The 72,089-nt window shown below is 36.1% G+C and overlaps 1 protein-coding gene across 1 annotated transcript; it reads left to right on the top strand.

Moving 5' to 3' along the window:
• Positions 1-20,789: 20,789 nt before the first annotated feature.
• Positions 20,790-71,633, top strand: RXFP1 (relaxin family peptide receptor 1; the record flags this gene model as incomplete). The annotated part of the gene is made up of 18 exons (XM_084286057.1): positions 20,790-20,838; positions 37,855-38,010; positions 51,495-51,599; positions 52,353-52,458; positions 54,786-54,857; positions 56,403-56,474; positions 57,647-57,718; positions 58,502-58,573; positions 59,679-59,753; positions 60,039-60,110; positions 61,812-61,883; positions 62,687-62,758; positions 64,188-64,259; positions 66,220-66,291; positions 66,524-66,753; positions 68,394-68,804; positions 69,320-69,538; positions 71,332-71,633. The coding sequence occupies 18 exons, from the start codon at positions 20,790-20,792 to the stop codon at positions 71,631-71,633; spliced, it is 2,301 nt and encodes a 766-aa protein (XP_084142183.1).
• Positions 71,634-72,089: the final 456 nt, after the last annotated feature.

The following is a 72,089-nucleotide window of genomic DNA, read 5'->3' as shown; positions in this document are numbered from 1 at the left end:
TGGAAGGAGCTTTACTGTTCCTGGCCAAACTTCATGTTAATTATAAGAAAAATTTTGGGGACTGAAAATCCATGAATGGATTAGAGAAAATGGTTATGATGGAAAGAAAAATAACACCCATTCAAGAAGAGTTTTGCAAGCCTGACTGCTCAAATCATTGAACTATTTACTTTTGTTCTCTTTGCTTTTAATGATATATTAAAACTTTATAGTGTTGTGGGATCTGTATAATTTTCATATGCTACTTCAGAGAAATGATTTATGGGAATATCTGAAATGAAAATTACTGTGTAAATCAATGACCTTCACCTCCTTTTCTTTTATATAAGTTAAATTATCAAAAAAAATAGAATATACTTTGAAATCTGGCAAAACCAAGGATAGGGCTAACTTGTAGAAAAGTAGTTTAAAGTTCAAACCAGAATTCCTCCTATTCATCTGTTATAACAAACTTTGATAGTTTGGTGTCTGCGTGCAACCTGGCTCATGCTTCAGTAAAGAACTAGAAAATCAATCTTTCCTTATGCATCCATGTTTAGGCACTGGCTTACTTGTCCTTTCTCATTACCAGCTTTTCCTACACTACTACGCTGTGTCAGCTGCAAATAAAATTAATTGAACTGTCTAGTAAGAACATACATATTATTGCTGTACAGATAGCTAACTTGGAATAATTGTGGCCATGTCTTCAATGGTTCAAGATGATACATTCTGGATAAAGTAGTCATCATTGCTACTCTCCTGTGAACTGTGGGGAAAAACAACAGCACCTCAGCTAAATAAAATAACTTAAACGTAGTTTCGATAGCTACAACTGCACCCATCACAAACATCTGTGCCATTGTGTAGGTGTGTGTGAAGTAATATTATTTCAGAAGTATGCTACTTTTATTTTAATCACAAAGCAACTATCCTGCATTATTGGGTTTCTTTCTATATACCAGAATGTTTATCTTCTATACTATGTTGGTCTAGCAAAATGTAAATTTTTAAGTATCTTTAAATGACATCACTTCTTGTTTCAGGATTCTGAAACAGTCTCAACTGCTGTTTCCCTAAGCAGATGGTAGAAAGAGAGCTGGTGGGGCCATCAACCATATGCACAAGGCTTTAGGGTTCTTTTTTTTGCTCTTTGATCCCAGTAGCTGTTGTGCAAAATGTATTTTTCTCCTGCTCAACCTCAAGGAGTGAGAGTTTCCCTTAACACCCTGTGAATGAGCTACCTGCAGTAGTGATAGCAACAACCACAATTTTGTTAAGGACCCATATCCGTACTCCCCATTCAGACTCTGTAGCTGCTTAATGTTACAGGAACAAGGACTGCTTGAGAAGGCACTTAGATTACTACCTAAAACATTAGGTGACACCAGTAGCTACCTACCACAGGCAAAATCAATCACTTTTCAAAGCAACAACCTTCCTTAAGACAGCAATTAAAGAAAATTTAGCAATGGTCATCAAAATCAATGTAATAATTTTGGATTTAACTATTCTAAGATGAAAAATAAAAATAAAAATGCGCAGTTAGCAGATGCTCAGCATTCCTGGATCCAAATCTTTCATTTTAATTCACCTCTACTACCAGAAGTTATTCTGTTTAAAGTAAATTCTGATATCAGGCACTATGCATGAGATGACTGTTAGAGATCTAAAAGTGGAAGACAGTCACTAAATCAAATATATGAACATTGTCAGTGATTTAAAGCAGCAAATGTCCAAACAATACAACAGGAGATACTCAAATAAACTGTATTACAGGGAATGATGGAGCCATACTGAAGGAAATACTCATCAGGAAAGTTTCCTTCAGTCTTTTTCCTGCCTAAGAATTCCCAAAGTAATTATTCTTCCCAAGTGTCTTTGCTTATGTGTCAATGGAAAAGCACCTTGGTTTAAAAAGGACTTGCATTTTAATGCTGTAATTTTGCATTCAAAACTTAAATGTGTTTAGTATTTCACATCCTCTGTTTCATGCTATCCCTGTGGTCTGAGATAACTTCATTACTTACATATCAAGCATATCTTGCTATTATTTAACATACACTTTTAACTAAGCACAAGAATGCTTTATTTATTTTAGATCTCTGTAATACTAAACATATGTAAATATCTCTCAGTGTAGGTGCCTCTTTCTAGACATGGACCTCACAGTCCAGACTAAAGAAAAGCTGTTAACTTAATGACAGACTGTTACTCAAAACTATAATAAAAAGAAAAAAGAGAAGCTCTAATTTGACTTAACCCAACTATTTAAAGAATTTAAAAATGGAAAAAGCATAGGATTATCTGTGAAATTCATGTAAATTTTTGTTGTTGTTGTTGTTTTTAAAGGACATTTTTACACTAATTTCATAAACTAAATTCTTCTGAATATTTGTAATCAGTATGAGATAGATACTTACATCAGCTTTCACATTATGATTAATTTGCTAACATTTTAAAAGTGATTGGTAGCTAGCATTAGATGCTGAATTTTTTTTTACACTTACCAGATAATATTTTATTTGAGGCTCAGTATAATTTTTCATAAACATTTCCGGTGTTTTTGTTGCAGTGACATGCTCAGCCATGTGGTATTCTGTATTTATAAATCAACTAAATATTTTGTCATTCTCTATTAAAAATATAGCACAAATACATGGAAAAAAAAAAATAAAAGCAGTCAAATGCTAAAATTCTGAAACAGTCTTAAAACGTCTTTTTTTTTAACTCACTTTCTTCAGGGTGAACGTAGTCATGTAGTCCAGTTGAAGCTACTACCACTCTACTCTCCAGCTGGTTAATACACAAGGACTTGAATCACGGCCCTCAAGACAAAATCACAGTGAGTTGATTTTTGATCAGAAAGAATATCTACAGTACACATGGAGGCAAGAAAAGAGCATATTAATTAAGAAGATTCTGTACAAAACAAAGATGTAAGTAACCGTAAAAGAAAAAAAGAAATACCAGCAATATCTATTTCTTTAGACAGTAATAGAATTATAGAAATGATCTAAGAATAAGGAACATGAGGAACTATTTACAAATATTGTTGCACATCACAATAATGTGTGCTACATTAATACAATGAAAATGTTGTTTCCTGAGTTCAAAAAACTGATCTCCAAAGTTCCTTAAGATAATGATTTTTTATGAAATCTGAAAGTTAAACCGAACAGAAATTCCTTAACCCCTTATAATATTGTAAGGCTACAATTCTAGAAAGTCTTGATTTTGTTTTGCTGTCTTATTTCAAATCTCTGCCAGAACCAGAGTATATTTAGCTATTAAAGCCTTAGTCCATCAAGTCTGGAAAAGTGATGGATGAATCAATAAATACTGATTGCCCGTCTCTGTCAGTGCTGACTGGGCAGCATACCTAAAGAGAGACAACGTAGTGATTTTTCTTGATAGCTTTTCTTCAATTTTAGAATCAATTGACTGAGAAAAATGTCTGCCCAGGAGAATGCTGGTCTTTTTAAAGAGTTCAAAACAAATCTATTTTCCAGTTCTGCAGTTTTGTAGTATTGCCCATCTATGTGCTAGCTAGAATTTCATGCTGCCAAATCTGATTGCAGGATCAAAGTCATAATTGTTTAACTTTCTTCACAGGAAAAGCACTGCACAAGATGTAATTTTTATCCTACCATCCTTTGTACTTAAAATCTTCAGAATCTCCATAGAATTCACTGCAGCTCTTGAGGCTAAAAATTTCGTTGGGTAAGTCACAGTGGCTTGTAGCCTTTTTCACCTGTAGACCCCAATATTGTCTTAAGTAGAACCTAATACTGTTGCCATGGCATGTTCTCATGGGAAGTGATAGCAACTGGTGTGAGAGTCAATCCTCCCTTCCCCCTGCCCTTTCTAACTCCTAGTGTATGCTGGGTGATACAACAAAGAGCTGAACAGAGAATAAAACACCTGCACCTGATCAAAGTGGCATTTGAACAGGTGATGGTAGAGACTGAAAAGTGTCATGCAGGGGGCACGTGTCGCACTGCAGAGGACACCCACAGAGGGATTTCTTTTCTGGAGTCTCTGCTGCGTCTCTTCCCAAGTAGCCACTGGGGAGAGTTTTCCTTTTTCTTTTCTTTTTCCTTTGTGTTTGGATGGTTGTTTAAGAAGAAAAAAAAATCACCATTAAAGTATGTGTATAATCAGCTATGAACCCTTCCAGTAAATGTTTGTGTACATAAGTCTGTCTAAGAAATAAATTAGAACACGATGCAATCACTCTCTAAAAATCCATCTTGACATCCCCTAGGGCTATTCAGTAAAACTACATGATAATACTTTCAACTGGCAAGTGATAGCTTGATGTTGAACTAAATTTTTATATTCAGGTGTACTCTGAGGGTAGTATTTTTCCTCTGTGAGTTATATGACATACATCTGTTAGTTTAACCATCATTTTTGACTTGTAATGTAGCTACGGTGAGTGACAGCTACAAAAAATATGAAAAGTGCCTACACAACATGAAAATATGATTGCCTACAATCCCATATACCATCTAAAGCTGCAGATGTCAGGGTAACCAAGCATGTGTTTCACTTACTTTTTACTGCCACTTTCTCTCTGAGTCTAAAAATCAAAGTAATATTTGAAATACAAACAATCCAGGGAACAACATTAAATAAAAATCACATGCTTCTTTTATCAAAGTTTAGAGACTTAATTGAACTATATAAACTCAAAATATTATTTATTATGGCTTTTTAATATACTGACTGCAGGCTTTCTCATTGAGGGGATGAAAGTGCACAGATACAATTAGAAAAAGATTCAGTTGGAAGCAGATAAGTTATATGCCCCCTGCATCAAATTATTCTTAACTAGAAAATATAAAGGAAAGCATTGTTATTCTTACATTCTTTTATTACTTGCTGTTAAAATAACTGTGCCCATCTAAATACTCAGTCAAATTTGAATGTTATACTCCTGTATGTATATTTAGAAAAGAACTTTAAAGATAACTTGATTGATTTTTTTCAAGCAACATACTTGATTTAAAAGTAGTTGTGAACAAGAGCTTGTATCATTTCCAACACGAGGAGACTGTAGTGTACCATACTTGCTAGCAGGAATTCTTTGTACAGGAACATACAGCTGATGTGTGAGAAAGGAGACCATAGGTAGAGAGAAGCAAAAAGGAAGAAACATCGTGACAGGAATGCCAAGGTGCTTGTTTTGATCAAGCCACATTGAAAGCAGTCTGGCAGACTCAATGCAAGATGTTAGCAACGGTATTTGGTGAGTATGAGTAGAAATGTAAACACAGTTCAATTTTACTTTACCCTTCAGCAGTCTCTGGCACTTTATAATGGCTGTTTAGTACTTCTGGGAATACATATATAGAAGCTAACTCTAAGTAACCTCTTACAGCTCCATAAGGGCAGTTGAGGAGTGCAAGAAATTTTGAATAATCTTTGTAAGTACCATTGGATACACAGGGACATGAGATCCCTATTATAAACATCAGGTCCCTAAAGCTGGAATATGTGAATTGCCTTTCTTGATTTCACTAATTTGCATTATTTTTTGAAAGCAGCTGTTGAGATGTCCACACAAAGAAACAGTCTTCTCATTGTTAGTTTACTTGCATATAGGGGTGTTAGGAGGTGATAAGATCTCAGGGAATAACATAAAGCTTCATCAGGGGAGGTTCAGGCTGGATACTAGGAAAAGGTTCTTCACCGAAAGGGTAGTTGGGCAGTGGAACAGCCTCCCCAGGGAAGCAGTCATGGCACTGAGCCTGACAGAGTTCAAAAAACGTTTGGACAACACTCAGACCATATGGCAAATGTCTTCTGTATGACTTTGGCATGCTGCATCTTTCAGTGTCTGTGTTCTCATAGTAAGGGATCCTGGGAAACCGGCATCCAATATAATAACACAGGCTTAATGTCTCAGAGTGGCAAAGGAAACAAGAGATGCAGCTGTCCATGCCACACAGAGAGATTTTGAATGATCAGCTACTATGTCACAAGTCATTTTGTTGATTTTGAAATATGGTGAAACACATTGTACTGATATTCCTCAGAGTTTTAAAGTGCCTATTGAGTGTATTATCTATGCTCCTACAGAGAGGGAACTGCTAATCTCTATGGGACATATTGTACCTGGTTAATTTATAGACCACATTGAAGAGGGGCTTATGTCTTTACAAAATAAAATCACAATTTAAATGTAACTCTCTGCTTGTTAGTCTAGAAACATGGAATCACATTTAATTGGCTTGCATTGACTGTTTGGAAGTGCTTATTAGTTTAATACAATGTTTTGACAAAGTAGTAGATTTCTGCTTCCTTTCAAGTAAATGGAAAGGGAGGTTATTACTAACACAGAATTCAACTTTTCCATTTCCCAATATATGGATATACAAAAAGTGCATTTATAAATTCTGAAATTTTCTCCTTTCTTCTCTATAAACAAATTGGAACCTAAAAAAAGAAAATGTGACAAAAAAAAATGCATTACTTGTTTCTTCTTTATAAAGTGCTTGATCTATCTGTGTTCCCAGGAAACTTCAATGATTTTGAACAGACTTAACAGTAGTGCACCAAGAAATTGCGGGAATAGGAACCTGCAATATCCCTTATACTCATTAAGCATTTATAAAAGGTTATGTGCAGCACTGTAGGTAAATGAAATAGTTCCTCTATCCGCATAAAAGTTTTTTAAACCTGTTGCTATTAGTGCAGTGTTCAAGTAGATTGCCTTGCTAACTTAATAAGCAAATAAGTATTCTGCAAATAGCACCTGCCAAAGTGGGGAGGAAAAAAAAAATAAAACAACAACCATGAAACCACTGAACTAAGTACCACTTGATTGCTTGGACTTCCTCAGTGTCATGCTCAAGAACCTCTTCAGTAGAGGAAACAGAAAACTAGTCTGAACATTGCCACTAATTCATCTTTGGAAAAGTTGCAATACTTAGGACTTTTACTGGAAGAAAAAAAAAAAAAAAGGTCTGGTGCCTGGTTCCAAGGAAAGGAACCACTTCCTTGAAGTCGTGAGCTCTGACTTTGCAAGTACTCTATTGTATAATCCCTTCATCGTAGTGTCATATCACAACCTTTTTGCTTAGGTCTTTAGGTACAAGAGTACTTCAGTGGTTAAGAGGGATTGTCAGAGCTCTCACCATAGTAAGTTCTGCAAACTTCCAGTAGCAGTACTGACTTGTGTCATTTGTTCTATTTTTACATCAGCTTTGTCTGCTGGCTCCAAATAAATTACACATTCACACCTGAAAATGCCCCCATCTTTTTCCATCTCTTCTTCACACTTTTAATTGACATCTCTTTTGAACTATTGAGTAACAATATCCACTAAGCTGTTATGCAGACTGTACTAAATTTTCACTTGTTACAGTATGAAACTTTCAGTTTCATGTGTTTCACATACTGGGTTGGACCTTTGCTGGAAAGGACTTTCAATGTTAAAAAATACTGAGTTCTTTGAAGTAGGATCATTGCGTTTTCATTCTTTGAAATAAAGGAAGAGAGGTTTTCCAAATTCTTATTGGCAGTATCTGTGGATGAATGTGATACTGCATTATAGAATATATACAGCCATATAGCAAACTATATAACGTGCTTGACAAATGTTAAATGACATTTCAGAATTTTATAAACCTGTTATAATCCAAATTAAATTGCCATCTCTTGGCTGGAAAATAATCGAACTAATTGGCTAATAAGTAATAATTGTGTATTCTCTAGTCTGAGATGTAATCTAGGGCTCCTTCATCATACCATAAAAACATGGTCCCAAAAGAGAACTGTTCTAATGCCATTGTTAATCTTGTGGATAAATGAGAAGACTTTCATAGGATTTCATCCATTTTCTGGTTATTTCATAGTCAATAACTAGAGGGAAGAAGGAATAGTGTAAAATCCTACAAGAATTTCCCCCCATTTGAGCCCAAATTTTAAGTGTGTTGACTAAAGCATAGCGTATATAGTGCTTCCTGTGGTAATTTATCCCCATGATTAATTATTCTCATTATTAAAAAGCCACACATTATTTCCAAGTTGTGCTTGTCTGGCTCTCAGCTCTTCACTGCTGCTTCATATTATGTCTTTCTGTTACATTAAACAGTCCATTAGTACCCAGCAAAAGTAGCTGCATGAAAGTGTTTATATACCATAATCAAGTTACCTTTTGATCTCTATTTTGATAAACAACAGAGAATGAGTCACTAAAGATCTTTAATTACTTTTTAGTGTTTTCTCAGTGTATTTTCCTGGTTTATAATTCCCTTTTCCACAGATTTTAATTTTAACAAATGATCAGGAAAGTAGGTCAAGTATTCATGGACTAGCCTGTCTGCAAAGATAACCGTTAACCTCTCTAATTAACTTAGCCAAGTTCAAGGCACTTTAAAGTGAAGATTATTGGGCCAGGACAGCAGGAAGATATCTGATTTAATTATATATATTCCAAACTGTTATTTACCTTCTTGACCGGAGATTTTGCCATTTTTGTTTTCTCTTATGTTTAGCACCTGATCACCTTTAACTTCTGAGTGAAAACAGAAAAAGAGCATTAAGCACTTTAAAAGCAATTACATACCAGACAGACTTCACAATACATTTAACACTAAGCACAGTCCCAACTCTATCCTTTGTTTTTCAATTGTTTGTCCAACAATTTCTTTTTCCCATCAATGTCCCTTCTCTGTTGCACCTCGTTTAGTTCCTTTCCTTATTCCAGTTTTGGGCCTCATGCCTGATATATATCTTTGTATCTTCTGCAATCTGATTTCATTTCCATTTCCAGTGCAGTCTCTTTTTGTATTAGAGGGCAACAAAAAATACTGATTAAACCTAGCTGATTTTTATTACTCTGCTTTTCTTCTCCCCACAATAGCATAGTTTACATTTTTATTCTAAATACTTCATCTCTAAGTAAGGAGTTGCCAGATTTCTTCAGCTTCTTTTTTGTCTTTTTTTTTTTTTTCTTTTTAAACAGTATTCCAGAAGAGAGTTCACCTACACAACCCCTGATTTATGATGTCTGCTTTTTTGAAGCCTGCTATTTTTATTTTGTACTGCACCAGCTTTTCAAGCCAAAGCTTCCCTGCAGCTGTATTTTCTCCAAACATGTCAAAAGTTTCAGACCATTTTTGTTATGGTTAGATTACATACAGATGCTATAAGGAAGCAATAACAATCTGGCACATGCAATAAACATGCAGGGAACAATGACTGTCTAAAGGTGGTAACTTCTTTGTCAAAGTATTTTGTGTTATTTTTTTGTTTCATTTCATGGGGAATAAACAGAAGAGAAAAACTTGCCCCAAAGGAAAAGCTGCATGTCATTGCAGCAGAGTTGCAATGCACAAAATGTGCATGCAGTCACATGGCTAAAATTATATGAATTGAACTAAATGGGAATCCTATGCCAAAAGAAACACAAAATTAATTCAAAGTAAAACAAAAATTCATTTAAAAATTTTAAAGAGTAGCCCATCCCATCTAATGACTTTTCATGATTCATGCCTGAAGAAAACTTCTTTAAAAAAACAACAACAACAACAACAACAACAACAACAACAAAACTTCTCTATTAAGTTATTTTACTAAAAATTACTCAACTTCTATCTTATTTGATGATGAGATGTCTTAGAACAAATTTCATCTGTAGCACTTGACAATGAAAAGGGTTCCAAAGAAATAGAATGAGCAGATGTCTTATGCAGTATCTTTCACCTGTCATTCATTTAAGCAGATCTTGAAAACTTGAGAATAACTGCTAGAAATCTACTGAATTTCTCTTCCCTGATCACTGCCTTGTAAAAACACACAAACAACCCCAATGATTTCCTAGACTTTGCAACAGTTACAAAGAAGAATTCCCAAAATCATAGTATCATAGAATGATTTGGGCTTGAAGGGATCTTAAATACTGTCTCATTCCAACCCTCTGCCATGGGCAGGAAAACCTCCAGGGAGGGGGCATCCACAGCTTCTTGAGGCAGCCTATGCCAGGGCCTCACTATCTTCTGAATACAGATTTCTTTCCAAATATCTCATCTAAACATACTCTTTTAGTTTAATGCCATTATCCCTTGTCCACTCCATGACCAAGAATCCCTCCCCAGCTTTCTTGTAGCCCCCTTTAGGCACTGGAAGGCCCCTGTAAGATCTCCCCAGAGCCTTCTCTTCTCCAGGCTGAACAACCTCAACTTCCTCAGCCTGTCTTCATTGGAGAGGTGCTCCAGCTCTCTGATCATCCTCACGGCCATCCAATGGACCATACTTCTTTTGTTGGGGACCCCAGAGCTGACCACAGTACTCCAGGGGGTGTCTCACGAGAGTAGAGTAGAGGGGTACCTCTCTCACCCTGCTTGCTGGCCACTCTCCTTTTGGCGCAGCCCAGGACACGGTTGGCTTTCTGGGCTGCAAGCACACACTGCTGGCTTATGTTGAGCTTTTCATCAACCAATGTCCCCAGGTCCTTTTCCTCCTTCTCCTATTCCATGTTTGACAATCCAGTATTTCAGTCATATGTAATAATTTTGATGCTGTAATACTTTACCTTTTCCTGAGGGCAACTTCAATGAAAATACTCTAATTTTCCAATCCATATTTATATTTTCCTTTCAGTTGCTTCAGTAACCGGAAATTATTTGTAAAGGCATATAATTAGGGGACAAGGAACTGTTTCCAGAATTAAAGATGAAAAGAAATGACCCATGTGAACTAGACAGTAACATGGGACTGAATGGTACCCAACACCACTGCATCTCTACCACAAAATTCTGTGGGTTTAGTCATTTTCTTTCAAAGTAATAAACTTCATGTGAGTGCAGGATGAATTAGTTTAAGTCAAGTCACATCCCCAGCTTCAAGACAGAGGTGTTATTATTAACAGCACAGAAAAAACTGCAACAATTTGTAGTTTATAGAGGGCTATTTCCAAATGCTATCTGCATTCCTAGAATCAGATAAAGAATTAGATTATCAGTGTAACACTTGCAGACATCTGTGAAAAGAATTGTTCCATCTGTGCTGGAAAACAGAATCATTAATTCCTGCTGGTCAGCTGCTCAAGACGGGGAGAAGGAATTCATTGATGAGTCATCCAAATTTTTACTACTTTCAGATATTTTGTGTTGCCTGGTCCATGAAAGAGGTTTTTTGAGTCATTTATTGAGACCACTGGAAAAGGAGACCAAAGAATTAAAATCGTAATGTAGGTTAAAATACAGGGGAAAAAAATAGTGAGCTTTTGTTCAGGACATGAAAAAACAATTATGTATTTCATATTCTGAAAATTAACTTCACCATTTCATCATTTATTTCTAGTTTTCTATCCTCTTATGTTCTAAAGAGGTAGAACAGTAGAAGGATTTTATACTAAAGGTCAGCTACGAATAAATTGATCATCACACAAGAAAAAACACTTAAAACTCTTCCCTCACAAATCTGTCTTTTGACAGGTGAAAAGGTGTTATTCTCTCCTTTTGGTTTTCTATGCTGTACTGAATTATGCCTGTTGTATTTGTAACTGCAGGACAATATGAAGTGTGTTCTGCAGCCTTCTTACCCAAGGAAGAGAAGAATGGTGATAATCCAGAGCTGTGCTCATGTTTCCTACCTCCTGACTGGGCCCCTGCCTGAGGTGGAGCTAATTGACCAGGACACACGAAACTGCTGGACACGACATGAGAAACTGCTGGCTGTGAGAGGTGACATTGTAAGCAGCTACTGAATGTCACAGATGTGACGTCCCCTGATGACTTTGGACTCTGTGGGAGGGGACAATCAGGCATCCCAACCTCACCATGCCAGAGTCTGTGCCAGGCACCTTCCCAACTACTTCCTAGGGTAAAGAACTTTCTTTTACCTGCTTCAGAAATGCTGGTCTCAACAGGTGCCCGACAACTCCAGTACTGCAGGATTCACAAGGCAACGAGATTTGAGTTTAACTCAATCATACCTTGGGGTAATACACTACTCTAACTAGCAAGTGGCTGGAGAAAGCGATAAAAACATATGTGCTTTTCCTTGAGTAGTTTCATGAAGAAACATATTTCAAGTGAGATTTGGGTAGTAAGTGTTGCTCATGACAGCGCTCAGGCAGGAGAGTCTACAGGGCACTACCTTCTCCTCAGCATGTCCCCATCAGGACATCCCTGCCACGGGTTGCCATTTTTACGTCTTCATCTCCCCATATATTTCACAAGGCTGTGAATGCCAAAAGATTGCAGTGGTGAAACAATTGGGCACTGTAATTCTTCAGTTGTTGAAGGGATGTGACATTAGCTGTCACAAAATATTTTCATGAGATTGGTACAATGCAGGCAGTAATCTATGTGGCAGCCAAAGGTGCTGCTGTAAATTGTATGGACTCACATAAGCTCCATAAGTCAGCATAAGTATTGTTAGTGCTGAGGCTTTGAGAAGACACACCAAATCAGTGACTCCAAACAAAAGGTAGATGTTATATATTGCAGCTATTAAAACCTGGCTATCTGAATTTAAAATCATGTCTATGTTTTTAAAATTGGGTCTATGGCTTCCCACCACATTTGTAGATCACAGATTACAAATGCTTGTTTTAAAAGTGCAAATTTGCTTTGTGTTCTGTAAGAGTGTCAGCAGCTGTGCTAAATGTAGATGGTTCTTACACTGAATGCCTTCTCCTCAGGGATTTGGATTTATACTCAACATTATTAGAATTCAATTATTTACACTAAAACTATTTCGGCACACACATTTTTGATTCATCTTTTTTAAATAAAATAAAATAAAATAAGACTTTATATATTGATAGAGAAATACAGCTCTGGAGGAAGCCAACACTATGACCAAAGCATTGAAGTGGTGCCTGAATCAGGCATACATAGATCAGAAATGCAGTAATTGTTTCTTAGATCTCTGTCCACAAGTTCCTGCTTATTTGTTTTAACATGTGAGGCAATTACAAAGTCAAAAAAGAATAATAACTGTTAATCTGTATTTCCTCAGAGGTCTGAAGATAAAAGCAAATGGGTAGAACTGTAGGTAATCAAAAAATGTACATTCAGTTCTCTGAGATCAAAACCTATAGAGAAATACCACATCTTTTAAACACTCAATAAGGGCTAAAGCTAAAAAGGGTGTTAAATTATCAAAATCACATAGTTTCTATACAAGTAAAAATCATTGCTACATTGCTGCTTCCTGGTTACGGGAGACACAGTTTGTTATCTTTAAGTTAAAGCACCTGAAATTTTTATTTCACTTTACTTCAAGAGAATCCAGAAACTAGGCATTCATCTGCTTGAGCCTTCTGAAGACTTAATTTCAGAGCATACCTATGCACCAAAATAGAGTCAGCCTCCATACAAAGCATAATGATTGCCCCTACTGTTTCCTTTAACATAAGTGTGGGTCAGCACCAACCAGTTTTGATCATGTTGCCTCTTTTCATGTTGTAGCCCAGCGCTTAAAGCTTTTGAGCAGGATGCAGAAGATTTGGTTCGATTCTCTTATGTCATAGAGGAGCATACAAGGGATCAAGGGGAAGAGAATGAACTATTTCTCTTACTGAAGCTACATTTCTGAACCAAAAATAATCCCAGACTGAGACAGAAAGAGAGCACAAGATGCAGCATGCCACTGCAAGGCTAGTGGTTCAAGCACTTGTCTAGTTTTTTTTTTCTTCTTATCCCTACCACAAAGATTTTTTCCAGAATTAACACAGAAATCAGCCTTGGATAAAATGGAATAAAAAAAAAAAAAAAAAAGCCTTAAATGAAGTCTTTAAAGATACCATACTATTTATTAGGATTATAATTTATATTCTCAGTAGTATTAGAAAATACAGTTAGAATAAAATATCACCAATGGGAAAAAAATATATATAGCATTAGTCATCCAGACAGTTGGGGAAGATATCAAATATTTTTACTTGAATTGTTGATTTTGTAAAGCCATCACTCAGTCTTGCAAACCTAGCAATTTCCACTCTATTTAAAAATAAAATCTGAAAATAAATAAGAAAAAAGTCCGAGGTCATAACTTCCTATGGTGTAACCATGCATTCTGCATGGTTACTTTGAAAATGCTTTCTCCACTTGTATCATGCACAGTGCTTTTGAACTGTATGATTAAATTGAAATCAATTCCTCATGTTGGCTCAAGCTGCTCATAGAAATATTGATTTTTTCATGCACCATTTAGTTGGAGGAAAGGAAGAAAAGCTCACCTAAAATAAATAAATAAATAAATAAATAAATCTTAATGTAAACTCCTTCACCACAGGCTATCAGCATGACAGCTGTTCCAAAAGCCTACATCTTTCCTAGCCCTGTCGAGCAATTTTCATTTTATGCTTCTCAAAAACTGCAGTATTAGATATAGATAAATGCTGTATTTTCTTAGTTGATTGAATCAAATGTGTACATGTTAAAGAACAAATTGAAATACCACCCCAAACAAGAAATTCAAAGCCCCAGTGATTTTTAGGTCCTGAGTATTTACTAACAGTAAGAGAATTTTATTTTACTGGTCACCTGTAATTATATGGTGATATCCTTGGGATTTCTGAATTTCACAGCTCCCCTCTGCTCTTTCTCTTCTGTTTTTTTGTAGGCTGTTGCAAAAAAATCAAAATTAGAATTGTAAATTAAGCTATTACATAAAAGCCACTGGAAAAAGCCACATAGAAGTCATACCTGCTTTATAACAGGCTGGTTCATTTTACAGAGTTTTATTTTCTTCACAATAGTGCAGTGGCAAACTGCGGTATGGATAATCCTACAGATAATTCATCATTTCAGCAGCTCCTACTTTAACATGAGCTCCACATACATCCATGGGTGAAATAACCTTGACTCTCCTCTGATCTATGTTTGCATAGGGTTATATATACAAAGATGGCATTTTGAAAGATAAAACAAATTATAGAAACTTTCCTTTTTTGGTACTCCCTGTTGCTTGAGAGAAATAATATGCATAATCATAAATTGAGTAGTAGATAGATATTAACTTAAGCTGAACCTAGACAGATATATAAACTAGTGACAATATTTCAGTCAGTTGGTGGAAGTTGGACAGGGTTTTTCCCAGTGGCCCTTCAAAGGCAATGCCATGTATTTACATGTGAACCCACAACTTTCCCTACATGATGTCTACCTTGCTGGGATTGACCATTCTGCTACCATGATGATATTTCTCTCCAACTTTGAAGCTGGCTTTGATGATTCTCTAGCACAAAGTTTCTCATAGTTGAGTTATTGACGTGTTTGCTTTTCCTCCTCAAAGCTTTACAAGCTGCATGTTCTTAGAGCTCATTCTGTCAAAGTATGACTTAACTGTCCACAATTTTATTTTTGATACTATCTCATGTTAAAATATGTAATTACATTACTAGTGAACACTTTATGAATTTCACATCTTCCAAAATTGTAGATTCAGCTGTTTTTATTTGGGAAGTTTGGCTTTTCAACTAGAAGCCTTGGTGTTTAAAAAATAAAAAATAGAAAAAGTGTAATCCCCCAAATATGACAGAGATAACTGGAAAAAGAGTCACCCTGAAAAGCTGGACATTGTATACAATTCCTATGAGAGTCCCAAATGGTATAGTAATTTACCAAAGACATTGACATCATGACTATAAAAACACACAATCATAGAACTGCAAGTAAAATCTTTAATTAATCAAAAGACTAGAAATGCTAATTTGTCAAAAATATCATTGGCAAAGCTTGTATGTTTGGTTATTTTGAAAGAAATGTATTCTACATTCCATCAACAGCTTTGAGGCAAGCATGCTGGTGAGCTATCGTTTTGTTCAGTCAAAACAGCCAACTGGAGCTGATATCTGGAGAAAAACAGGGGAAATGAGGGAGGCAGCAAGGAAGTTTGCTCAGACTGAGCACCTTCCTCCACCCCAGCTAAGGAAGATAGCTGGACGTGGTCGCCAAACCATCTGGCAGTAGAGAGTGCCTTGTGCAAAAGAAAGGAAAGCATTTCAGTAAGCTCAGAGCTAGCTAGATATGCTGCTTGTACACCTCCATCTACAGCCAAGCTAGTGACCCATTTTCAAACAGAAAAGCAACTGTAAAGGAAAGTAATAATCCCTGAGTCCTTTCTCCCCTTCTCTTTTTCCTACAGAAACTGAAACTCTTAATCCATGTATTGGACTCTGTATTTACAGTGCTGGACCTAGTGAAGGAGTTAGGATCGGATCACAGCTGGGAGGTGGCCTCCCTCATAGGGCCTTGGGAAAGCAAGAGGTGCAAGAATGGTCCTGTTTGTTGGGAGAACAGATTAACTGACTGAGTACTGACTTTGTCTCTAAATTTCTTCCTCTTTGTTATCTCAGACTAGTCTTGCTCCTCCCTGTTTTTCTTCTGCAGTGTTAGAGACAAATTTTGTACAATTGCTTTAGCTTCAAATTATGTTGGCAGAACTGGTATCTGCCTCTTTCTGTTTTGAGACCCTTGATGGATATACGTATATATAAAAAATAAAACTAAATAAATAAAATCTTTACTATATCCCCTTCAGGAGAGAGCCAGCAGAGGAAGGTCTCTGCCTCCAGAAGCAAATGCCAGTAATCCTAGCTCAGCTGTGACTGTGCTGATAAGAAGGTCTGGAAAAGGAAGTGAGAAGTTACGAGATGCTACTGCAAAGGTCTCTGTGTAGTTAGTCTGGCCCATTAGGTCAGCTGTCCCATGCTCTTCAGGTTTTGCGAGGTAAATCCTATTAAATCTCTGCAATTGTGCAATAGGAAACAGTATTTTTATGAAAAAATAACTCGTTCCCACAATACTGATTGAGTCACAAGTGTACGAGATAGATAAATGTACTGAGTACAGCTTACTACTTGGGAAGAGTTGCTGTAGATGAGGTATTTTCTTATCCTCTGTGCTTACACTACTTAAATGTTCTGGTATTTTTCCTAAGAATTGCTTTGCTCTGAGGTTAAGGAATTTGGAAGTATTAAATAAGGAATATATTCTCCACAGGTAACAGTTACCATATAAAATATAAATGTCTTATTCTCACTTACGCTGTCTGTAAAGCTTACTGATGGAGCTTTGAAAGCAATGCAAATTAATTATAATTAAGCCAATTAAGTTCATTTGCACAGTTAAATCTTTGGGATTGTAGGATTGACATACATAATGAAGAATTTACATTTTAAGTGCTATGTTCTGAAGCCTTATCTGTATATTAATTACTCGCTTTGCTATAATACAAAACCTAAAGTTTGCCCATCAAATAGCTGAGAAAGCAAAAGGTTCGCTTCCTGGGGCATCATTTCTGTATTTCTGTATATGTGAACTGTATTTTCATGATAGTGGATAGCAACGTAGGCCCAGCTTTGCTTTCAGTGATCATTCTGCACTTTGAGTGTTTCATTCAGGCAGCAAAACAGCTGGCAACAGCTGACATTATTTTCATCTGAAGATTTCCTTTGCTTAATGAGCAACTCTTAGGGTTATAAAATCACCATTGACGTAGCCATCATGGGTCCTTATTCAGACACAAAACATAATGCATCCTTGAAACTACTTTTAATTAAACCAAGGAAAATTCCCACATTAGGAAAGAGAAAAAATAACTCTAAGTAGGGCTGTATTACTTAGATCAGCATTGTAACAGGTAGAGTTTATGCACATCTATCTGCTTCCTGCCCCATAGACTAAAACTTAGAGGTACCGTTCCTCCCTTCTGTACTGGTGAATCTGCTTGAATCAGCTGTAACGTTCAACATGTTGCAGTCCGAACTTGAGGAAAAATTATTAATTAACCTCCTGAAAGGCTGTAAAGGAATTCTGATTTATTTCCACAGGGGCAATGATATGCAGGGGTTTTTTTGTTTGTTTGTTTTTTGTTGTTGTTGTTTGTTTGTTTTTTAATGGTGATCCTTACAATAGTGATGCTTACAAATATGATTTGTTTACTTGCATGAAATTCCTTCTATGTAGTAGCTAATGTGAACTGTAGAAAAAAAGACTATGAAGTACTAGAACTACACCAACAATGCTTATCTAATAGCGCCTCATAATTACACACATTTTATTCTAAACCCTGTATACTTAATTCGATTTCTAATGCTTTTTAATAGAAACATGAGGTGACTCTTCTCAGTAAAATAAAAGCCATAATTATTTGGATTTAGTGAAACAGTTCATTAATGACTTCTGATAGTTTGTGGCACTGGTGACACAATGTTAGTTGAATGTTTGGGTTTTTTCCCCCCACAAATTGGTTTCTCCAGTTTTAAAACTGCAGTTTTAGACCAATGCCAGGTAGCTGTGAAGACAGAAAATAAAACAGCTAGCATTTGTATACGCTCAATTAGCTAATATAAATAATATAAATATTATTATAAATATGATTAATATTCTAATGTGATATTTATTTTTTTTTGCTATAGGGCTAAGGCTATTATTTTCTTGAAAACAAAATTCTAAAGCACTAGTGTTTTATAGCTTTTTACATTTTAGGCAGGAGAAAAGTCCTTATTGCCCTTCAAATGCACACACACACACACAAGAAATTCAAATAAGTTAAGTCTAAACTATTTTTCAAAAACTAATAATGCCTAATTCATGTTTTGTTCTAATGATGAGCTTCCATCTCCTGCTTTTTCTGCTCTGTATTCCAAGAGTACTTGTTTTTCTCTCTAACTGTAACTCTCTAACTTGGTTTAAATATAATTGCACTGAGAGAATGGGCATCTCTTTTTTTTTTATGGTTCTCTCCTAAAGGCTGTGAACTGTTGCTGCTTTATGTATTCTTATTATGAATGTATAAGAAATGTAGAAGATCCCAGTGGATTTTCCATACAGTAAGTGTTTGCAACAAAATTAACTTTAATGAGTATCCTTACTAAAGGTCCTTGAAAAAGAGGAAGGCATTAGCTGGAAGTGACAATTCCCATTGGAGGCAGAGCATCAGAAAATATATGTGGGTGGTATGTGTTGCATTTTGGTTCTTTCCTGCTTACTCTGAGGTAGAAAATCTTGATTTTTATTTTTTTTTTAGCAGTGTGTCAGACTTTTTTTAAGAAACAGCTCACTTATTTCATTGTATTATCAGGTTAAAATATTCCAAAACCACAGAAATTCCAATCTTAAATGGCGATGACTAAATCAGAAGCAGAAGGCCACAAAGGAAGCTGGAACATTCTCTGGAACTTTCCTCTAGAACATCAGTTCTGTCTCATCCTGCAGTAACGAGGTAGAACTTTTATTTTATTTTTCCAACCATTTTCATTGAAAGTGTATTTCTGCTGTTCTTCACCTTCCTGGTTCAGTTTCTTCCTCCTACTTTCCCACCTTGGATGTTCTTTTTAGAGCAGCCATTTAGATGTCAACCCTTGAATGGCTGTTTTGCAGCAACCATAGTTCTATTTGACATAGTCCAAAACTAATCTCCACCTTATAAAGGAAATATTTCATAGGTTCCTAATCCTTTTAATCCATTTTTATTCCTACATTGCCTAATACTAGTGTTGGTACAGTGGATGCCAACAGAATTTTGGGGTCTTCCGTAGACAAGAACCTTTTACCCGTTCTACATTCTGTTTCCTTTATATTGGAAACCAAAAGACTGATAGCTCATAATACCTATTTTGCAGACAACTTTGCATAGCAACAATGTGGTCTTTCCTTTTTACTATGATAAAGATTTTTTCCCATTCTCTAAATTTGCTATTTCATATATGTGTCCATGCATGGATGTGCTTCCATAGTTTGAGGTGATTCCTTCCTAAGCACCTGAGGTAGCTGCTGGCATGATACTAGTGCTGCCTGACCCGTGCCATCCTGACAAGCTGTTGAAACTATCAAGACTGTAAAAAAAAAAAAAAAAAAAAAAAAAAAAATCTAATCTTTGATGGCAGATGAAATTTAGCTCCTCCCCTTGAGTTCACCTCAATGCACTGACTCTTTTTACTCTTTTTGAAATATATCTTATTGTGCTGATGAGTGTTAGCCTTCCTGTCATTAAAAAAGATTTATAACCCTGTGTGAGTATATATGTGATCGAGTTTAGATAATACTTGCATGATCTACTGGAAACGGCCAGAGAGGAATGTCTCAATGTACTTAAATAAGAAGAATCTGAAAAATCTTAGTCCCACACAGTATATGTTTCTGAACATCCCTCTTTGCTCCCTCAGATTGTTTCCTTTAGCAATAGTTATGAAGACTGGTTAATGTGTAAAAATAGTGACATGCTGTTATTGGAAATAAATTACTTTGTGCATTTTTTGTATTTCAGTGAGGGGCCGGATGGTTTAGAAAGGGACTGTTTATAAATTTCACTTCCCCTTACTTGAGAAACCACCAGCTTTTATCTAAACTGTACAAAATGTTTAGCTTCAAACAGATTTGCCTAAATAAAATCGTACTTTTTGAGCCTCTTGAAGTATTGCAACTTTAAAAAAAAAAAAAAAAAGACTATTGATGACAATTCTCTGGATCTGGTTGTGTTTTGTGCAGCAGCAGCTTTCACTGGGGTGGACCTGTGTCCATGCACACAGCCCAGCCCTTGCCTGCCACTGGACAGAGCACACCACGGCATGTAAAGAAGAGCCCGAGGAGCTGGGGTGGCTCCTGAAACTTTCTCCCTGATCTTCGCTGCAGGGTGTGTGTCTGTGTGCCAGGAAGGGGGGAGAGAAGGAGACCTAGTGCAAAGGAGAGCAAGCAAGGAAGCCAGGAGAGAGAAGGGAGCTTGCTTCATGCACTGCTGAAGACTGTCAGAGGCAGAACGCACCAGCAGCTCACTGGCTGGGGTGCAATTTAAGGGACGCCGTGTATTGACTTTATTCATTAAATTGCTGAAGGACAGATATGACATCTGACTACTGCTTCTATATATTCTTGCTTATTGGAACAAAGGGTAAGTACACCTGGCTTTTTTTCTTTGAACATTGCACAGCATATAGCTAATAAACTTAAGTAGTAGCTTTTTTAAACTATAATATCCCCGTGTTATTTTACAGTTGCTCATAGCGATTATTCTTTGATAAAATCTAAGTGTAATGCAGTCTCTCGAGGTTACTAGCTGCATGTAAGGATCAAATCTTTTTGTATTTGTTGCTTTGAGAATTGCTATTAATAGTTATGAGCTGAAATTCAAAAATAAGAACAGTTTAAACTGCATAAATACTTGGTGTAAATATTTAATGAAGGTACCTATGGAACCAACTCATTTCAGATGCCTTGAAATCCATGTTTTAGACTTCATCCAGCAGTTTGTAGTGATACTGTGCAATGCTAGTACAATTGGTAGTTCTTGCAAAGTAGGCTGTGTTCAGGTAGCAGGATTTTTTACCGTCTGATTCAGTGTGATAAGCTTTGTAGTATGCAGGATGTAGACCAAATAAAATTTAAGTTTTCCTTCAGATGCAGATCACTTTGGTATGGTGGGAGTTTCACCTGACCTTCTGCTTGCTTTAGTAGTGTTTTCCTCATTCCAGCTGAGTACCCCCTTTGTAAGTGCTGCTTTCTACTTGGGTAAGGCTGATCCTGTGCAGCTGCTGATACAGATCTACATGTTAGATTTTTGATGGTTATCATTGCCTTCAGTTGTCATTTGTATACTTAAATTTTCTTGTTGTTGCACTACTTAATACTTAAGTAATGGTTTACTAAATTTGTAGCTGAAATACTTTAACAAATTTGCTGATTTTTCCAAGGAGTAGCTAACAATGTAAGGTTGAATTCTGCCACTTTTTTTTGTATTGAACAATGACTGACTCTCTGTTGCTTTTAAATTAAACCCGTTTCTGTTTACCTGTACATACTATGCCATGTAACATAAGATTTACAAGGGACATTGCCCTCATTATGACTGGGAAATAGAGCCCCACTTACGGTTTTATTGATGGTTGCAAAGCTCAGTTAAATTTGCAGGAAAACTCTAAGCAGCTCTATTATGTTTTGGAGGAATACATAATATGCTAGCTGCAAGCATGGAAAAAAAAAAAAAAAAAGTGATATGAATGTATTTGGAATTAAGCAGGCTATGATAATGAGATCTTAACAAGCCTGTAAGCAAAGCATGGCTTCATATGCAGCTGTGTTATCCATAAGCAGTAATCCAATATTTAAAGGTAGCACTTCAAGGTATGCAGAATAAAAGCTAAAGAATTTCAAACAAATTAAGCCTTTCACATTACAGTTTCTTTATCAAAACAGGAAAATGTTGAGACATTTATACAAGATGTGCAAATTATTGTAGGCATAATTTCTGCTGCGTTAAATTCATCTCAGCTGTAGAATTTAAAAAAAAATACAATCAAAATCAAAATACATTAAAGCATATTGCAAAATAGGACTGCAGGTGAGGACTGTGAATGACTACAGGCCTTCTAGTACTGTAGTTATTATGTCCATTATGTTTTTAGGTGTTTATTCTCTCTTCATTTATAGAGTATTTTAATTACAGAAGAAAACTGTATGGCTCATCTAGGTTTGTTGGAAAGAGAGAAGCAGTGCAGTCACAAATTAAAGAGTGTGCATGCCTGGAGACCTTGCTGCCTGATAGTGCTCTGTTTTGCACCAAAATTACTTCCTGCTTAGTGCCACTTCTCCTGAACTCGCTCAAAGCACAGCTCACAGCTTCACCACCTTCCAGAGTTTTGGCCAGCAATCCGAACTGTAACCACATTTACAAGTCAGCTGATTTCATCTGCACAATGGATTTAAACTTTGCTCAAGTCTTTAACTGATATTAAAACAAACACTCCTGAAGCAAGTATAGTTGTGCTTAGAATTTGAATTTGTAGTTTATGGGCTGCCAGAAGCTCAGTTGCAGAGATTTATTTATTTATTTTTTATTATTATTATTTTTTATTTCCACAATTCAGAGATGCTTCTAAATAAGTCAAATGAGAAAGAACTGTCCTACAAAAGTTTCTGATGCCTGACCTCCCCATAGCCATTAACATCTGCTTAGCTTCCCATTCAGCAGTTACAGTTGTACCCAAATAATTTCAATAACTGTTTTATCTTATCCTACAACTTTAAGTTCCTTATTAAATCTTTATAGATGATTTTTTTTCTCATTAAAAATAATAAGAGAGAAAAAATAATTTAAAAAGACAATCAACTAGTGGAAATGTAGCTTTTCATATACCAGCAACTCTTGGTAAGTGCCTGCATGCAGTCCCATGCAGACTGTACTGTATCAAATCAAGGATTTTCTTTGGGAAAAAAAGTACCACACTCTTCAACAGTGCAACACTATCAATTTTATCACAGCAAAAAGCAAATTGAAGGGTCAGGTTCTGGCAGCATTGCATGGGTAGTTAGGACAAATGCCTGCCAGGGTGTTCGCCCCACTTGCAAAACTAGTAGGCTGCTTAGGCACGTGGCTGGCCTTGCATGGGGTGCTGCCACGTGTTCCCTGTTAGTAAAATAACCAGCTGTAATCACCTCAACCAGTGCAGGTGCCTGTCTTTAGAGTCACTTTGATTTACTTTCTGGAGACAAAAGCTATCTTGTTCTCCTGGACTTCGGCTGCTAACTGACAGACCTTCAAACAATTCATTAAGAAAAATTGAAAAATAGTATTTAGAATTGAACATAAGTATTTAAGCTGAGAATTACAATTAAAATTGAACATTAGTATTTGAAATTAAACTATTCAAAGTGAATTGCAGAAGGGATCATTACTATTCTAAACCTATCCGTGTGCTCCGTGCTCCTACCTGAAGTTTTCCAATCCTATTTCTGCTTGTGCGTACAACTCTCCTTCCATCTTCTTTTTCTGTTCTTCCTTTTTTTATATTCATCTTTCCTTTCCTTACCCTCATTTCAAAATGACAAGGAAAACTTTATTAAAACCATCTGAAAGTTGTTAGCCGTTTTTGTGCTTCATGCACATGACAGCTGTTTTCAAGGCCAGGACCTCTTATACCAAACGCTTTCTGTCAAACACGGCACAGAGACCATCCCAAGTCTTCTGGAGGAGTGCATGTTTATGATCATGCTCTCGTTTACATCTTTTGTAACAAATTTTATGACCACTTCTAGATTTGTAAATAGGAAAGTGAAGTTACTTTAGCCATTGCACAAGCTCTAATAATCATTGTGTAATAATGATTTTTGGTTAATTTCTCTTTGCTTTCACTTGGGCATTAATCCAACTGGCTTCCCTGTGATTAGAAGAAAAATGTGCTTCTCATATATTGATGTGTATAACACAAAATAATGTCTTTACAGAAAATTAGGGATGAAGACAAGATTTCCTGAGCAAGAGTTCCCCTAGCTTCAATTAGTCTATGCAGTGATGAAGTGAAGCTCTGAAAGTTACAGCATTGTCATTGGCACAGGCTGGTCTGCCTGCAACTGCTGTGTGGCAAGGCTACTTGCACCTCTCCTTTTATAGCACTCAGGGCTACCCACCTTGCCAACCTGTCTTAACTCCTTATAGCAACTCTACTAGTATTTAACCATTTGCTCTGAAATTTAACGTACAGTGTGGACTTTTTTTTCCACCTTGAGAAAAAAAGACACTTGTATAAAACTTTACTAAAATCACTTGAATTTTTCAAGAGGAATTGGTACTTCACCTGTGTTGAGTGCTTCTAGAAATCCTGTGTTAAGCAAATATCATATCATTTTGCTTCGAATCAGATGCTTGAAACTTGTTGGGGAAGGGAATAATCTTGCACCGAAGTGTACCTTTAACTTTCTGTACAGAACTTCGAGAAATGGCATGCCTACTATAAAGATTTCCGTACCTCTGTTATTAGAAATTCAAGTGTTCTGTGCTTGCTAAGCAAAGCCCAAATATGAATATAGCAATTTTCTGTGCAAAGCAAATTTCCAGTGCACCATCTGCACAGTATGAGCAACGATACCAAATCTTTTTATGTCCACAGGTACCTTCTCTGTTGCTTTGTAACCACTCAGAACTTTTTTTCTGAAAATATTCCCTTTCTTTAGTGATTACAGTACAAAATCACTTTTCTTAAAATAATAAGGGCTCCTGCAGTATTCCCCCACAAAATCACTGAGAGATAGTGCTCTTACAGGCCATCCTCTCTAGAGGGGATGAGCCCATTCAAGCCTACTTGCCATCGTGTAAAAATGAAGCTTCTCCAATAATTTGCCTTAATGCTAGAGACCAGCTTGAAGCTCATCAGAGGAACTGCCACCAGTGATCGGAGGGAAGGTGTCCTGGCAGTGCTGCATACCCTATTCTTTGAAGACATCAAATCAGACTTTGAAATTACTTGTTCAAGGTGGTGGGGTTGTACAAAGCTGAGAGGATCAGGAAGTCATTCTGGTTGTGTATGAAAGACAGAAAAGATGTAAATGTATGGGGAAGGACTGAGTGAAGAGACTTAAAGTAGAGGCTAACAGGAGAGGGAGGTGAGACAAGGGAGCAGAGAGGTGAAGGGAAAAGCTAACACTACTTAGAAAGGGAAAATGGAAATCAGAAAGGCTGTAAGTCTGAGATGGTAGAGGCTGAGGGAAAGGGCAGTGTAAAAGGGAGCCAGCAGGGAACAGTGAATTAATTAAAGGAAAAGACAAGGAGCTCAGAGAGGAGACTAGAGTGCCTGAAGAATAAGGTCAGAGGCTGAGTGGAAAAAGGAGCTGTGCTTGGTGGAGGCTTCTCTCTGCTCTGCTACAAAGCCTGGAAGGAAGCTTAGGATTATCACATTGCTTACTGTCTCGTTGCAAAATGTCTCTACCTCCTGCCTAACACCTCTGCTCAGGGGTTGATAATTAATGCTTTCAGGTCTGCAGAGCTAAATGTTCTGAACTAGTGGTGCAGCGCAGTGTTGTGTTATGAAATGTGGGAGGAAAACTGATTTCCTCTTTAAGAACCCAGGATGATACCTACATCAAATAACATTATTACTTTTACAAATTCAGTGTTGGCATCATTCATCCTGAGTCCTAAACTTAATTTAGCCTATGTGCATGTAGTACATTTTTTTCATGCTGTAGCTCCCCAAGAATTTGTGCTTCATGCACTTGAAGAATGAGTGTGTGGTGAATTATGCTGTGTGACCATCTTAACCTGTGGCAGAAAAGAAAGATAAATTATGAATGAGGCTGGAGATTATAAAATGATGTCCATGTGATGAAGGCAACTGAACTCTGCTGTGGAAAACTGATTTATCTTCCTGTTTCTTGCTCCCAACAGGGATGCTCTAAATGCTTCATAAAAGGAAAATAATTATATGTCAGGTTTTCTAGTTGTCAGCTTGATAATCCTGGTGTAGCAGTGATCGTTTCACAGCTGCCACTGAAATCTGTGAAAGCTGTGCTTTAAGTAATCTGTGAAGCTGATTCAGAAACCTAAAATTAGCAGAAACATTTGCCATACATATGCCAATGTCTCAGCTCCACATCTGAGTAATAACGCCTTAACCTAAACTGTAATCTAAAGCAATCTGTGGGGACTTGAAAAGGGAAAGGACTACCTCACTGAATCTAAAAGCCATGTGATTGTAGGATAAACATCTTGACTAGTCTGGGAGAATTAATAGCAATACAGTTGGCAAAGATGATTGCATTTTTAGAAGTTTAGTAATGAAGGCTCTTCTACCATGAAAGTACACTTCATCACGTTATTTTCTTGTCTCCAGTTCCATGGTAAGATGTGAATTAAATGTTACGAAGTGTTACCTAAGAACTATAGACACTGATTTGCAGAGACCTTGCTTGTATTCAAATAACTCTACAAGCCTCTAGTCTCTTGGTATTTTCTTCAGATTTCAAACCTTGTTATATAACTACATTAAAGTGTTTCTCAAGTAATTCCTTTCAAATCCCCATGTCTGGTTTGCAAGTATTTTCACTTAGAAATCCTGGTTTATCTTTGGTACAGATTCTCAACATCATGCAGAAAGAACACAACCTCTTCCTTCTTTCCAACTACATGGCAGAAATGGGTATTGAACAGATTTGATTTTCTGCACTCTTAAGTCTTACAAGTCATGTGAGGTTTTTCTTTTCCTGATACATTTCAGAAACTTGTATTTTTATTTTTTTTTATTAATAGCCAATGATTCCTCTGGCAATGATTTCTCTAGGCATTTCTAGGTTTTATCACCGTTTGATTTTTGTTTTAATTCTTTTTCTTTTTAAATCATGTACATGGTTTCACATCACTTTCTAGCCAGGTTGGTTTCTCACATGGAGAAATAGTTCTTGTTTCTGTGGATTTGCAGCTTTGGAAAACATAAAAGATATTTTTAAATAATACACAGTTACAAAGGATTTGACCTTACTACTGAGTCTTGTCAACAACTATTTTAAGTACTGGAATGTGATCTTGTAAGTTACAAATATCCTGTTACTGATACAACTGCCACATTCAGTGTATAAAACATAAATGTGGCTGGATTGAGATCTCTAGTGAAACAAAAAAAATATTTTTAGGAATTAAATCTTCATTGAAATGATGTATCATAATAAAAGTTGTCCATTTAAGCATTTACTCTCCAGACAGGTCCAGCAATATTCTGTATATTGTATACAGGGAAGCATTAGGAATTAAATATTTTAATGTTTTCACTGAATAGGATACAGATAATAGTATAGGGTCAAATGCACTTAAGGTCTTCCAGTTTTGCTTGTTTTCTGTTTGTTTTTGTTTGTTTGTTTGTTTTTAAGTACATGTCACTGTCTTTAACATGATAAACAATAAAAGTAATCCTGTATACAAAGGCATTGATTTTACATTATAAATATCCTTTCATATCCTATTGCCTGTGATTTAAGATGTCTGTCAAAGCTTTTAGCTACACAAAGCCTTTGGCAAATGCTGTGTTGCAATACTCTGCCTTCTCAGTCCCCTTTCTAATGGTGTGATACAGCTATCGTGCTTGTGTGCTAAAATCCCTGCTGAGACCAGGGCTGCCTTTTTGCAGGCACCCTTCTGAATGCCATGCCCCATAAAACCTCCTCTCCAAGCAGGCACATCAGATATGAACAGAGACCTGGCAGAAGGGTGTGTGGGGATTAGGATGATGGAGCAGATCACAGTCAGAGCAAGCCTCTCCTCCTCCCAGCACTGTCTTCTGCCTCCTGTGCCATGCTAGAAGTGGGCCTCGATAGTATTGCTCTAATTTAAGCTGTTTCATAGAGCATGCTTTCATGTGTGTTGACAATGAGAAAACATTTGGTGTCAGGAAAGGTCTTCATAATGTGTTGATTTAGCTGGACTGGGGTCGCGAGAATGGAGGTAGAGACAATGTGGAGGTTACATCCATCAGGAGCCTATGCAAATATATTGTTTTGCCAAACTGCATCTACAATGGAGACAGACTTTTCGGTGCATTATCTTTTCTAACTTCATTGTGAACAACTAATATCCATGTAACTTACACCTATGTGCTGCTAATGCTGCTAATATTTACGTTAATGATTTTGTATAATCTAAAGATTCATCTTGAAATCTTAATCTGCATGCACTTTTTTTCTTCCTGCAAAGGAAGAAATAAACCAGATGTCTCTGATCGCTGGTCAGCTAGCTAACACTATTCACTTTAACAAAGTCAGAAACCCTATGAGCTTGAGATAACTTCTGATTTATAGCACTTTAACTGGAGCGTCACAATTAATAGTGGTAAATGATGTTTACTCATAATAAAAAGATAGTAGACATTAGGTGATTTCTTTAAATTGAGCCAAATATTCATCAGCTGGAATCCAAGAATTCATTTACTGAAGCACAGTCTCCCCAAACTTATTCTTCTCAAAGTAGTCACATGAACCCTTAAAAGGCAAATTCCCTAAAATATTTTCAATTTGTTTTACTTCAGAAATAGAACAAAAGAGAATTGCATTTCATAACACTTTAAGAGGATGAAATCACATAGATTTATAGCAACCTCCTAAATCTGAACTTGTAGTTCTATATTAAATTTGAATTCTTAATAGTTATAAATTGTTATTAGTAAGTAAAGTATGTGAATAAATAAAGTATATCAGATAATCCTGTCTGAGGCTCACCAAGAAAGAATATGTTTTTATTGTTACAAAATTAGTCTTAAGTATGCTTCAGAGCTTCATGTTAAGTTATGCTGGCTTAAATCCATTGTAAGAACTATCATAAAAATCCTTTCAGCTTTTCTTAAAGGCACAAAGAATGGAGGAAAAACAAACAAACAAACAAACAAAACAACAAAAAAAAAAAAACAAAAAAAAAAAAACAGACTATGTTTCATATTTCAAATACTTTGGGTAAGATTCCCAAAACATTCTTTTTTTTCCTCTCGCTGTTTAGAGTTCTAGTTAGGGAAAGCTTACCTGAATCTTACTGGAATTACTAACTCTATTTTAAAAAGATTTGTTTCAGTTTGTATTACCTGAGAGAAGACAAAAAATGTTGTGATTTCTGAAAGTGTGGCTTATGTGCAGCTTTCGTAGTTCAAGCCACTCTGTAGAAAAATAAGGGACTAAAGAGCTGTAAGAGATGGAGAAAGGGAAAATAAAATCTCCCACCACCCTTCCTCAGGTCCCTTTCTTTAGTCCAAAGTCAGGCTGGCTGTTCTTAAATCTGTTCTTTTTCATCAATATGGCAAGGTATTCATTATGCCAGTATTTTTTTCTTCTTCTTTTTTTTTTTTTTTCTATCAAAAGAACATACCAAATGTGGAAAAGAAGTTACAGCTAAGTCACACAATTTTCAGTTGGAGAGAAAGAAAAAAAAAAAAAAGACATTTTTTCCCATTTTGACCTAAGATGTTAGGCAAAACATTAAGACCTTTTAGATTGTTTTCTGTTATGAGCAGTTAATGATGGTCACGCAATTCTTTGCTCTAATGCTCATTTTCAAATAATGGATTCTCAGACTATTGTACAGTTAGAGTACCAGCAAGTAAATCCCCTGTTCATCGCATTACTGATTTCATTCACTCTTTTTTTTTTTTTTGTTGCAGCTTTCTATTAGGACTTCACTATGAGTACTTTTTCTTCATCTACTAGTTTTCTTCTTTCTTCTGTGCCTGCATGGGTGCATGAATACCCATGTACAAGATTTTCTCTCCTGTACATAACAGTGTTTTATGAAAATCAGCTAAAGCTGCCTTTCTTTATGGAAACTTCAGAGCTCTATTACAAACATCTGTTATTTGTTAATTTGAATGGTTTGGTTTCCACTAATCAGTATTTCAGTTTTGCTTACTTTACAATCACTTATGGCTGATCAGGTTAATTTATGCAAAGCAACACATCTGAAGTGAACTTCTCTCCAGTAATCCCTCATCGTTGTCATTAGGTATTTAAATTCAGAGTGCTGGTTATCCAGATGTCAGGAGTGATTGTTGCTTGAGGGACACTAATTTATTGATAACCAAGTGTTCTCGATCCTCTTGGCTAAAGTACATTTTAAATTATGTGATTGCTGAGATAAATGAAAAAACTTCATTAGCATACCATTAGGCATGGTAGGAGTTAGGAAAAATGCTGATAAATAAGATTTTTTCCTGGTATTACAAAGTATCAAAAACACTATTCCTGGTGTGAAGCCTAGAGATTTTATTTATTTATTTATTTTTATGTAAGTGTTTAAACTCATAAATGAGGTATTGCAAAGGAGAAAAAAGTGATTATTTGAAACAGATTTCAGGCCTTGAAGAACCAGCCCAAGCCTGCTCCACAGTGGCTGTGAGACAGAATCAGTCTCTGAGAGGGGACCTGCGTCCGATGGCTAGCTAACGCCTTTCTGGGTCTTACAGGTGGGATGGTACTACCTGCTGCATGTATTGAATACACTTACTTCATTTTTGTGTCTTCATTTTTCTAGGCCTAAAGCCACCCAGAGAAAACCCTAGTGTTTCATCTGTCCACCCTTGATTTTGCACTACTGTGAAACAGAAATTAGTGACATCACAGGAGTTATACCAATGCAAACAAACAAAAAACACAGTAGGGCAAATAAAAGCCTACCTTGGAATTGATGTCAAAAACCAGAAAACTGATTGTTTACCAAAATAACAGTCACATCATTTCAGTTCTGTGTATTTGGGGAGAAGAAGAGGGAAAGAGGACTGGCAGAAAGGCTTGTCAATGCTTGTTAATTTGTGTCTCTGTGTCAGACATTGTGCTGAACCTTCATCCTCTAGGAGTGCCTTACAAAACTTGAGTTTCCAGTTAAAATTCATTTATACTACATTTTGGGGCTTTTTCAGGTAATAGTAGCTTTTTAAGCTCTTTGCTGTGCATTAGAGTCCTTTTGTTCTAAGTTCTCCGTAAGCAGAACAAAAAGACAAATTAATAAAAGGTGTAGAGCCAAATCCTCTGGCAAGGTGCCATGTGACCAGCCTGAATTGCTCTGCTTGCAGTTTCTGGCCCTGAAGCTGATTTATCTGGCGGTTCGACAAAGAGGATCTTCCAGTGCTATAGCTGGATTAATTAGACTGAATTAGCTGTGGCATAATTGATAACTAGCTTCAGTAATGTTGCTATGAGATTGGAGTCTATATTTTGCAAAAGATAGTACAAATTTTGTGCAGCTTTGGAGACTTCTCTTGAAATGAAGGCATTCTGAAATACACAGCAAGATGGAAAGACACAATATGAAATTAAAATCCAAGATAATGACCAGATCAGCATGCAAAATAGTCATTGTACATACATCTTTTCTGCTAAACTCCTTTGCTCTATACTGTGTTTAGTGAAAGCAAATGTTTTCTACAGTTAGTTGTAAACTTATGTGTAATTCAAGTACTGCACATTCCTGGAATGACATCTGATATGGTCAAGTAAACGTAAACGGACTGCAATACAACTGAAAATTGTAATTCTGGTAGCAGTAGCCAAAATATAAAAAGCACGAGTAGGGTTTTAGAAATGAAATTGTTGCAACCATTTGAGATTCTGAATAAATTATAGACATCAGGGCTGAACAATTAGCAAAGGGGAAGATGAGCAAATTAAGGAAAAGGCAACCTAATGATAACAGTTTGATTAACATGGCAGTGGAGATCCTGTACAGACGTTGAAATTTTTTAAGCCACTGATGTTTGGCCTCCAGGATTAATGTTAAAGTATCTATCATCACTAGAACAAGGCGAGTATTGGTCAATGATTTTTGCCCAAGGAAGTTACTTCAAATGCACATATTAACAGCATTAAAATTCAAGTGTGAAAACTGTTTTTTAGACTTTTTAAAAACAGATTCTATTTTCATATAATTGCTTACTGGTTTTTTATGTTAATAGCTAGAATTTTAATACGATAGGATTCCCATCACACAGTGACAGAAATCATTAGTAACGTTTTCCTGAAAAAGTCTCTCCCAAAGTTGATACTTCTTTAAAATTAGATGCTGAAAAAGATGCATTCCGCTGACAAAGCTGTAGTAAGTTAGGTAAAAGCATCAAAATGTTAATTTCATACTTTATCCTGAAACTGGACTAACCTTATCTTGGTCTTTATCATAAATTGATCCAAACAATTCCTTGCTTAATAGGAAGAAGCTGAGTAATTTGGAGCAAATAATTAATTAGATATGATCTACATGTACTTCTAGCTGTTATTGTGATGAAACTTCAGAGAATAAATTCAGAGAACAGTTCATTAAAAAAAAAAAAAAAATCTATTGTCTTTGTAAGATCTTCTTGTATCTTTTTTCCTGTCATATAGCAATTCAAATGCTTCTGTTTGGTCAACAACTTGTCATTATTATTCTTCATCAATTATCAATTACCCCTTTTTTAAACTAAAGGAACTCAGTTATAAACCTGCTTTATAGCCTTATTCTGATGACGTATCTTTGAAAATAAAGGTTACAGTCCTATGAGTTCTCCTCCTTTATATCACGCTAAAGGTTTTTGAAAGCCAGTTCATGGGCCCTTCAAATAACTTTCAGCAAAAAAGAATTTTTTTAATCTCCTGTCATCTTGAAGTGTTCAGGCTAGAACAGAAATGACAGGTAAAATCAATTTCAACTTTAACATTTTCTTTGTTGACTCTTCTGTTTAAGACAAAGGAAATATTCTGTTTCAAAACAGCCGTTTCAAAATAAAATGTTCAGATTTTTCTTGCTCTAGCCTGTTTGCCAATGCATATAGAAGTACAGTACTAGCAACAGATAAAATGGGGGGGGGGGGGGGAGGGGGAGGGAAGCCTCCCCGTTTGATAAATTTACATTAGGCTCTGGAAAACTAGGGCTTTTGTAGCCCTAGTAAAATAACTTTCCATTGTACTAAGTACAGGGTGTATTCTTCAACACCACGATCATTTGTCAGTCCTTGTAATCTTTTCAAACTTTTTAAAAATAGTTGGATTTCCTCACCCTCCACACTTTCAAACTGATAACTTATTCCAAGTGAAGACAAACATATTAGCTAACTTGGCTGATGGCATTTGAGAGTCATTTTGGACTCCTGACAGTGGGTCTTCACTTGATTATAATTTTGGAAAATATAGAAATATTTTCCTGCTATCATGATATGCCCTTATTTGAACCTCCAGTAACACAACTGAGACTCATGCGACTAGCAAGTACCAAGCAGTGAGTCACGCTGCTTTCATTAGTTTAACTGTTCTGTCTAATCAGCCCAGTCTTTTTCCATGACCAAGTCCCTTTTTTTTTTTATGGAAGCTACAAGTGACTGCATTATTTTCTTCTTCTTCTAGTGCACATCTCTTACTTGGCTTTTCAAATACCATTTGTGACTACCTATTTCCTAGAGTTCGTGTAGTTTTGTGTTGTTGTTTTTTTTGTTGTTTGTTTTTTTTTTTTAAAGAATGCACAGAAATAGTGAGTTGATGGATCAGTTTGAAGGAAAGCTATGTTCTCCTGAGAATATCTCGTTCTTTCCCAAATATGTTCTCTTCTTGGTTTCTTCTTATAAGATCTTGAAGAGAGGTTGTTGTGTTCTTTCCTCAGTGTTTCTGCATCTCTAGAGGAGACAGTTTTGTCATCTTAACTAGATGACAAGCCAGCTTTGGCTTATTCCTTTTAAAAGGGAAAACTTCAGCAGTGTTAAATTAGTCTTGTGTTTTCAAGACTTTCAAGAGTTATCTGCGTTCTTCAAGGTAAAGGAAAGGTCATGGATGAGTGCCTTAGCAATAAGTGCCTCAAAACATCAGGTCTGGACTAGCTTAAAAGGTGCATGACGTATTCTCTTGTTTTCTTTATTAAAGCTTGAGAAGAATTCGGACTGGGGGCAGTGAGGGAGACTGCAAAGTACATGACAGTCAGAAACAGTCAGATTGGGATTTGCAGGATCATGAACATGTACTAGTCTCTGGAACACTACCCTGTAAAGAGACAGAAAGCATCTTGACAGGTTGTTCCTGGTTTTGCCGTTTGTATTGATACCACTTCACCTGTCTTTTCCATTTGTTCTAGGAGCACTGCAAATATTTTAATATTTACTCTGATCATTCTGAGAAAAAAATGCTGAAATATGTGAAATTATCTCTATGTCACTGGGAGAGCAAGAGGTGGTTTTACATAGGATATATGTGTTTTGTGGTGTTTGTTTTTGTTTTTTTCTTGGAATATCTGTAAAAGCAATCTTTTTGCTTTTCAGATCAGTCACAGATGTATACTTTTCATCCTCACTATTGAGGCCTAAATAAATCTGTCCTGAGTTCCTCCTTTTAACTAGCTTTTACCTTTGTAGTTAAATTCTTGATACACATTTAAAATTTTTATCTTCCTTTATCTGTCTGTCTGCTGCACAGTTTGCCATTTCTCTGAAGGACATCAGTCCTCCTCTGTCAGCTGTGGAAGATCACAGTATTGGCCCAAATTTGCTCATTATAAAACAGAAATTGTTTATATTTTTAAGCCAAGTTAATTGTTTATATGTTTTGCTGACGGTACTTCTTTTGTGTTATAGGGGGTCTCATGCTTTTAGTGCTAACTTGGCTGTAAGAAGCAAAGCTGAGAGAGCACAAAATAACTTTTTTTTTTTTTTTTTTTTGGATTTAACACTGAGATAGCTAGTGACATGATGAAATAATCTTTAATCAATAATTTTAGAGCTGTTCAGTCAGAAAGTTTAGCAGCTGAAAAGACAGGTCAATGAAACATGAGCTATCAGAAGAGTGGTTCAATTTCCTTATATTGGAAAATGAGTAACAGGTTGACACCTTTAATATTGCATGATAAAGACAGTATGATAGATTATCCTGACGTGATAAACTCCAGTGTCAGAACAGTCTGTATGTGCAAAATAAGAAGCATAGATTTTTTTTTGTTGCTGTTGTTGCCATGCTCTCTTTATTTTACTCACATATAAAATACTGTTTAAATTCCCTTAATCCAAAAAATAAACATTTGAATATTGTCTAGCATTTTACAGTGGATTTTACTTTCTTACCTCCTCCCTACCTTTGTCAAGTTTGCCAAATATTTCCCCAGAGGCTTGGGGGTTTTCCATTCATAAATCTGCTGTGATCTGCAGGGCTCAAACTTCTGTCTTTTTTCGCATAAACAAAATGACCTTAACAAGTCAGAGGACAAAGACCAGTACTTTCAATGGTTAGACTTGGATGATGCTGTTAAGTGTTGATGCCTTGATATCTTCCTTCCCAGTCAGATATTTACATGCCAGAGTAATCCTCTGTAGCACAGAACAAGTGATTCAGCGATTCAGAATAGGTGTCATAAGGCTGTGCATTTCCAGAGAATTCATAAAATTACACAATCCCTTACTGTGTTTACTCTTTCACAAAGAATTATTTTTGAACTGTGACAGAAAATATTAATTAATTCGTTCAGGAATTAATGCCATTTAACTAAATAATACTTTCTAGAAAACACTATGAAAGTCCACTGAATGCTGCTGTGAGAAGATAAATGCCATTATTTGCAATTTAAACTGTATAGGCATCAAACCCTGTAAGTGCAATGTTCAGCTCAGTCTCAATATCTCTCCAGTGTGTAGTGAAAACAACTTGAGAAAATGTAGAGGGGTTTTTTTGTTTGTTTGTTTTTGGTTTTGTTTTGTGTTGTTTTTCATTTCCATTTGTTTTTTCACATTGGTGTTTCAAACCAGGTATCTCAGTTGTCAAATTGTGACAGATAACTGCACTGAAGGGAGCCTCAGTTGTCTGTGATTTTTATTTTTTGCCAGCATGAGACTTTAGGCATTAAGTACCACATGTGCCTGTTTGCTTAATATTATATCATTATATCAGCATAAAATTTTTCGCTAATTATTGTTGTGTGGAAAAAGTTAAACAAAACGTTATGAATATGAGCACAGAACTGCAGGGAACAATGTGCAATGAATTCATGCTGGGATTAGAATATAGCCTTATTTTAATGTACCTGTGTATAGGAGGGTTAGGGACCTAAAGCATAATTCCTGAAACATTTAAGTCATTACATAAGTTATAGAGTGGTGCATAAAAGCAAAATAATTCAAATTTCAAAAACCATACAGTGATTGTTAGCTGGAATATAGGGCTTTCAATGTGGGATGCTTCTAATAGCAAAGACAACTCTGTGCATATGTGAATAACAAAATATTTATCTCAGAATTTCCTCCTGCTACTGTTCTTGCGTTTCAGTTTTCAACAGTTGTAAACATTGTCAAGGGCTTAACAGTTGAAAGTTCTTCCAGAAGAGATTTCTTATGAATTTGAAGTACTTAATTTACTTTCAGGTGATTCCATTAGTGTAGGAGAAAAATGAGGACTAAAATTGGATGTTGTATAATAACATGTTCCTTGTTAAACTGAAAAAGTTATATAAAAGACTCATATCTTGACTTATGAAAATAGCCTGGAAAAACAGTTGCATGTTCAAACAGTATCTTGCCACTTCTGAAACAAGCATCCCATCACAGCTGGTGAAGTTTATATTCAAGTGGTCTAAGATTGCAATGGAACTTAAAATATAATTTGTATGGAACTTGAGTCCTCTGTTACAGCATCCACTAAGTCAAAAGTTAACTGTAATGACTATCTGGTTTTATTTTATTTTATTTGAAAGTACTTCAAAATTTAAATAGCAAACCTTTGCAGAATGGTACTTCAGTGGTTAGGGTTGCTGAAGCTTTGGAAGCTGGAAGAGCACTAAGTAACGTTGTGGGCTGATGATGCTTTTCTCTCTTTCCAATATACTGGAAACTTAACCAATTGCATTCTAGAGCAATTTCAAGCCCTCTCCATCAAATGCTCATGGAAAGAAGTTGATCTTGTACATTAGGAAATTCAAGCTGACACTCTGCAAACCATTACAAAAGCAGCTTGTAGACCAACTGTGCTTATCATGGAAACAAATTGTTGGTGGCAGCAGAATTTGTCCCTCAGTTGCACTGAAGGGACTGGTAAGACATCATGCATCTGCAGATGTGAGGAACTGCAGCTGCTGGAGTACAGAGAGCAGAGGAATGGGGGACGAGAAGAATCCTTAGTCGTTCTTCAACAAAGCTATGTCACAGATTTGAGCTTACTTTCCTTGTGCTTTGATCCTTGATCAGTCTACATCCATTAATTGCTTTAAAATTAGAATACATTTTAAAATATATAATTTTGACTTTGTACAAAAAGACTTATCTATCTGGGGCTGAAATTTCAGTACAAATTAATATAATCCATATCTACATAGCTTATCTGGCATATCACTATAATAAATTAATTTCTAGTGCAAAGCAAAGCTATCCTTTTAAATAGTGGCCTTAGGTCATTTCTCTTGTATGATTAGCACTTCCATCTTATTACTAGGATGCGTTGGGAGGAATTACCTGGTTGCTTTATATCAAAGCAAATATTAATTAGCTTATGATATAAACGTTTCTTGCCAAGTTAACAGTACTTAATATACTCTTGTAATTGCATGTCCAAAGAACTAATATGTATTTATCACTTGATATTCACATTCAAATGCAAATGAGTAAATATAAAAGCATAATCCCAACAATCTTTATACATTAAGAGCATATCTCGAAGTAAGCATATTCTTTCTGTGTCTGTTTAGTCATTTGTGACTCCTTGGAAGATCATGTTTCTGGAGGCGGTGCCACCTGCCCCCTGGGCTATTTTCCATGTGGCAATATCACCAAGTGCTTGCCCCAACAACTTCACTGTAACGGCGAGGATGACTGTGGGAATCATGCTGATGAAGACAACTGTGGTACGTAGTTAAGACTTTACTTTGGTTCTGACAGTCACTGAAACTGTTCATATCAACTGGGGGTTTGCAGAGTATTAGCAATAAGAAAGGTACATGTATTGCAGAGGATATAGAAGGTATTTGTTTTAGCTGATAAAACCACCCTACATGCCATTTCCTAGGAAGAAAGGACCACATTTTTTGTTTGCATCTTGTGTAAGTTTATCCAATTGTATCCATGCTTTGAACTTATTTGAATGTATTGTTTTGATTTGTACATATGTGTGCATGTGATCTAGCAAAGATCCCTGCTGAGGAAAGGTGGACGTACAAGCTGACAGAGTTTTTTATGCTTGATAGATCTTAAAGCTGTCTGGCAAGAGTAATTTAGAAGAATTTTCAAGGTTTGCCAAAAAGCTTTCATGTCCTAATGCAGAGGGAAAAAAAAAACTGTGATTGTGTGTGTTCTGCAAGCTACACTGCTACCAGACTTTGTGTTTTGGAAGTGTTGAAATCTGAGTAAATGAACGCAAACAGGCCACTGCTGCCTGCCCATGTCACTCCTGGCCCTGCTGGATGATAGCATTGAACCTGGCTGGTTCGTGGGCTTTACCTCAGCTGCAAACTGAGCAGAGTCAGGACATGGACTCTGCACAGCCACTTGCCATGCTTACAAAAAGACAGCATGGCCTGGGCACAACTTTAGTCTGTGCTGAACAGTATCTCTCATGCAGTGGCTGGACACTGGAGGGTAGCACAGGCCAGGGATAGTCTGGGAAATGCTTCTGTGTGTTTTGTGAGAGCTTAGCAATTTGGTTGAGAGCTGTGGCTGCAGGGAGAGAAAAGCAGCCCTAGCACATCTTATTGTCAACTTAATAACAGTCTGGATGCTTTCAGAGCTACACTCCAGAACTTCTCATCCCTGGCAGATGGGGAAACCAGACTTCCTATTCCTGAGTAGCTTGCCTGTAGCAGTGGAGGGCAGCCAGATGTACAGTGCTCTGCTGCACACCCTGCCTCCATCTCCACGGAGCGAAGCAGGTGAACTGTCTGCCTGCTCCAGCCAGGCACGCTGCCATCAGAACTGTGCATGGAGCCAACAAAAGAAAAAGAAAAAAAAATGAAGTGAAACTTCAAAGATACACATACCAAAAGAAATTTTCAGAAAGATAGAGTTTGAAACAAAATGTGGTAAAGGTATTTTTCATTAACTATCTCAGCAAAATGAAAGAAGTTTTGAAAATAGTCTCACTTGTTCTCAATGCATATTTTTGGAGCTGATTGTTGTGTCTGTGGGCAAGCATTTATGTCTATCAAATTCTAGCGTATTAGGCTATACAAACTTGCTTTTAATTCTAATCCCATTTAATGGACCTGCAGCTTTCTCTAGTTTTATGACACTTGCTTCTGCCTTAAACATACTTTTCATTGCCAATAATCAAAATCCTAACAAAACTGGTTCTTTTTCTGTTATTTTTCTATGCACAAGTTACTACTTATACAGTTAGTTTATGCATGTTCCATTTCTTTATGATACCAGAAAGCCTACTGTGCAAGGACTTGCTGAAAGCGTACAGCTCAATCAAGTGAGGATACACACAGTTTTGTAATGGGATATACAGGACAGCAGAGCCTGCAAGACAATTCAGCTGCAATATTGAATCCAATTCTGAGTATAGTAATTCAAGAATGAGATAGAGACAATTTCAGAAAGCCTAAGTCATAAAAAATGAAGAGTCATTGTATTGACTCCCTGAGAAATCCATGCTATTAGTGTTATTCTTGTATCTTGACCCCATATTCTCATTTGGAAATGCATGCTTTGTGTAATGCATCAAGGTCATACTCAGCAGTATTGTTTCCTCAAAAACTGATGTAGCCATCAAATTTTATTATTTGAATAAGGGAAGAGTCACTACATTGCCTGAGAATACAAAATGTTCTGATGAGGTGTTTGTAGCACTCCTACACTGCAGTACATGTGGAAATCTTTGGGGGATAGGTCTCTGTTTAGTAACCATTCATCCTAAAATCCAAGAAAGGAAGTCCCCCTGATTAGCTCCCAAGACAAAGAAGCTAAGAAGCTATTTTTCTGCTGCCATTTCCCAGGACCATTTTAGTATGCCTGCCCTATGCCAGGAGTAATAACTGGTTCTTTCTAACCTTTTTTTTTTTTTATATGTATAATTTGCAACTAGTTTTCAGTTGAAGTCATTGCTCCTGGTTACAGAAAAGCAATTCAAAATTAAATTATTCCAGTGAAGTAACTGTCCTATGCAGCATCATTGGAAATCCACAAGGTACTCTGATTAAGTAGCTCAACTTTTAAATTCTTGTACACTTTCATCTTGCATAAATCTCAGTAAGAGCTTTGAGGTGGTCAGTCTACAACATTCAACACAGCACATGTGGGGATGGAAAAAAATCAGTATAGACCCTCAAAGGTATTCAAAAGTTATTTATGTATATACAAATATATATATTCATGTGTCTCAAGTAAGGCTACAGCAACCACTTCACTATTGATGTCTTCATTAATGATAAAGCACTATCTTAAGCCTACAGAAAAATATAGTGAAGACTTGCATGTATCTTGGAGCAGTATTATAAAATAAGGAGATAAAGCAAAAAAAAGAATATGAACAGTAGTCTTTTCTGTGATGGAGAGGACAATACTGATGAAAAAGAAAAGAAAAAAAAATCACTTCTTTTGAAAATCATAATACTGCTATTGCAAAAAAAAAAAAATAGGTACAATTGTTTGAAAAAACAGGTACTCTGAACATAAGAAAATCCAAAGTCCAGCTGTTCAATAGTAGCCTCAAAGTGTGCTGAATATTAATAGCAACAGCAATTACAGAAATAGCACTTTTAAGAAATATCAATGTATTAAAGAAGCAGAGAAGCAACTAGCATGAAAAGCACACTTAGATCTTCTGAGAGAGAGTTGCTTTGTAAAAGTCTTTAAATGTCATTGCAACAAAAAGGCCTAGTTTCTTCTTCTATAGCTGGCAATTAGAATGTGATTCAAAAGCTGTCTCAGTATTCTGGTCCTGCAAATTAATTACTTAACTTGGAATCTTAGAGCTCCACATCCAATATGGTTAATCAGCAACATGGTTTACAGTGTGCCCAGTAACCTACTGGATTACTGCTCTTTTATTATTTAATTGTTTGATCTTCATTGTGCAATGAACGAATTATACACTGACATATTCTGTGCCCCAAATATGTTGAATGCATACCACAGACATTTGAAAAAAGCAAAGATTTCACTAAATATTCCAAGTGTCTTGTAGCAATCCTGTCCATTTCTTCTTTTCCTGAGTAAAGTTCTGTAGGTCCCCATTTCATTCCTCTAATGATATTTATTGTTGTAATCTTTGAGATTTGCCATATTAGTCCTGGTTCATGCACTGCATACCCCATAACAGTAAAACATGATAATAATTATTTGAAACAAAACTGATTCCTCATTGATAGGTGTTTTCAGATGTGCAGTAATTGCAGTTCTTGTTCAACCCAGGTACAGAGAAGTGATGTGACATGAAATTAGGATCATAGGCAGAGTCAGAAACAGATCTGAGACTGCCACGGTAGGGCTTAACCTCAGGGTATGGATATCCTACTGATGAGGTCAACTTCACCATTTCTTCCACTTCCCACCCATTCTGGGAAGGGGGGAACTGTACCCAGTAGGTTACAGTAAAATGAAGCCACTTGTGTTTGAAAACTCATATGCCTTTTTCACCCAGTTGGATTTCCAGCCAATAAAAAAATATGTGCGATATTCTGATGGGAAAGAGCTTGAGGCAATATAGTAAACAGCAATAAGAGCAGAGTAGCAATTTATCATGCCCTAAGTGATGAGAGGTTCTTTTCAAACTAGATAACCTTAAACATGCATGGAAAATATAATCTTAGCTTTTGAAATTGAAAACATAGTCCATCAAGTCAAAGCGGGAGGCTCTGCAAATTTGCCATAAAGATGATATTTTTAAATAAAAATGATTTATTTAAAGTTTTATCATTCATCATAAAAGCTTATGGCCTCGAGGAATTTTCCTTTCTAAGGCTGAATGTGGCAGTAAATTGTTCTCTGCTCTTCCACCCCATACTTATCCTTCTGAAGCATTGAGTTCTTCATAAAATGGCCAAGTGTGATGTCTACCAGTTCAGCCTTTATCACATTTCACTTGGAGTTATTTTTGTATCTGTTAGCAAAACCTAAACTGTGGAAAAATGGTAGCAATTCCAGCATCCTTCTATGCCCAAGCTTAACTAAAGCTCAAGTTGGCAAAGCAGCATGAGTTTAAGAGTATTTGTCCCATTTGGTTTTGTGGCTACTTAATGTTTGTAGATGGATTTTTTTCATTTTCACTGCTTTTTTAAATAATTAGGAAGGATAAATACTAGGCATAATCACCAATTCTGCTTGGCTAATACTTTGGTAACAGTGATACGGGAATTGTTCCTAAAACAGGTAGAATAAAAAGTATTTCTCACACTGAAGACTTTGCTGCAATGTTACTGCTAATGTACCCTAACCTAGCTCTGGGCAAAGCTCTTTGAAGCTCAATGGCATATTAAAAGTGCCACATTACATATTCCCCAGTACTTATGTGTGGAGAGAAGCATTTTTTAATCTCTGGTTTGACAGTGATACTTAATGATATGCTAAGCAAAACCAACAACAACAGATAAAAACAGCAGTTGTTTAATACAAAACAAACATAATAGAGCAGTATTTGTGATGTAGTTTTCACTGACTCCACGTTTGTTTATATGAACAATTTCTGACATGACAAATTGCAAAAACTTATGTAAAGTTAAATCATAACATAAATGTACTCTATAACTTTGGACAGAAGACAAACAAAGTTGCCAGTAATCATCTATGGATATTTGTTTTCAAAATACAAACTCTGAGTATCTTCAGACAGTTTTTTTCCTTAATCTACTCCCCAATTAAGTATTTACATTTAGAAACTTATATTTAAGCACTTAATATATATATATATATATATATATATATATAAAAATTCATTAGTCTTCTGTGCACTTAGAGGGCTGAATGAGCAAACTTCTATCCTAGATAAGAGTCAGCTTTCTCTGAATAAATATTCTTACTATATCATTATGTAGTGATAAAAGTGTAATGTTATCAGTCTAATAACTTCTGTGTAATCATCTCCTCTAGATACATCACTAGGTCACTTATCATTTTGTACTCATGTTAATTATAAAGTTCTGCAAAAATTATCAATGCAGTTAAATTTTAAATCATTGTAGGACTGAAAATCTGTTCCTCCTGTGTGATCTTCCTAGATCTTTGTTGCAGTTGACCATAATATTCCCCCCATAATCAGCATGATTTGCTCATCCTACATGTAAACTAGTTGTTTTACTAATATGAAGCCAGTGAATGGAATACGTTGATAAACGTTGCAGTAAATAATAACCATGCAACTTACCTCAGTTTTCTTGTTCCTAAACCAGCCATCAGTGCTTGAATTTAGTTTGGTACAAAACTGTACGTGGAGAAATATAGAAATGTAATCAGATCTCAAAAGGTACTGAGCTTTTCTCCTTTCAGAGGAAACTCTGAATGTTACATTCTACCTGGGCAAGTTGAAAGCACATGTTATGATATTTTTTGAAGTCTAAGAGGAAGCCCTACTGGTTTGTCTCAGATCCATTTAGCACTATGTGTCAGCGTCCTGTAGTTACAGGCTCTGAAAATCCCTTGAATACAAAGTACAGGTGCAGCCATACCTTTATAAATAGTCCTTCCACTTTCAGATTTACAACTTTTTCCTAACTTCAATTAGGGTTTGATAATGCAGTCTAAATCTATGTAGTTATTGGATTTACGATGTTCCGTTCTAAATTTAAAATGCAAACAATAAGACCAACATAAAACCATCAGTCATACCTCCTGGGCTTTTGATCACAACATGTCTTATGAAATAAGGCTCAGCCTGGTGAGAAGTGATCTGGACTGACTCCACTAAAATCAATGGACAGGCTCCCACTGACCACTGACATCAGTGAGCAAAGATTCATAACTTACCTAAATTAGGAAACTAATAAAAAGCTCAGATATTTCAAAAAATGTTTGTGACTCATGTGCTAGCATTTCTAAATACCACTGGATAAGATTTTTGGAAACGCTGTTCTAGCAGTGATTTTTTTCTCTAAATGGGATGAAGTCTAGATTGCGATCTGCAACCTGTCACAGAAACACCAGATATAAAATACAGTATCTTCCCATGTAGTCTGTGACGCATAACTCTCATAATTAAATGCCTTAATTTTTCTCTTAGACTTAATTTCTGGTAGAGTGGATATGCTTTATACTTTGCTTAAAGTTAGGTTTACTGTTGTTTCACACTACTGACGTGTTCTTATATTCCATCTTGAAACTGGTTGTTGAAACAGACTCTTAATTTATTACTAGCAAATCTCTAGACTAAATGGTTATGTGCCAATACCACAAGTAGGATAAAAAATATTTTAAAGTAAAAAATGTTAAAAATACAAACGCTTCAGCAATCATATCCACTTACAAATCTGCATGCATTGTGCCTAATCGTTTGCACCTCTGTAGACTGGATCCTTTCATCATGAATGGGTCATTAGAAAAGCATCAGCTAGTATTGCATATCTGACTAGAACTTACTAGCAAGAATAAAAAGGAAGGGAATAGAAAGAGCACCATGCTATGGTATTTTATCTTTTTTTTTGCTAGCAGGGTCTTTAATTATGTAGTACTTAATAGAGCAAAGTAGCCTGAGCTATTTTGAGAGCACAAGTTTCTTCAGTGTTAAGAAATTTGGCTTCTGGACAATTTTGCTGATAGTTCTGCAAAACTGTTTTTTTTGGCAGTTAGGCAGTGATTGTAGTATGTGTGCATTTGTTTTTTAATCACAGTGTCATAGCCACATTTTTCCAGTCCAGTGAAGCAAGAACAGGCATGCAGATTTAATTTAAGATGTTTTGTGACTCTCCGGAGGAGTTCTTCACTGGCTAATTGCACTTACCATTGTTTTGCTCCCAGGCCTAAGAGGTCTCAGAACAAAAGGCAGCATTCACCTCCCCAAATCTAAAGTTCACTTATGGATATTCGTTAAGGTCTCTGTAGCTCATAGGCTGCATATACAATGGAAGTCACAAATATGAATTTCAGAAAGAACTGAGGCAGCAGGCTGTTTGAAGTCTGGCACATATTTGCCTCTTAGAAGCACAGGCCTGACCTGTTACTGGGGATGATGCAATCAGCAGGTTGCCTTGCTAAATAAGTTATACTGCCTCCTTTAAAAAGGGCCTATAAAATTGAACAGGTTGAAAGCAGTGAAATTCTGTATAGTTGTCATAATGTTTTCATGTATGTTTCTTTGAAGGTCTGTAAAATTTTATAGAATTATTGCAGTGCTAGAGATTTGTTAAATCATATTCTACATTTCCATAGCAGAAATCTAAATTTGTATGGGATGTTTGAAACCATCTACGCAAAAGATATATGCTTTAATATTACATGATTGCTCATAAGGGATAGGAAATTTCAGAGAATATAAGTTTCCCATTTTTGCCTCAAAACATTGCAAGCAAGCTTGACAAGTCTATTTTTCAAATTTAAACTAATAATGAATGATCATATATTTATCTCATGTTTTCATGGCATAGTATTTTTTTCTATTGTACTTACATTTAAATCTCATTTTTTAATTTTATGAGACAAAATTCATGTTTGAGCCCTAGATTGTAAATTCTGTTTATAAAGCAAAAAGAAAACACTTGGAGGTCAGAGGCATGTTCAGAAGGTAACACATAATTGGCAAAAGATCAAATTTTTGAGCTTCACATGGAAATGTTTTATATATGTAGTTGCATGTAATACAAGAGTTGTATATAATAGTGCTGTTGGCACGTTGCAGGGTAGTGATGCCATCCGGAAGGATATTGACAGGCTTGAGAGATAGGCCCGTCTGAATCAGTCCAACAAGACCGAGTGCAAGATCCTGCGCTTGGGACAGGGCAATCCCAAACACAAATACAGGCTGGATGGAGAATGGATTGAGAGAAGGACCTGGGGGTGTTGGTTGATGAGAAGCTCTCCATGAGCCAGCAGTGTGTGCTTGCAGTTCAGAAAGCCAACCATGTCCTGGGCTGCATCAAAAAAAGTACAGCCAGCAGGGCAAGGGAGGTGATTGTCCTTCTCTACTCCACCTGTGTGAGGCCCCCACCTGGAGTGCTGCATTCAGCTCGGGAGACTCCAGCACACAAAGGACATGGACCAGTTAGAGAAGCTCCATAGGAGGTCCATGAGGATGATCGAATGCTGGAGTACCTCTCCTGTGAAGGCACGCTGAGGGAGTTACGATTCTTCAGCTTGGGGAAGAGAAGACTCCACAGAGACCTTACAGCAGCCTTCCAGTACCTAAAGGAGGTCTACAGGAAAGCTGGGGAGGGACTCTTGGTCAAGGAGTCTAGACAAGGGGTAATGTCTTTAAACTGAATGAGGATAGAGTTAGATTAGATATTAGGAAGAAAATTTTTACTGTGGTATTGGTGAGGCACTGGCACAGGTTGCCCAGAGAAGCTGTGGATGTCCCATCCCTGGAGGTGTTCAAGGCCAGGCTGAATGGGGCTTTGGGCAACCTGGTCTGGTGGGAGGTGTTCCTGTTCATGGTGGGGAGTTGGAACTAGGTCATCTTTAAGGTCCCTTCCAACCTAACCCATTCTTTGATTATATACGGCCAAATTTTTATTATTTTTTTTTCATTGTCATTCATTCACATTACGTGGCATTGAAATAATTAGATTTACACTGATGTAAGCTATCAACAAATTTAATAGCTTTGCTGAAGCTCTTGAGGCTTTTAATCAACTTCTTTGTTAATATCTTTAAAGGTTGTTGATAACAAAGTGGAACTTTAATATATTTCACTAGACTTTTGTCTCTTCTGGTCTCCAATGTCATGGCTGACTACTAAGGGAGCTTTTGAGCAACACAAGTTTTTATAGATGTATTTATGTAGTTACCTTATTTACTTTATCACATTTATTTCAAAAATGGAAAATAGGCCCAGAAAAACAAAAGAGAAAATTGAAATAATGTATTTAGATTAAAAATTCCGTTATATAAACTAGAAAACTCCCTTGTGCAAGTGTTTTACAGGAATAAAAGTACAATATTGAGAAGACATTTATCTTTTGGAAATTTGAGCCTGCTTATTTTCTTAAAAGTTGCAGATTAATTAAGTTATCTTAAAATCAAGAATAAACTCATGTGAGCAGGAAATCTAGCTCATCCAAAAAAGTGTAAACCTTATTTGAATTGATTTAATTCCTGTTGTTGGTGGGGTTTTTTGTTTGTTTGTTTTGTTATTACATTGTCACATATAAGCAGGCAAGTTATACTTAAATTAATCAGCAGGTACAGGAAGCAGACAAAGTGCAGTAACTTTTGGTATCTGTTAAATTGGCTTTACCGTGACAGGTAAGTGCCCAGTTTTTAGGTACTTCATTTTCTCCACCTGGGTATCTAACCTGGGGATGTGAAATTTACTTCCAGAGTCAAATGTTCCAGGCGCTGCAACACTTCACTCTGTAAAATCTCAATACAGTTTTGGTTTTACTATAAGTTATTAGAATGTATCAGCATATCCCAGCATTGGAAAAGGGCAATTATATTTCTTCATCTGTGCATGTTTTAAAAGGTGTTGCTCCTGCATTTTTGTCTAAAGACTACAGGTTTTCCTCATTGTACTAAAAGGTATTTTTGTGAAAAGCCTGAAGTAATTTCTTACAGCAAGAGAAAGTATATTTAAATAAATGCCAGAGAGAAGTACATCTGTGGGTTGTGACCATTAAAAGCAAAGGCAAAATTGAAGGGTGACCCAGTGGCTCTTTAGAATGGCAGGCAGCAGTGCTTATGCATTTAACTGATGTCACTTCTCTGCATAATAGCCCATGAAGACATGGCCAAGGGAAGGAGAAAATTGTATAGATTATGTTCTTTTTACAAGATCCTTACTAAATAATAACAGTTGTATTTTTAATTGAGCAAAGCAGATTTATTGTTTTTTATTGGATTTGTCATTGAAAGGATTATTCAAATGTGAAGTTTGTCAAGATTAACATAATCTTTCATTTTCATTCCCATCAGAAATAGTAGGTGACAACTTCTAGCAAGGAACAGTGCATTAATCTGCATTCAGATTAGTCAAGTTTACAATTACTTATTTCATTTATTCCACATGTGGAAGATTCACTGATGCCTTGTTTTCTCAGATCTCATTTTTACAGAAGTGCAGCCAACATAATCTATTTTAAAACTGGCTCAGGAAAAAGTAATTTCTCATCTGAGCTGTACTCCCCAAATGATAGATTTGGGATTTCGAGACCACTACTATTACCAGTCATTTCTTAAACAGTTTGGAGAACCTCATCTCAATAGTGGTAAACAGGTCACAAACCTACCATATAAACCCTAAACAATCACAAAGTGATTTGCAGTTCTGGCATTCAGTGCTTCACTGCATGGTTGTACTAAATATAGTTATTTACATAATACATTCATCTGTGATTCAGTTCACGCAAAATAAAGGCACAAAACTTGGCCCAAACTAAACGTTTTTGAGGGTCAGAAAACTTTGAATAACCTGGTTTGTTATAGTCAGACATTCCTTTGTATTTCTAGTAAAAGGCAGGTAAAAACAATGCCATAAGAAAAACCTATTACGTAAAATGAACTGACCAGAAACTCTAGACAGATGGAATGGTTCCAGTACAAAATAATCCATCTTCTCTCTTATTTTTGCTTTTTTTTTCCCCCCCTTTCCTTTCATGGCCACCCAAAAATACACAGCTGTCTCCTGGTTTCCTTGAAACCACTAGTGCACTTCCACTTCATAGCAAACTGCTCCCTCATTCCTGTTAATGTAGGAGGCACTGCTCATACTTTCTCTCTGCAAATATGAACTGCAGTGATGGTCACCTTTTGTAAATTCTTTATCAAGTGGCAAAGCATTTTAAACATGTTAAAGGGTGGAATAAAATTTCATCTATCCACTCTTTAGCATCAGAAGCAGAGAAATACCGAAAAAATGATACTTTATACATCCATTGGCTTACAAGAGTGTTAGCATTTATGGCCTTTAGCTATTTAGTCAGAATCTAAATGGTTAATTGTCCAAACTTTACTATAATTCTAATTATGGATTAGAAATTCTGTATTTTGAGACTGTATTCCTGACTGCAAAGTATTTATGTGCTCTGATTATGCTCTGAGAATAAACTCAGTTTTAATATATCTTTACAAATCTCTATTTTACAATCTGCAGTGAGATATTCATCCCAAATCTTACCTCCTCTGTATGCATAATATTCTTGTAGGTGTTTCACGTCCCAGTTGTTGGGTCCAGTTTTGCAAATGAAAGCTAAAGGATCCGTTCCTTAAAACAATATATTCAGAAATAGTGGTAGGGAAGACCCATTACAGCCCTAACTACAGAACAGCAGGTTTATAAGACACTGCTTGACGTAGGATCTGTTTTCCTCATTTCATCAATTACAGAATCCATACTACAAGTTTGTAAAGTGGTCCTAAAACTGAACTTCTGCTGAGTATTTTCTGCAGAGCCATTTATCTGCAGATTTGCAAACTGCTTTCATTTTGTCCAAAATGCATTGGGCTGCTGCTGAAAATCAGCTTAATGATCTGACCGGCAAAATTGCTAATGGATCAGTGGATACCAGGTGCTCTCAAGGAAATTAATAAAATGTGCTTAAGTGCCTTCTCTGGGTGAGAAGTTGACATTCTTGCAGGGCATAGTCTGGTTCACACGGATTCTCAAGTTAAGGCACTTTTCAAGTCTTTTCTCTTAATAGAGCAATTCCTGAAGACAGCGTTTTCTTTCTGCCTCAAATCTTCAATCGTTTTAATTTATGCATAACAAATTAATAACTACATAAAAGATAGTTTGCCTGAAGTTCCTAATCTTTCAAAATATCCATTAATTATAACTGATAGTACATCTTTTCAGTTTAGGCAGTTGGCTCTCAGAACAGCTCCATCTGCCGACGCTCCACAGGTAGGTTTAAGGAGATGCTTTCAGAGTAGAATAATTTCCCTACCTATCTGAAGAAACAGTTGAGTTGTAATGTGGCATGAAGAATGAGATGCCATTTCAGAATGGGAGAGAGGACAAAGGTATAAATATATTTAATTTCTGCCTACCTATTTTCAAGATGGTAGATACAACAGTAATGCTTACTTGAATATAAACATTCATAGATAAATGTCCATGAGGAATGGTATTTAAGTATAACTAAACTTTTAATATATAGGGGGAAGACCATTGATGGCATATTATAAAAGTGAAAGTAAGACAGTAACAACAAGCTCAGCAGAGCCCTTCTCAGGGTTTTCAAACAACATGTGAATGTTTGACAGTAGGTATCATTACAAAATAATGCTTCCAATTACCACTGATGCTTCACCTCACCAGCTAGTGAGTGTCATTCTAAGGAGCATTTCTGCTACTGGTACAAATCCGTGCAAATGAGATGCTTTAAACTAAACGGGTGTGGGCGTTGTCAGAGCTGAAAAGTTGGACTAAAACTAGTAAAACAAAAATCAGACCACAGTTGTCACAAGCAAGTTTTATTATTATTATTATTATGTTTGCTTGCTTGTTTGTTTATTTGTTTATTTGTTTGTTGTTATGTTTTCCCATCCTGTTTTGGAAGTGGCTACATCATCAGTTATTTACAGATGCCAGATACACCATAGACATCAAAGAAATAGATCTGGAATTATTTCCAGCACCACTGTACCTGGAAATCCTCATTTGTGGGAAGGAACCAAAAGATCTCTCCTTTATTTTTCACCTTTATGGCCATAATGCACTCTCTTCAAGTATTTGCACAAGGACCAAACTGGTATGGAATAATGCTGTGCTTAAGAAGATGCACATTGAGCTTAACTTAGACATACTGGCTTGAATATGTTACAACATGGCACACATTCTCTTGAAAAGCACTGTTCACTTGGCCTTCATTTAGATTTTCAGGAAATAGATTTTAGGCTGAAGTGGTGCTGTGAAAGAAGTGGTCAAAATCATAGTAATCATTTAAGCTTTCCTGGACGAAATGACAAACCTGCACACTTAAGGAGGTAGGAAAATAAGATTGCTTACTGTTATTAGAATTCTGTGTAGACAAAAAGTTCTGAAGTAAATTATTACCTTTTTGTATGTGTGTGCAACTGTCACAGAAATGTTGAATTGTTGAAGGTATCAGAAGATGCTCCTACTGAGCAATTTTTAATCTCAGTACATACTGTTGATTAGACAGCCGTATTAAGACAAGGTCATTTACTGTTCTATTAGATCTTCTGGAAAAATCATGTTGTTGAGATAAAAACTGAGGAAAAAAAAATAGATGCTACTAATCTTAGTGAAGCTATTTTTCTAATGCGTGTACTATTTTTTTATTAGAAGACAACAATGGATGGTCTCTACAATTTGACAAGCATTATGCAAAGGACAAGTACAACAAAATGAAATCTCTGTATGCATTTCAGACCAAGACACCTGAGTGTTGTAAGTAGTTATTACTGATAATTCCTGGAAATAAATACATTGCAAATATGCTTATCAAAAATAGAAATACAGTGTGGTTTCATTTGTAGTAAAATTGTAGTAAAATTAATGTCTCAGACTAAGAAATGCATTGAAGCTAATTTCTGTTCCAATAAGAGTGACTCATTTTCTGAAGAAGGTTTGCCAAATATATGTCAATTAGGAAGGCAATATAAATGTTTATCTAACTGTATTAATACAGCTGGAAAGACTATGAAACACATTTTTCAAAGTGAACTAAAGGCAACGTTTTTTCAATTCACTTCTTCACACATCAAATGATGAACCCTAGTCCACATCTACAGTCTTTTGTCCATTTGTATAGATTTTCTGACAGTTGTCGACTACAAGCACCAAGTTAAAGCACAGACAGAACTGTGCCAATTCTAGCAAATATAAAAGGACTAGGGTCACAAAATATCTGAAAAAGAAAAAACAATGGTACCATGCCATATTCCTGTATCAAGCCTGTATCTCAGCTGTAAAAGCTCTTTCACTGAGTTCAGGAGGTGACATTTTTTTATATTCCTTTATGTTTAATGCTAGGGTATTCCTATATCTAAATAAATTAAGTAAAAACAATGTATGCCTTAATTTAAATTTTGTTTAACATATGCTGCTATGTCAGCCCTTGAGCTCGCTGTTCTTTTACACTGTATTTCTTTTCTCCCCATCTGATCATACCACCCACCCAACCTTCTTGCTTTCATGTAGTGGCTGGTGCTGTGCCAGCAGAATGTGTGTGCCAAGGGCTGGAGATCTTCTGTGATGCTGTCAAACTGCGTGCTGTCCCTTCGGTCTCTTCGAACATAACTATGATGTAAGTAAAGCAGAAATGTGGCCTCTTGCTCTGTTTAGGCTTGACAATCAGTTCTACGACGATTTCACAACTGCAGCCATATAGTTATGACCAGTTGTCTCAGCTGGTGTTTGTGAAAGCACAGTATGTCTCACTGTTGATACGTCCTTTGATGTTTAAAGTACAGATTTCCACTGCATAAAATGAGAGAAAAGAAACTAAAAAATATATATATGTGAAATGGTCGTTTTATATCTGTAATAGTGACTTGCAGTAGCAACAGTTTCAGAAAACCTAAAGAAATCTTTAAAATAAAAGTTTCCTTTTAGGACATAATGCTTAGGACTTTTTAATTGTTCTATGATTCTGGCAACATTCCTAGTCTGTAGACTGATAATATCATCACTAACCTTGATCTTAGTAGAACCACCTGCTTGAGCAAATCTTTTTAGTTCTCATTCAATGTCTCTGAATAGGCCATTATTTATGAGGGTTTCATCTCAGCGGGGTCATCATACAGATATGTATGTGCAATCCGGACTTTCTGAAGAGATCTGCAAATGGTTGATATTGGTTCTTTGTTTGCACACACACACAAAAAAAAAATCCTGCTTGAGATGCCATTTTCTATATGGTGAATAGAGGGCAGTATCACTGGTCCTTACCTGAGGATCTTTCCCATAAAGCAAGGGTACAGACCTTTCTGTTCGGTTCTGGTTTGTGTCCATGTGTGGCTGAGGTTCCTCTTGCTGGGTCTGTGTTCAATTACCACAAAACTTCAAAATAAGTTTAATGCAGAATGTCATATGGATTTAATAATGTATTTAAACTTGCTGTTGGCTCAGAGTCAGCAAAGACTTCAAAAGCAATGGTCCAGTTCTAGCTCTAGAAAAAGCAGTGAGTCAGGTAAGCTGGCTTTTGGGCTAGACTCTGTTCTAGTCCAGATGTGCCCTAAATTATTTTTGTCCTTGTCAGGAATAAATAAATTGAAATAAATCTGTGTTTTAGTTTATACCCAAATATTTTCAGTTCTTGGATTTAAATATTATTTTTTCAACTGCCCTGAAACATTCTTTGATGATAAAGTATGGGGCTTATTGCTTAAATAGGTATGGATATTGAGAGTCTCAGGGTGCTTTTATTATCTAGCATCAGCAAAGATGCTCTTACTGAATAACAAAAGTCGCAGCACTGCAGGAAGCTGGGAGGGAGCAGTAGGCTCTCCGAGTCCCATTGTAATGGGCTATTGCTTATTGCAATTGTAGGCTGCCAGGAGGGGAAAGCAGAAAACAGCTACGGCTGTACCACCAATCCCTAGAACAGCAAAATGGCAGAGCGTAGAGCATCCCCAGCTCTAATTTGTTGTCATATTCAAAACTAACCCTATTCCATAATCAAACAGCAGCAACACCACCTTTTCTTTCCTTGGGGAATGAGGCGAGGAAGTGTGACGCAAGGCTGTGTGATGGTGCCTCATGACTACAGCTGTGCTTCATGGCCCATTGCATGGGCTCCACAGCAGGATGGTGTCAATGGTGGACAATGCTGTCCTCCCAATGCCTCCCAGGAAAACACCGACAGATCTTTACCTGGTGTTTATCTTCATTCACTGTCTACTCAAGGATGAGACTGTAGCTACCTCCATTCCCAGGAAACAGGCCTTTTATTTTTTCCCATCAGCCACCCAGTCTGGGCTGACTGAGGACTGCATCTAGAGCAAGTTTCCAAAGGAATCTTCTTGCCTCAGAAATGAGGAGTGTGATTTTTTTTATTTTTTTTTTCCCACTCTGAGACTGTTGTCTTTCTACCTTGATCAGGAATTTAGTGATACTCTTGGTCTCACATCATTAACATTAATTCATGCTGTTTTAATCACATTTTTAATCATGTGGAGAGGGAGGATTGGAGGGATACTGTCCGTATGAAAAACGGAAAATGGTGATAATAGTAGCTTCCAAAATTACAGAAAAGGGTAAGATTATTTTACCTATTTGTCTTTTCATGTCTTTTCACAGTCTCCTCCTAATCCACTAACTCAAACTCACTTCTAGATTAAACTCTTTACTTGAATTGATCAATGCAGTCAAATATGATTGAATTTAATCTACTTCAGAAATGGAGTACAACAGCAAAGAGCTGTTCTGTTTTTTGGTTCATAAACCATATAGAGACACTCTTAAACATATAAATTGACCCTTATGGAAATATCTAATTATTCCTGCCAAATCATTTGATTTACTGTGAAAATCCATTAAACACAGTGAATATATTAGAATTGCATGAAATAGGATAAATTCATCTTCAGTATACCTACAGAGTAGTGTTATTGTGTGCATTCATTCCTACAGGTCTCTTCAGAGGAATCTGCTAAGGAGACTTTCTGCTGATGTTTTCAAGAAATACCAAGACCTTAAAAATCTGTAAGGAAACATTTAAACTTCGAATATCTATTAAGAGCTTTAAATATTTGTTCTGTCTGTCTGTCTCTCTCTCTCTTTCACACACACATACACACAAAGCTTAATATCTGAGTGACAAGTCTCAGGTTACACTCAAAATTCTGTTTTGTCTTACTCTTGAGTACATCAGAATAATCGTGTAACCATATTTGTCTCAAGTAGCTTGACTTGACATCCCTCTTTTAGCAAAACCATCATTTCTGCATACTTAATTTTGATTATATTGATTGCTTTATACCAGAAAAATGCTAAAACTTCATAATGTTCAAAGTTAGATTTGTAATGAATAGCAATATGACAAAATAAAGTATGAATTCATTTACTCTGCAAAGTGAAAGTCTGAGAAGTTAAACTTTCTGCTGTCATGGGAAGCTTACTCATACGGCACTTGATTTTACTTCTATATTTCTATTACCGATTTGATGTTTCAAGTAGTCAGATTGTGGTTTTTTATGTCCAAAAAATACGTTGTTCAAAAATCATAGCCTTTAATGAGTTTGATTTATATAGAATCAGTGCAATTAAGAAATGCATGCAAAATTCTAGAACAGGGTTCTTATGTTCCTAGACAACATAAAACTTTTATGGAAACTGCACTGTACTGCAGCACCATCTTGTGTTCACAAAGTTAAGTACCATTACCTTAAACTTGGAGGATGTGTTTTCATGAAGAAAGAAATACATGTAGTTATACCTCCCTGTACAAAACATTTGTTGAATTAATAACTGTATGTTTTCAGAAAGTTATTGAACAGTGTTTGACACAAACCTATTTTCTAAAAGCTGATTTTTTTGTCACTGTTTGTAACAGGAATGCATCAGGACTGTATGTATCGTTGACTGTAGTTTAATATAAAGGATTTCTATTTATAGATTTCTTAGAGAATAATACCATAATGCTTTAAAATTATTTTTTAATAATTCAACATTTGCAGATTGTAGTATTTTTGAACTTACTATTTCATCAAAGTAGATGAAAAACAAGAAAAAAATAGTATTCTTTATTTTACAGAAAATCAGCACGATTCGTTCTACATTATTACTGTATTATCTTGAAGTGAAGTGTTTTGAAATTTCTCTGAAACTCTAAAAAGAAATGTCAAAAACATTTGTTTATCTGACATTTGCCACACAAAATGCTCTTGTTTGTAGCAGAGTTCTGGCTAAACATAAAAGTCAGGTCACAAAGGTACGGACTGCAAGATTGGAACCTAAAATAGAATGTCAAGTACAAGCATTTCTTTGTTCTTAAGCAAACCAAGTGTCTCTTTGAATGAATTTTGTAATTTTGCTATGAGTTTTTATTTCTTTTAAAACATTTTTGCAGTCTTTTCAACAACAGCTATGAAATTATTATTGTCAGATTTAGGGTGTAACAATTTTGACAGCTTCTTTTGCAGTATCACGTGTAAATTCAGTTTAGTTGATAGATTTTAGTTCTCTATTTATGATTGCTTTGACTGCATGCCTGGAAAATCAATTATTGTTATTGTTGTATCTTCTTAGGTATCTTCAGAATAATAAAATCAGAGCTGTGTCCAAACATGCTTTCAAAGGTTTATACAACTTGACAAAACTGTAAGTATTGCTTTAGGACTATTTAAGTGAAAAGCAACATGAACAGCGCTGAGAATTGCTACAAATATCTGTCTTATTTGTTTCAAAGTTATGAAATTGCAAAATGATTGATGATATGATTGAGAAAACAATGATATATAAAGAGCTATTTGTGCTGATTCTAGCTATTTGAGTTTATCTGATAGGACAATACTTTGAAAATACAAGTGAGCTCTATACTATACTCCTATTCCCCAACTATGCAGAATGGAAGAAGGAGACTGTGGTAGTTACCTTGCATAAAGGCAGAACAAATGAAAAGGGAGTGAAACAAAAGCAAGAACTTGCACTGAATGGAAATTCTTTAACATGCCATTCTGGTTTACAGAAGCAAACCAAAGCAACCAGTATCAGTAATAAAAAGAACACTTTTTTTTTTTTTCTTTATTTTGCAGCAGCTTTTTGAAAGGTGCTTTTAACTTTAAAGGAACTATATCAGTGAAAGGGATGATACATAAATTACATTGTTTGGTTGGGGTTCGTTGTTTCTGTGGTGTTTTTTTAAGCTTTATTGTTTGTTTTTTTTTTTTCTGTTCTACATTCTACTTTTCCTTCATGAGTGTGGGTGATGATTATCTGTTATTACAGCTGCTGTTATTACCTTCCCAGACCATTTATAGTGCCACCCTTCATTTCTCCGCATTTCCTTTTCCATGATTCTGGTATCTACATTCATGACTAATGTCCTTAGCAAAGACTGAACATGATCCTAGAAAAATTCATGGAACTAATCACTCCACAGAAGGAAACTGAAATGGGCCTAAAATGTGGCAGTGAAAATGCTCAGCATTGCTGTTTTCTTACAGATAAGACAAAATGTTCCACATAATTTTTCCAAAAGTCCTCGCTATGGAGAGTTCAACTTAGCTCTGGCGTTTCCATGAAAGACACATGCCTGGACATCCCCTGCTGGCTTTCTTGGGGAAAGAGAGGCTGGAATCACATATGAGGGGGTGTTTTGCTTAATAACTGGGTTATTTTTCAAGTAAAGGCATGAAAATTGCCATAATCAAAAATAATAATTGTCATTAAAAAAAAATGTATTCTTATAAGTTATCAAGGAAAGATCTTGAAACTCATTTTCATGCATCTGATGCATCCCATTTGTTTATATTTTATTGATCTTGATTCAGATACCTGAGTAACAACAAGTTAACCAATTTGAAGCCTGGTGTCTTTGAAGATCTCCATAAACTTGAATGGCTGTATGTTATTTTCTTATTTGTATGCTTATTTTATCAAGGAATAATTGAGGCAGTATAATAATATATGGACTGCTTTCATTTTTGTGTGTAGCAGTACTTTTGTAACAGATAATAAGGAACTCAAGTTACATGCTGTGAGAGCAGAGTCTCAGTTGCCTGAATTATTTTACAATCCTAAATATTGTTATTAGTAATTGCTTGTTACATATTATTACATTAAATAACTCAGTCACTACAAGAGTAGAAATGATTTGGGGGCAGGTCTTTACCTTTAAGTAGTACTTGAAATGTACCAGAAAATAATGACTTTATCATTTGAACTATTGATTTATTGCTGCATTTTAGACAGATAGAAATTAAATACTATTTTAACTCAGTAAAATTATTAAAAATAAGCATATAACTATATATCTAACATTTTTGTGTTTTAAACTGATGGATTACCTTGGAACAATGTTTTGTACTAGTGCTTTGTTTTCACAGAAAATCCATTCAAAGTCTTGATCAAATAATTTTAAAACAAGCATGAAAACGCCATTTTTCTAAATTGAAAGTAATTACTTTCTCTAAGTTAAAAATTTATAAAAAATATTTAATTCTTCTGAAAGGTAATTATTTTGATGAATACTCTGACAAACTGTGTAGTAGTTGCCAATTTTTATTTAAGTGGCTTGAATGGGCATTTGAAAAATGTGAATTCAAAATATATTATTTTTTATCATCTGTTCAATTTAAGACTATAGTTAATTATCAGTCTGATACATGCTTTGCTGTAATTTACAGGATAATTGAAAATAATAGAATAAATCGGATCTCTCCATTAACATTTTATGGACTCAAATCACTTATTCTCCTGTAAGTATGGAATAAGAACCAAAAGTGTTATTTAAAAGAACAGAAGAAGAAGGACAGATATATTTAAAAACAAACAGACAAAAACTTTTTATAATGACTGTGCTTGCTCACCACGCTATATTGTTTGCTGTTGTAGGAGAGCTTCTATTTCAGAAACCTACCCAGCCCCAGTGGAGCCCATTATTTCAGTCCATTTTACATAGATAAATGACCTAAATGCAGCTATGAACTACCAAAATCAATAGGAACACAATTGCTTTTCCTGAAGCCACACAAGAGGCCAGACAGGATGCGTGAGATCCTACGCTTTATAAAATGAATCTACAAATAACGTCCTTGGCAAGCACTGGGCTCTCTCCCAGGAAAGTCTGCAAAACTTTCCACTCCACGTATGGGAGTGGGAAACACCTAAATGAGGACGGTGAACATGCTGCTGCTTCTTGCTGCCAGGTGTGACATGCTAGAGTAGGAGGATTTTGGCAGCAGCAGACATACATGTATGGTATCTGGAAAAGCATAGGAAGATAGCTGGGGAAAAATAAGAGCAAAAAGACTATGTCACCGAGAGGAAAAGAACATGGCAGCTGCAGCAGTGGGTGCCAGTTGCCCACAGGAGGTAGGGGTATGGGTAGGCAGCGCTGCTCCGCAGCTCCTGCCTGACCCTTGGCAGCAGCCCAACTTCTCTCTCCAAGACCCTGTCCTTGTCCTCTCCACCTGCCAATACAAGAGACCCCTTCCTCTGCAGCCGGAGGCAAACCTCCCTCCACCTCCCCCTTCCTGCATCACTGATAGAAATTACATGTTATGACAGCATAGTCAAAATACTCAAATTGACTTGTTTTGTTTTATTTAAAATACTATTGAATGAGCATCTTCCCTTTACCTGGTAACAAACAAGTCAAAGATAAAATAGCACTGCACTGAATGCCATAGGGAACATATGGAAGTTTAAGAAAATAATACTGCCTCTAAGACTCTGAGGAATGAATCAGGGTTTGACTTCCTTTTTCCAAAAGTACAAATATAAGAGAGAAGATTTTTTTTCTATTAGGTAATTTTTGGCAAATATAGTCAGCCTTAATTTATTTTACTTTTTTTTTCTCAGAGAAATGATGAATAATTCTCTTGCTCGTTTGCCTGACAAACCTCTGTGCCAATATATGCCAAGACTAAACTGGTTGTAAGTCTACCTTGTATTTCACTAGAAAAATACTATTTTCTTGTATTTGTATTGTATTTCCATACTGCTTTTTCTAATGGCACTGGAATGATCTTACAGAGTGCCTGCTGGGTTGATGACCTGGAGTCATCAGCCAGGTGTGTAGAAAAAAATAGATCTCTGGTTTCTGTTCTCTTTTGTGCAATCATGACATTCTGGTAGTATTTTTCTTTAATTAACTTAGAATAACTGCCTGAATGAAATAAATTTATTTTTGGTGATTAACATTTTGTTTTTATATCCTAGAGACCTTGAAGGCAACCATATCCATCATTTAAGAAATATCACTTTTTTCTCCTGCAACACTCTAACTGTACTGTAAGTAACAGGATATATTAGCCACCCCAAATGATTTATATTTGAGCTAAAAGTTTCCTGAGTATCATGGTTACCAAACCAGACGCCAAAGAGACTAAATTAAAATGCTCAGTTTAAAATGAGCACTATACAGTGGCTACACTGTTCAAATTTATAGCAAAATTCGTCCTTGATGTATGTAACTAAACTTCAGTGAAGTGATTTTGACTGATAATAAGATTTAGAAAATATCATTTTAACTTTTTACTTGGGAGAGAAGGAAAAAATGTTATACTAAAAAGAAGCAAAAATACAAAGTAGGTAGCTTATTTCTTTATTTTGAAAAGTTTAATGGCCCAGCTGGTTGGCCCATCAACTTTAGTATTCTCATCAAATTTTCTTCAGTGATGTTGTAATGATCTTCAGAAAATCCAATCTATCTTTTGATCAATTAGTATGCTACATAGTAACTGTCACTTTTAAAAATTGTTAAATCTTCTGTGGGATCCACATTCTTGGCTTTCTCTTTGCATTTAAAGTCTAGGTTGTTTATTTAAGGAGAAAGCACAGTGACAGATGAAATATGACTGAAGGAAAAGTTGCACAACTGTGTGCTTGTTTCCAAGGTGCTGTTAGGTCCCAAGCTGTCTAGTCCAATTTATCTTTCTCCTGATCTCATAAAATTTATATTGGCCTGCTATGGATAATGGAAAGACTTGAGTGAATAAAGAGCACTAGAATGGTAGCATGGCTAAATGAACTTATCGGAAGGAATCAAAGAACCACAGAACAATTTGGGTTGGAAGGGACCATCAAGACCATCCAGTTCCACCCCCTGCCATGGGCAGGGACACCTCCCACCAGACCAGGTTGCCCAAAGCCCCATCCAGCCTGGCCTTGAACACCTCCAGGGATGGGACATCCACAGCTTCTCTGGGCAGCCTGCGCCAGTGCCTCACCACCTCTGAGTGAAGAATGTTTCCTTGTATCTAATCTAAATCTCCCCTCTTTTAGTTTAAAGCCATTACCCCTTGTCCTACCCCTACACTCCATGACCAAGAGTCCCTCCCCAGCTTTCCTGTAGGCCCCCTTTAGGTACTGGAAGGCCGCTGTAAGGTCTCCCCAGAACCCTCTCTTCTCCAGGCTGAACAACCCCAACTCCCTCAGCCTGCCTTCGTAGTAGAGGTGCTCCAGCCCTCTGACCTCGTGGTCCTCCTCTGGAGCTGCTGTAACTGGTCCATGTCCTTGTGCTGGGGGCCCTGAGCTGAACAGACACTCCAGGTGGGGTCTCAGTCAAGTGGAGTAGAAGTGGACAATCACCTCCTTTGACCTGCTAGCCATACTTCTTTTGATGCAGCCCAGGATACAGCTTGAACATTCAAATTTTTGTCAAGAATTAGTTTTATTCCTTAAAATATCTTGAATTCTCAAACTGTAGTCAACTGTACTGTGCTATCATATCCTTCTGTACTTTATTTGGTGGTAGATACCAATACAGCAAAAAGAGCACAAAATACACATGCAAATGCATGCATAGACAACAAAAGTTACTTGTGGAATTGTAAAAATGTAAGTTTCTATATCTGATCACCTTGTTAGCCAAATTAGTGAGGAAGATATTTGAAGATCCAGCTAAGAAAGAATTTTAAAAGTTTGTGAAGTATTCTTCAAAAACAAATAGTTTTCAAGCAACAGCAATATAAGCTTGTTTTCTCCTTCCAGGGTGATGAGGCGGAATAAAATCAGCTCTTTAAATGAAAACAGTTTTTCTTCTCTCCAAATGTTAGACGAATTGTGAGTCAATTTCTTCTTTTACTTGTAGAACAAGTCACAAAGAGTTATAATTTATTTTGCGTATGTCATTTAACATAAACTTAACATCGATTCTATTTCACATGACATGCTCTGGAGATAGCACCTATCCTCAGTTGTTTTTTTCCATATATTTAACAAGGAAGAAATAGGCAATAAAGTAATGCTCTGAGATTCTTGATAATATTGCCTTTTTGCTCACAAGGTCATTGCATTACCTTAATAGAATCATATTAATTAATCTTAATTATTAATAATTAAAAGAATTATTACCACACTCTAGGTACATGTGTGCTTTCATTGTCTTTTAGACTGGTTTGCCGGTATCTTTTGTGCTGAGGTCTTTACCTCTCTGTCTACAGTGATTAATACTCTCCATGTTTAGTAAAAATAACATCAAGTTAGAGAACTAAGGGAAAGATGTAGTGTTGGCTAACCCATATGAGATGAGAGACAGTTCCCATCATGAAACGATATGTTTAATGTATTTCTAAATTCCTGCAACTCAAATTTCAATTTCTTTTTCATCTACATATAACGATAATAAGTTATGTATCTAATGACATATTTGAATTAGGCTAAGGGAAATCTAGTGGATCTATCTTTTCATGTTGTTTTATCAGCATTCTTTAACAGTCCAAGTTTCTGATAAACCTATATATAATAAATAATACTCTAATTGGCAAATTGAATAAAACTGTGTATCTTGGAATTACAAAACTCTTCAGCTAAACAACTGAACCTACTAGGAACTTATGATATCCCACCTATGGCTGTTTCTGCAGAGACTTGGCTAGCAACAAGATTGAATCACTTCCTCCATATATATTTAAGGATCTAAAGGAGCTTTCACAACTGTAAGGATTCTTGATTCTTCTTATTATTATATAACTGTATATTACTCATATAACATGCTTTCAGTCATGAATGCCAGGAAAGAAAAGAACCAAAGAAAAACAAATGTATATACCATTATTTTGATACTAATTTTGTAAAAAGATGGATATTTTCATGTCCAAAAAGAGAGCAAGTTCAAATTCAATCTTTTCTAGATCTTGTTACTATATGAAAAATGAGATATGCTAGCTGTATCAGAACTTCATAATTTCAATAGGAGTTTTTAATGTGATATAGTGATTTGGCTCTAAAAATAAACGTTTAAGAGATTCATACAGTTGCCTTGTTAGCAAGTGTTTTTTTCTTGTAAAAGAGTTCCAAAAAAAGCATCATATTTTATAAAACCAGAAAGGCATTCTTTCTTTTTCCATAATATGTGCATAGAAAAATTCAAGTGCTGCTGCTGGAAAGTCTCAGTCTTTCTCACATAATCTGAAAGTAACACTAGTCACAAAATTGAAGAATCTCCAGAGCACAAGCCAGCACATTTTATCTTGTATTTTGATTTTAAACCAGGAAGATGTCAGGGCAGCAGCAGGACTTCCCAGTGGACCTAATAGCTATGTATAACCTATGTACCTTTTGAGAAAGTATTGATTTTTTGTCTGCTGCTGTGAACAACTGTTCCACTGGAGCTTAACCTTCCTGAGCAAAGTCCCTGTGTCTACCTCTGTCAGGCACAACTGAAAAATCCTGTAACTATTTTTAACCAGGTGTCAGTATGTACGGTAACTTATTTTTCTGATCTTCCAGCCCTCTTGGGATCAGTCACAACATACTGGGGCAACTGAGTGTTATCAGCTGCACATACTGTGTTTGGACGTTTCAGTTATAGCACCAAAACAAAAACGTAAGAAAAAGTTATAGGGAGAAGAAATAGGGAATATATCTAGAAATACTCTTGTGCGGATTAACAACATTTAACACTAATGTCTATTTTCACATTCCATTGCCTCAGTCTCTTTTTAAGCTCACACAAATCATTATGAAAAGATGGATTTTATCAACAATCAAACTAAATTTTAAATCGTTTCTAAATGCATGCAATTCAACTACATTATTTTACTTAAAAGATAACTCCTAAAAGTTTAATACTGAAGTATTTCTATAATCAAACCCTTTAAGTGTCAGGTTGGGAGATAAGGTGTATGTGTGATACGTGTGTGTGTTTGACGATCATATGCCTGTAGAGTATCTGACTACTCTTCCACTGGCTTAGCAAGCTGAATAATGCTAAATGAATGATATTGTTTGCAGTTTTAACTGACGATAATACGAGTCCTTCCTACAGGACTGAAAACACACATGAATTATGTATTTTTACTTTATCTTTGGAACAGGCTGTAGAGAAAACATGCAAAATTGCTTAAATCTGTGTTGTATTTACAGGAACCTTTCTTATAACCCAATCAAGAAAATTCAAATAGACCAGTTTGATTTTCTAACTAAACTCAAATCCCTGTAAGTATCAAGTATTTCTCTGCAATCATTTATTTACTATGTGATAATACACATCTCCTTCAGAAGGTCATAATCCAAAATATGTTTTAAAAGAAATTGCCTTTGAAATAGTTTATAGTTATGATCCTCAACAATTTCAACCTGGAAAATAACTATTAGCAATGTTTCAATTTACCTTCATATAAATACTGGTATCATAATGGAAATTTCTCCAACAAAAAGAGAACAAAAATTCGATTTCATGAAGGATGTTGTCTATTCCACTATTACAGAGAAGGATTAATGCAACCCTACTTTGACCTTGCACAACTTACATCACAATTCAGTTGTCATGTCAGAGGGGATGGGACTTTTGCAAATCTTTTTGAAGAGTTTATGGGTAATCTTTATGGCTGAACTAACACAGCAGTTAAACATGAATTCTGCCAGTAGAACCCTTGCTGAAACTGAGTGATGGTGCAGTGACAGTCTTGCAAAGCTGAAACTGGTCTTGTGGTAGATTAAATATATCTTCACAGGCAAATGCATGTCTGCAATAACCAACCAGCTCAGTAGAACACAGCATTTGTTTTTCCCATTTGTAACTTCAAAATGGCCATGGAGATCCAAAAATATGTTTCCTTAGAGAGGGGAATAACTAGAGTTTGTGATTTGACCCCAGAGTTGCAGCCGGAAACCACAGTACATGTGCCTTTGTTGATCAGTCCCATTTCCTTACAACAGTTTGGACTCAAGTGGCCAAATTCAACTGAATTTGGAACATAGCTAAAGGCCTGAAAGTACTAAATCTGTAAAAGATACATGAAAATAAATATCTGAGCACAGAAAATAATTAATTACCTCCCTAGCAGTCAAGCTGCAGCATAGACTTTAGCCGTTATTTGACACCAAAGACTTCATGCAATTGAGTGGTCAGGACCTTCTATATTTTCAAGTTAGGAAAGCTGATAGACCTGGAGACAGATCTGTAGGAAATGGTATGTTTCAGCACTTAGTTTGCAGAACATCCATTGTCTCCTTCCTATCTTGAAATGGTAGGAGTAGTTAGGGAAAGCATGCCCCAGGATTCATTCCGTGCTTAACTAAGACTAAGAAGTTTCTGTATTTGGGGCCTTATTCCTGTCTCCAAGCAAAACTGCCCGTTAGACCAAAGCAAATAACCATTAAGACTAATGCCTTTCTGCACTTTTGCCTAAATATGTTCACAACTCACATGAATATTGCACTCAAAGCATTGAACAATAAATTTAAATAAGGCTGCACACAAGAACAACCAAAGCCTTCTTGACAGGTTGCAGTCTAGAAGACATGGTGCACATCTAATTCCAGAAGGTATTCCAGAAGAATATCGAAACTGAAGTTCTAGAAGAACAGCTTACGCAGTTACATGTTACTGATCTAGCACCGCAGGAGAAATAATAGTGTCATTTTCCATATATTAAAAAATAAAATAAGACATCCCACCTATGTGTCACCAGAAATTCAGCATTTTCCCTTACATGCCAAGTTCTGTGTACCAACTTCCTGCTGATCTTGACAATAAAGACTGAATTCCTGCAGTGGTTTGTTTGTCTCGCAAAGCACTCCCTTGGACAGAAATGTAAAATATTGCTATTGGAACAAGTTGTTATTTTCCCAGAGATGATGAAAGAACATGGGTAGAACAATACTGTGGAAGGGCAACATAATAATCATCGACTGCACTGCTGAGAGCACTGAAAGAGCCTTCTCTGTGATTTTGGAAGAACAGAATGCTTATTAGAGTTAAGTGAGATTCATTTTGTTCTACTTTAGCTTTCATGTAGACTTTCTGGTTAAGTTTCAAAGAGTGACAGATTAGAGGCAATTAAAGTTCATCTCTAGTTTCATATAATCATAGGAACACAATTAAATGCTCATTAAGTTTGTTCTTCTACTATTGAATTTATATTGTGTTTTATTAAGAGTGTGTTGTTTACAGCAGCTTGGAGGGCATTGATATTGCAAACATCCAGAGAAGAATGTTCAGACCCCTTAGAAACCTCTCCCACATGTAAGTAGTTTATCCAGTTCACTTTCTTTGGTCTGAATTTCACGACTTGCAGAACACTGAATAAGTAAAAACAAAAGTGTCTGAAAAGTGGCATGCAAGTAGTTGTCAAATTTGACAATTTTAAATTATTTTTTCCTCTTTGAGAATATGTTTTCTGAATATTTACTAGAGAGTTTTACTAGAGCCATCTACTTTCTGTTTTGTTTTGTTTTGTTTTGTTTCTCACATTCAGATATTTTAAGAAATTCCAGTATTGTGGATATGCCCCTCATGTGCGCAGCTGTAAGCCTAATACCGATGGGATTTCATCCCTTGAGAATCTCTTAGCTAGCATTATACAGAGAGTGTTTGTCTGGGTTGTATCTGCCATCACTTGCTTTGGAAATATTTTTGTTATCTGTATGAGGCCTTACATCAGATCGGAAAATAAGCTCCACGCCATCTCAATAATGTCTCTCTGCTGTGAGTATTCTGTGCATAAAAGTAAAATAGTAAAATAAGATTGTTTTAATCTACTGATAGTGTGTACAACATCTTAATTTATAACATTGTAATATAGTGACATATTTCCAGCTCTGGATTAACTGAACTTTTGTGCTCTTGTGAATGGCATACAAAATGCTGTATCTCACACACCAGGAAGTTTGTTAGATGCTGCCTTTGTTCTGTAACAACAGGCAGTTGATAACTTACAAGGGTTTCACTTTTGATTTTAATGATGGAGATCATTATGATCTCCATCATAATGATGTCAAACTCTCACTTTCTTTGGCAAGAAGAAAAAATAATCAAAAATTTTCAATGGCCCATAAACCTAAATACTGGTATGCCCTTTTGATTAAATAGCAATTTGTGTGTGTAAACATTATTGCATGTATTTATTCTTGTTTATTTTTTTTGTACAAGCAAAAATTGTTTTAGACAAATATAGAAATTCTACCACTCCTAGCTCCTCAATATTAAGAAGTATAGTTTTTTATGTGAGATTGTATTGCAGTCTCTAGTACCCCATCTCAATGCAAGACAGCCTATCTAAGCTATTTCACAAATGCTATTAGTTGCATTTTGAAATGTAATTGTCAACACTGTATAAAGTGGTTGAAACATTTCTAAATAACACATTCTGAAACTTTGTTGTTTAACCATTGGAGCAGTCTGAGCACCACCCAAAACTCATCAAAATACCTGAGAAGGCTTCAGCTCCATGTAGACAGCTCCTCTTCACCTGCTAGCACTACTATTAGAGAAATATTTCTTATTAAGCCTTTTTATAGAAATCCCATGTAAAATGCAATAGGGAAGAGAAAAGGGATCATGATATTTCAGTATGCTTAAAAAGTGAACAAGGCTCCTTGTCTTCCTGGTTGCAGAAGACTTGAAAATAAGAAGCCAATGCAGGAATTAAATAATTGCTAAATGTATCATCTCTTATGCTTATAGTTTTTAATCCAACATCATCATTTTGAGGATGGGGCACATGTTTGAACTTGTGAGGACTGTTGAGACTATGCTGAGGGCCTACAACAGAAACTCTCTTTTGGATGCTCAGAAGGAGCTCAAGGAATGTCACAACGATGCCTCTTGGCATTACCGCAGGCTTGCACAGGAACTTCCCTCTGTCTTCTGCCTTTCCCTGCTAAGCTAATAAGGAGCAAGAATGATGTTGTTTGTGTTTGCTGACTACTTTCAAGTCTTAGTAGAAGCCTGTGCACATCAGTTTTGAATTATTATCAGGTGGACAAATAAAAACTAAACTTTGAGTCCAGCAGAGATGCTTCGCTCAAAGCAAACTATCTTAAGTGAAATGTCAATATCAAAAAGGAATAAAATCTAATAATAATAATAATAAAAAAAAGGTTTGCAAGGATATTTCTATAAATTAAAATATATGTTTCTGCTTGCAAACCGATTTTATTTGAGCTTCAATAAATAAGTCTGAAAAGAATAGTGTTCTGACTATAACATTGATTTTATAACTATGTATTACTTGACATAAATGTGTACTGATATACGTGTGTATGTCTGTTTTTCAGTAGACATATACACAAAGAGAATGGGAAATTCAGATGTGTGAATAATGATGTTAAGCACTATGCCCACAGGTGCTGACTGTCTGATGGGAATATATTTATTTGTGATTGGAGCTTTTGATCTTAAATATCGTGGAGAATACAACAAGCACGCTCAGTTGTGGATGGACAGTATTCATTGTCAATTGGTGGGATCGCTGGCTATTCTGTCTACAGAGGTGTCAGTATTGCTATTGACTTACCTGACTTTGGAAAAATACATCTGCATAGTTTATCCTTTTAGGTGTTTGAAACCCAGAAAATGCAGGACAATTTCCATTTTAGTTCTTATCTGGATAATTGGGTTTGTTGTTGCTTTTATTCCACTGAGCAATAAGGAATTTTTCAGGAACTACTATGGCACCAATGGCGTCTGTTTTCCTCTTCACTCAGAGCAATCAGAAAGTACAGGAAGTCAGATTTATTCTGTTGTCATTTTTTTAGGTAAGTTGCCTTTTTTCCTTATATACATTTAGAGCCTTCCTTTTATATGATAACAAACCTGATTTTCAAACAGATATGGCAGCTTTCCTGTGATGTTCACATCTCATACTCAGATACCCTTACAGACTTTTTCCAGCCTGAGAGTTTTACTATATTAGATTGATACTTACATATCTTAAAATGCCTGAAGGGCTCAGAAAGCAGAAAGAAGTTAGGAACATTAAATTCCTGAATGAATAAATTTTGTCAGGGTAGTAAAGCAATGTTAAGACTAGAAAAGCACTGCATAGTTTGGATCCGATGGCAACCACTTGTCAGGCAATGATAATTTAAATAAATACTGGAGTAGAGGCAGTAATTCAGTGTTTGGATGAAGACCAACTTAGATTGTCTGGCCACTTAATTCTATGGGACTAGCAGTTTAGAGAAAGGACTTTACTATCCAACTTACAGATAGGTGATATTTAATTGCTATTGTGCTGTTAAATCATAACTAATTTTAACTTCTTCAACAGGTGTAAACTTGGCTGCTTTTATCATCATTGTGTTTTCCTATGGAAGCATGTTCTACAGTGTTCACCAAACAGCTATTATGGCTACTGAAATTCGGAATCACATCAAAAAAGAGATGACCCTTGCCAAACGTTTTTTCTTCATTGTTTTTACCGATGCACTATGTTGGATACCCATTTTTATTTTGAAACTCCTTTCTTTACTTCAAGTAGAAATACCAGGTATGTTCTTCCTTTTGCAGCTATTTCAGCTGTGTCTGTATAAAGAGCATTTACAGTTTAGAAAAAAAAAAAAAAACAATTGCACATGTTGAACTACATTATTATCATGAACTATGTTATTTATCTATATAGATGCACACACAATGTATTGAATTATAGTTTGTTTTATTACTGCATTGGACTATCTTACTATCATCATCAAGATCTAGTTACTTTTGACTCAGCCAAAACAACAGAGATTCAAATCTTTAAAGCCTGTCTCCACAGAATATCTATCTGTCTCCACAAAATATATTTGCAAACCAAGTTTGAATAGGATTGGCTTTTTTCATGTGACAGCTTTTGATGGTTCTGTTAACCATGGCTAAAGACAATACAGTGTTTCCTATCTTGATTTAACCATACAATTCTTATCCTGAAATAACTTGCTTTTACAAATTGATATTCACACAGTAAGTTACATAAATCTTTCTTCGTGTTAGGGGAAATCTTTTGCATGTAAATACTGTGCAACTTAAAAGATTAAAAATTACAGCTTTATTATTTTCTTCTCTTTGCTATATTGGTACATGCTAGAAAAATAATGTTTTATGTAGGGCTTGTAAACCATGTCGGAAAGAACATGTTAGCACAAAGAGTAGCACTAGCAGCCACGGAGTCAGACTTAGCATATGGCTGTATGTGACAATACTGTATCGGTGAGAAAATATTTTAGTTCAGAATTTTGTCTGCCATGCTGACCAAAAGTGTTGGGAGTTGCCTTTTCAAAGTTTTGACTTAAATTTTAAACGTCTGAAGGTTGTGTTGATCGTGTCAAATATTTTTCAGTTATATTAAACCTTCTAAAATTCTTCTTCATGAAGTTATCCAACCATCTAAGAGATTTTAAAGAAAATGTTGTGGAAAGTAGAAGCAGATGTATTCAGAGTCAGGAAATCTAGAAGAAATCCTGGTAAACCACAGGGTGATCTTGGATTTAGCAAGTAAACATTCTGTGTTAGGCTGGGCTAATTTCGTAAAATTAAAGACATCACAGATGTTTGTCTAAATTTAAAGGAGTTTTAAACTATATTTCTTTGGCGGGGGCTGTGACAGCCTTAGAATTATGCATCAATAGAAATATATTGATATTGCAGCAAAAGGATCAAGCCAGAAAGCAGGGGGTAAAGGCTGTTTGTACAGCTTGGGACAGTTCTGTAATTGTTCTATAAATCAAACAGTGCAGCTGAGGGTGCCCATGACCACCTTTCAGCACTACAGTCCTGTCCCTTCTCTACCTGCCAGCTAACAATCAGCTAACAATCCAACTTCTCTCCCAAACAGTAAGGATGAAAAGGGGGTGATAGAAAAATGCCCTCAGACCCTGATATAAGCAGGAGAGCAGGAAACTGTGACAAAGGAGGGAGGTGTGAACATGAAGACCCTTACCAACAGGGCAAGAAGGAAATAAGATTGTATACAATGCCCTTCACATGGGAAAGAACAAAGAACTGGTGCAGAGGAGCTAAATCAGCCTCTGTGGGGAAGAAGGGGCTGGAGGATATTGCTTTGGGGGAGAACAGGACATCAGGGACATGCATTCATTATGGGAAGAGGATGGCAAACAGTGATCACAGTAAGAGACAAGAGAGCAAAGCAGAATAAAAGATGTGGGTCAAGAAACTGGGTCTCAGCCAGAACAAGAACTGTGCCAGCCTCTTAGCAGGTAGCTGTGCTTCATAAGCATGATGTGCTTTGTATTAATTAATATGTACAAATGCTACTACAGCTTCCTTTCTCTTTCCCTCCATAAGGTACCATAACATCTTGGGTGGTGATTTTTATCTTGCCAATAAACAGTGCTTTGAATCCTCTTCTCTACACTTTGACTACCCGACCTTTCAAGGAAATGATTCACCAGGTTTGGTATAACTACAGACAGAGAAGATCCAAGAGAAGCAAAGGCAGTCAGAAAACATATGGCCCGTCATTCATTTGGGTGGAGATGTGGCCAGTGCACGAAATCACACCAAAGCTAACAAAGCCTGTGCTTTGTACAGACTCCTCTGATGCATCTGTGACTACACAGTCAACAAGACTAAATCTGTACATGTAAATACGTTTTGAATCTTTATGGTGACATTTGCACTGTTAGCTTCACATCCATGGACTTGCTACTTTACAGTAATGAGTCAAAATGAGGGAGGTATGATGGCTGGACTCCTGTGCACCGGAACACACAGCAGGACGAAGTGAGAGCAGTGTGGCTGCTTGCAGGTAGAACCAATATAAATAAAATTATTTCCATCTTGCAACAGTTTTGACAGCTCATTTTGACAGCTCATCCTGGTTCAGAATCAATCTCTTATTTGTTCCCCTCCAACAAGCCAGAAGTGTGGAAAAAAGCATGAACTATCATTTAAAACATCTCATACTGAAATCAAAATGTTTCACAATCATCCGTCTTTGAAAAAAAAAAAAAAAAAAGGTATTTTCAATAAACTTTAAAAAAAAAAAAAATCACCATTTTACCAGCTGTTTTTTTCAGAGTTGATTGGTTTCATCATTCAGA

This window comes from Netta rufina, assembly GCF_964035555.1.
Source record: "Netta rufina genome assembly, chromosome: 4".
Lineage (NCBI taxonomy): Eukaryota > Metazoa > Chordata > Aves > Anseriformes > Anatidae > Netta > Netta rufina.
This window is presented reverse-complemented; position numbering and strand designations above follow the sequence as displayed.